The sequence below is a fragment of the Ammodytes marinus genome, assembly GCF_949987685.1.
Source record: "Ammodytes marinus genome assembly, chromosome: 20".
Lineage (NCBI taxonomy): Eukaryota > Metazoa > Chordata > Actinopteri > Uranoscopiformes > Ammodytidae > Ammodytes > Ammodytes marinus.
The window spans coordinates 23,739,540-23,811,628 of record NC_137224.1 but is presented as its reverse complement, the minus strand read 5'-3'; the positions used below and the strand labels follow the sequence as shown (position 1 = coordinate 23,811,628).

Sequence of the window (72,089 nt, the reverse complement as noted above, 5' to 3'; positions counted from 1 at the left end):
TCTCTCGCTGAGCTGCAGCAGCTTGGCCAGTCGTTTCCTCTCCGGAGGGGACAGGTATTTCTGCGTCTCAAACTTCTTCTCCAGCTCGATGGTCTGCTCGTTGGAGAAGCGCACCTGACCGCCCTTCCTCTTGTGAAGAGGCCGCTGGATGAACGGGCTCCACAGCAGAGGTTTACCTGTACACAAGGAACCAATGGGATCAACAATTAGGCTACTTTCAAGAACATATCGAGCCTCATATGGGCATTCTTTGCTGACTACACAAGGGGAATAATTCATGTTTCACCATTCCCACACAATGGTAGGCTGACACATGTCGTGAAGCAGACTGACAGTTAAATTATAAGTAAGAAGAACACACTCAACACTTGAGCCATCATTAATACAGTGTTAGACTAACAGTAATACAGTAGGGGGAATAAAAGAAAAATTAATTAAAAATTCAGCAGAGACATTAATTCCCCACAGTCCTTCGGAAAACATTTAAAAACGAAATATATTAGGCCCTATGCCCATGCGCATCTATTTTAGGCTACTTGCTACACGTTACCCTACACATTCATTTGACTTCATAAGCATCTGAAGTAGAACATCATCATTGTTAATATTATCAGGCTATTATCATCCTCATCATCAGGCCTATTATAGCCGATTCTGTTACTGACTGAAACCAACGGAGAGAGTTCAAATGATTGAAGAAGAAATGAATTCATTGCGAAACTAATAGGTCCTACTCTATTGTGTGGAGACTAAAGCTATATAACTCCTCGTGTCGTTTGTTGAGAGAAAGGTTTGGTTTCCTCTCTCCTCTTAATGGCCTGGAAGAAACAATAGCCGCCACACGGGCCTGCTGCACGCTGTCTTTTAAGGAAGGTCGTGACAGAGTGAAAACTATGGCCAAATATCCGCTTCATGTGCTTCCTGCTTTGCGGTGATTCTCTCCACCAACAGACACTGTGTATGCCCACTGACACAATCAGTCCGCCGCTGTCACACTCCTTCACTGCTGCTCTTTTCCAAAGGAAGTTGGCCAATCCAGTCCCGTGAGACAGACTATATTCTCCCCTATACAAATATCATGAAAGGAAAGATTAGGTATAGGCTAGCTAAAGGCTTTTGTTGTTGTTGTTGTTGTTGTTGTTGTTGTTGTTTATCATTGGTAAACCTGGTTTAGGCCAATAAGAGAAAAATTACGAAAATATATATTTTTTTGTTAAGATTATTTTTAGGCATTTTCAAGCTTTATTAGATTGTACATAGTTGAAATAGGGAGACAGAGAGAGAGGGGGATGACCTGCAGTAAAGGTCCACGGATCGGAATCGAACCCGCGACCACTGCAACAAAGGCCGGGGGCCAATATGGTACGCGCTGTATCCACTATGCCACCGGAGCGCCCAACGAACACATTTTTAAGTCCGTAAAGAAATGCAAAATATCTGACAGCCTAACTGAATAAAAGAAAAATAAATAGTAGGCCTGAACTATAAAACTCTGGCTCTGGAAATGACTGATCAAGTGCTGTTGAACATATTGTCCATCATATTTAGTTTGACAGATTCACGTTTACCCCAATGCAAAATATTCAAAGTAGGCGTGTTGAAGTAAATAGGTTGGTTTGCTACTTTTCAACCCCTCTAACGAGTCGTGTGTTCGGGTTAGATGGTTAGATTCCCTTTAGGCCTGCTCTTGTGTTCGGGTTAGATGGTTAGATTCCCTTTAGGCCTGCTCTTGTGTTTGCTTTATTTTCTTCTCTCGCCGCCGACCATAAAGAAAGTCAGCCACATCCTCGCGGGGCCCGCCAGAGGAAGTGCAACAATATGTGAAGAACGGATCCCGGGCTATCGGAGGCCGAGTGTTTCCTGAATATGTCTGTATTGAGGATGTCGATAAAATAATCAGCAGCGTGCAGCGGGCCTCATGAGGAAGCGGCTGGCCGGGGGAGAGCCAGGAAAACATTCAACAGCTTCTGAAAGCAGATTTACTCCTATCGACAGGCTCACGGCTTCCGCTACAGCCGGAAAAGGCCCCAACAACACAGTCACACTACACTTAAGAGGACCATCACGACCACTTTCTACCTAAAACCTAAAATACCTCAAATCATGGACACAACTATGAAATGTAAACCGACCAATCTAAACCTGTGTGAGCGACCGATATGTGTCAAATCAAACTGAAATATTTGGTACATTTAGTCCTTGTATTTCCTTAGAACATATATCTTTATTAAACATGGTTTAAAGCCGTGCACCATCTGTGCGTAATGATGTCAAGCTGAAGTCATCTCAAATCCCAATCCTGATTCATCCCACGGTAGAACATAACCACACAATACCTGCTTGGATTCATTATATATATATGTTTCCTTGTAAGAGACATTGATTTTGGTGAAAACACACACGCAAATCAAAGCAAAAAAACAAAGCAGTGACATAACAAGTGCTTTTGAGTCCAGCTACGATTTAGTCACCGGCTGACTTGCTTCTCTGATGTTTCAGAACAATGGGAGTCAGGAAAAAGAGTCAAGGTTGTTATGCGCCCCCCACCAACCCCTTTCACCACTTACGGGGAGGATAAGCCCGCTGCTATTGTTGCCCCACAATATGTCTGTCACAATAACAGTGTGACTCATATGTGCGTGCGCAGGTATCATTCAGAAATGTGTCCCCGGGACTTTGATGACCTGAAGACTTAAAGAAGGAACACGTCCAAAGACTGTCATACCCCGCAATCTGTTTATGGAAATGTCGACTGTCTTGAGTTCGGTGCGCATGCATGGCCAAGCGTGATATGCAAAAGTGGTTTCGTTGGCTCTAAAACGAAGCTCACGAAGACAGAAACGTTTTCATGCAAAGAGTTCCTATCGCCACATCATCCACAATCATTTTCTCCCCCAGAGCTGTTATTGCACTAAATACTACACAACAAAAGACCTCAGACACTTTGAAATGCATCCTGCCCCTGACCTCTGTCACATCAACAGTTGACTGTGCGACATGTTGTATATGCTTTCGTATCACTATGTTTTGTTTTCTAAAAGTTGCACTGAATTTGAGAGTTGTTGTATTTGACCATACGCTCTGTTTGTAGTTTTACGCACAGTTTATAGGCAGTTTGACGCAAGTGGCCCAACTCACCGAGAGGGTCGTGCCTCAGCAGTGCGTGTGCGTACTCCCCCATGGAGCGGTGGTGGTGGTGGGTGAACGGGTAGAAGGTCCCACTGGAGGCGTAGGTCGCTGTGAGCGCCGCGGCGGCGTGGTGAGACAGCGACGGGTGGATCGGTGTCGGCTCATAGATGTGTGTCCGGTGGTACGGAGAGATGAGACTCGTAAAGGAAGAGTTTGGAGACGGTAGGGTCGGTGTGGGGAGGACCGGAGGGGAGGAGGAAGAGGAGCTGGTGCTGGTCGCTGTCCTCCCGAGGATATCCTCTATGTAGAAGGGTGTCGGGTGAGTCGGCTGGATGGGGGTCGGTGCGTAAAGCGGGCCGCTCATGGTGCCCTTTGCCGCTGCTGCTGCTGTACGCTGGAGCTGAGTTAACGGAACGCTGTGTCCCTCAGTCCTCTCCCTACAGCCTTCCTCTGGATCGACAATATAGAACAAGAACTATTTTCTTTTTTTCTACTTTTTTTTTTTACATAGTACTACCGAGTGTACTGTCACCTTCAGCGCCAACCTGAGTCCACTGCCTGGCCGAGACACAACGAGTAGAGAGTCTTTTGGGCCCGTTGAGGAGAGTGTTCGGGGCCGTTGAGGAGAGTGTTCGGGGCCGTTGAGGAGACCGTTAGAGCGCTGTGGTGTCCATCAAGTTGCGGTGGTTGGACTGGCTGGCTGCTGATCTAACTGCTGGCGCTGTTATCTGGCAGCAGGCGGTGGAGGGAGGAGATAAGTGGACAGCCGACTTCCTGCAGGTGGCGGCCGGCCGTTTCTCATTGGCTCCGCGGCGGCTCGAGCCTCGCGCTGATCACAGGAGTGAGAGAAGAGATAATAGTGATTCAGGAGAATCACTTCTCTACAGCCAATCATCTGACAACTATAAGCTGAACAACAACTATGGTCGGAGGCAATAACGATGGAACTGATTGGCTTGTTTAAATGCTTACTTTAAAAAGTCACTTTACTCAGAATAATAGACCACCTCAGCTCAATATTATAGGCCTAGGCGTTTGGTTACAGCATCCAATCGTTTTGAAAAGCGATATTATTCTACATTTATATTACAGACTTAATTTCCATTTCAAAATTCCACAAATGTACTGAAACATCTTTATTTTTGTGAACATCCAGTTCATACTGCCATGCTCTTATTTGAACCAACCTCTGGATACAGTGTGCTAACGGTATGATGTGGTTTGTAGTAGTGGCTATTTCAACATCTCCAACTCTGAGATCTCAGGGAAAGCAGAAACATGTAAACAGATGTGGCAGCAGCCTCTCCTGGACTATAGGCTATAGCAGCGCTGAAGTGACCTTCATGACACCTTTTTGACTTTATAATGTTTTGCCTATAACATTTATCTTTAATTTAAACAATGTCCGTAGAAACCTGTAAAGTAGAGTACGCTATGTTAGTTGTTTATTTTAACTTTTGTTTGTGTGTTCACCTTTTCGGTTGTGTGTTTGTGTTCTTGAAAAAAATACAAAAATAAAGTATTTAAAAAAATAACTCCAACTTTGCTTAATTTAAGTGCTTGAGAATGAATGAATCATTTATTTGTCGGTTTGCGATAATCAACTCTATTTAGGATTGAGATGGTTCTCTTTTGAATCAGATTTGTGATTGTTTTAGGCCTATATGTTTTCCCCCAAACCTCCACACTGAGTAATGTATGGAAGTATATAGGGACCAAATAATACAGAGTAATGAATTCGGGTTAAGCATGTCTTTTGTTAAATTCAATAGCCTATAGCAAATTACTTTAATATTTTGCTTCTAAAATGGTAACCATGTGGTTTCCATCATAGTTTTTAAACTATGACAACGACACATACATGCATTTTCATACAATCTTTCTATTTCAATATAGTCTATCATAATCTGTAAGAAAAAGCAATGAATGAATTTTAACTGTAACACTTATCTCCCCATTGTTGTGAGTGAGCCTTTTGACAACAATCAACTCAATGTCATGCAACGAAAAAAGAGTGTGATTCCCTACAGGCTGACAGTTGTATTTGTAACACCCTGTCCTTCAGTAAAAGCAATAATACAATATACAGGTCCTTCTCATATAATTAGCATATTGTGATAAAGTTGATTATTTTCCATAATGTAATGATAATAATTGAACTTTCATATATTTTAGATTCATTGCACACCAACTGAAATATTTCAGGTCTTTTGTTGTTTTAATACTGATGATTTTGGCATACAGCTCATGAAAACCCCAAATTCCTATCTCAAAAAATTAGCATATCATGAAAAGGTACTCTAAACAAGCTCTTAACCTAATCATCTGAATCAACTAATTAACTCTAAACACCTGCAAAAGATTCCTGAGGCTTTTAAAAACTCCCAACCTGGTTCATTACTCAAAACCGCAATCATGGGTAAGACTGCCCACCTGACTGCTGTCCAGAAGGCCATCATTGACACCCTCAAGCAAGGGGGTAAGACACAGAAAGAAATTTCTGAGCGAATAGGCTGTTCCCAGAGTGCTGTATCAAGGCACCTCAGTGGGAAGTCTGTGGGAAGGAAAAAGTGTGGCAGAAAACGCTGCACAACCAGAAGAGGTGACCGGACCCTGAGGAGGATTGTGGAGAAGGGCCGATTCCAGACCTTGGGGGACCTGCGGAAGCAGTGGACTGAGTCTGGAGTAGAAACATCCAGAGCCACTGTGCACAGGCGTGTGCAGGAAATGGGCTACAGGTGCCGCATTCCCCAGGTCAAGCCACTTTTGAACCAGAAACGGCGGCAGAAGCGCCTGACCTGGGCTACAGAGAAGCAGCACTGGACTGTTGCTCAGTGGTCCAAAGTACTTTTTTCGGATGAAAGCAAATGTTGCATGTCATTCGGAAATCAAGGTGCCAGAGTCTGGAGGAAGACTGGGGAGAAGGAAATGCCAAAATGCCTGAAGTCCAGTGTCAAGTACCCACAGTCAGTGATGGTCTGGGGTGCCATGTCAGCTGCTGGTGTTGGTCCACTGTGTTTTATCAAAGGCAGGGTCAATGGAGCTAGCTATCAGGAGATTTTGGAGCACTTCATGCTTCCATCTGCTGAAAAGCTTTATGGAGATTAAGATTTAATTTTTCAACAAGACCTGGCACCTGCTCACAGTGCCAAAACCACTGGTAAATGGTTTACTGACCATGGTATTACTGTGCTCAATTGGCTTGCCAACTCTCCTGACCTGAACCCCATAGAGAATCTGTGGGATATTGTGAAGAGGAAGTTGAGAGACACCAGACCCAACACTGTGGATGAGCTTAAGGCCGCTATCGAAGCATCCTGGGCCTCCATAACACCTCAGCAGTGCCACAGGCTGATCGCCTCCATGCCACGCCGCATTGAAGCAGTCATTTCTGCGAAAGGATTCCCGACCAAGTATTGAGTGCATAACTGAACATAATTATTTGAAGGTTGACTTTTTTGTATTAAAAACACTTTTCTTTTATTGGTCGGATGAAATATGCAAATTTTTTGAGATAGGGATTTTTGGTTTTTCTTTACTTTTTTGCCAAAATCATCAATATTAAAACAATAAAAGGCTTGAACTACTTCAGTTGTGTGTAATGAATCTAAAATATATGAAAGTCTAATGTTTATCAGTACATTACAGAAAATATTGAACTTTATCACAATATGCTAATTATATGAGAAGGACCTGTATAATACTAGGTTATATGGAAAGATGTAAAATCTCTTTTTAAAGTCATGAGAAAAAGTACAGAAGTATTATATGTGGCCTACCTATTACAGTATAGGCTATACTGCTTAAGCATACTTAATGTATTATACATGGGATTATTATTACTGATGCATTAATGTTTGCATCTTTCTCTCTGGCATTTTGTCATTACATTCTGTTATAGTTTTAAACTATTTTGGTCAAGCTAGAGCTGAAGAGAGGCTGATTGACACTGTAACTTGAATGGTTTGCACTGTGCGATGCATTATAACAATGAACACACAAAGGGAAAGCTAGCTATACTTCTCAGTACCAGCGGAAGCCCTATATCTATATTAGCCTATGGTTCAGAATAAATAAAACAGACTATGAACAGAACATATATTATTTGAACTGAGAATTATATTCAACTGTTTAAAAATGCTTGTAACAGTCATTTTACGTAGAGGCTTGACAACTGCCAATGTGCTGCCACGCGCGCCCACATTAAACTGCCTCCCCAAACTATACTTTCACTGTGATGTATTCCTACACACATTGACATGTGTATTTCTGTAAAGTGGTCCTTTATTTCACAATACAGGCCCACCTTACTTGTGTTCCTATTTCTCATCAACATTTCTTCTCTTTCATTGAGAAATGTCTTCACACTAGCTGAGTGAAGATGTTTTTAAATGCTGGAGGATACTACATTTTTTTAATGCCTTCTTCAAACTCTCAGAAATAGCCTACACGTAGACTATTTATTCTTTGTTTTTGGTTCATAAAAAACGCAAATGAAAGTTACATTTACAACATAACCGCCCCAGGATCATAATACCCCGAACCCCCACCCCCTTATACTCATTCAAATTAAATCTATGACAGGATTTAGGAGTTCTAGTCATGGTCCTGCTTTTTTCGAACTGCCCAACTGTGCGTTACATGGTCAGAGTGTTATCTTTATACAGGCCTAATACAAGTTAACTGCAATCCACATCCCCAAACGGTTCAGCTCAATGGCGAGTGATTAACTCATTATTTGAATGTTTGGAGTGTTCCTGTGAAATCCAGCTATCAGTGAGGTGGAGGTGATATACTTATGATAGCGACTATAAATGCAAATCACCTGAATGGCTCACTAAGTGCATGTTTACGCACCTCACACACGTTTCCGCAAAGTGTTAAACAATAACCGACAACTTCTCTGTTCCACAGTTACAGCACGGACAGACGAGCTGATTTATAAAGCCTACCAGCTGCACGTGTTAGCCTACCGACATCCTTTTTTTTATTACCAGTTAATGATATTGTCACCAGTCACTCTTCAGTGTCTATTGCCTGGCGCTGATATGTGCGCACGGACATAGGTCCGATTTCCTTGTGCGTGAGCGCCACGCTAAGTAACTGCCAACTTTCTAAACGGCTGTAATTTAGATAGCGGTGACTTAGAGAGCAAACAGGGATATGAGCAGCCTTGAAGACATGAAAGAAGTGATCAAACGGCTAATATTTGGACTGAGACAATGATTGCAGCGCATTGATCGGGCCCGGCTCCCCGCGGCGGCAGACTGCTGTCCAGGAACGATTGATACGTTGGAGCAGAGACGGTGCTGCGGCTGTTCATTGGCTGCTGGCGCCATACTGGCCTGGCCTAGGTCTCCATTTACAAACCCAAAGACTCCAAGATACAGCTGCTGAGCTTTGATACAATGTCTCCTGTCCTGCTTACGGTTAAACATTATCCATTTCTGGTAACACTTTACAATAAGGTACACAAAAAAGAGTAGATACCCTTTTAAAAGGGTAACTACTCTTTTTTTGTGTACCTTATTGTAAAGTGTTACCCCATTTCTTCATGAACAAGAGTTTGTCAGCTTGATACACTGCCATCGGTGTGTGTGTGTGTGTGTGTGTGTGAATGTGGCAAGCAATGTGAAGTGCTTTAGGGCTGAGAAAATCATCTAAGAAGCCCTATAGGCCTATACATCGAGTCCATATCCTTTATCATTTTACTCTGGGTTGTTGAAACATTGGAATCGATGCTTGTACGTATTTTAATTTGTGTTGTCATGTATTTGTATCATCTTTCATATGGAACTTTGAGTCCTGAATAAAGTATTCATTCATTATCACAATGTACACTTCTCAGCTCATAGCTGAACAGCTTTTTCCATGTGTTCCATTTGATTGGATCCATTTATCCTTTGTGTTCATAATCATAACAGTAAACTAGGCTATATTTGAAAGGGGACGTTTAACAATGCTGTGCACTGTTTGGATTGAGCACCTGGACAAGACAGATGTGTGTAGACTGATTAGAGACTGTGTGGGCGGGTCCACACTGAGCCTGATTGACAGCTTCCCAACAACTATGGGTAACACTTTACAATAAGTCTCACAAAAAGTGAGTAGTTACTGGGGAACGAATGGTTAGTTTTATTATTATTTATTATTCTTTCGGACAATTCCACACAATACACAATTTTCTCTTGCAAATATTCATACATCATACTTTGTGTTGTCCGAAGGGAGACGGAAGAAGCCAAAGGCTTATCAGGTCCCGCCCCCATTTTCATCAAATTCGGATTCAGATACACAGATTACTGTTACAAAATAAAAATAAAACAAACAAAAAACATAATTTTTTATATATATATAGCTATATATGTATATATATATATATACACACACATATATATATATATATATATATATATATATATACATATACTTTTTTTTTAAGAATCTGCAGTCCAATACACAGTCAATTTTAATCTAATTGCTTCAGCTTTTAAAATCAGTTCAGCACAGTTCAGTTTTTCTGTGACAATGCCAAGTGTATAAAGTGTGAAGTGGCCTTGTATTTGGCCTGTTCCATTACTAAACTGGTAGTCTAAACACTTCTGCAAAAGTATTCCAAAACAAGTCTGTCTGCTGGCCTGTATTATTTGTTACAACATTGTAATGAAAGTGACAATGACATTGTGCTCAGGTTATTAGTCTGTAATTTTCAATAATTTTTGAAACATAATTTGCTTTGAAATTGCGCAAACTGCAACTCCCTGTGACAACTTCATCAAGTCCATTCCACAGCTTAATACCATTTACAGATATCGAAAAGGATTTAAGTGTGGTCCGTATATTTTTCTCAGTGAATTTACCTTTTCTTCTTAAATCATGCGAAACTTCTCTGTCTTCAAACATTGCTTGTAAACTGTTAGGAAGGCTTTTCTTTGAAGCCTTGTAAATAATTTGTACTGTGTGGTAATTTACCACATCACGTAATTTGAGAATTCTGCCTTCAATAAAAAAGTTATTAGTGTGTGCCCTGTAATTGGCTTGGTAAATAATTCGTATTGCTTTCTTTTGAAGAATCTCCAACGGGTGCAATGTACCTTTGTAAGTGTTTCCCCATATTTCAGCACAGTAATGCAGATGTGGGGAAACTAAACTCCAGTATAATACAAGCAAGGCCTTTTGATTGAAACAATGTTGTGCTTTCCAAAGTATAGAAATACTCCTGGCTATTTTGCCCCTGAGATGGCTAACTTGTGGTTTCCAGCTTAATTTATCGTCAATTATTACCCCTAGGACTTTGTGTTGCTTGACCCTTTGAATTTCAATCCCATTTACCTTGATTTTTACAGCGACATCTGATGCTCTCCTGCCAAACATCATGAATTTAGTTTTTTCTAAATTTAGTGATAACTTATTTCGGTTTAACCACCCATGTAACTTAGTCAATTCACTGTTTACGATCTCAACCATATTATTCAGATCTTTCCCCGAATAGAAGATGTTTGTGTCGTCCGCAAATAAAAGTTAGTTAGTTAATGGGTAGACTGTGATTCAAGCACTTTTGATTACTGGTAAACAGACTGAGACATACTGTATTAATGAAGCATTAGGTAGGCCTACTGGTAGTTAAAGGTGAAGTAAGCGATGTATTTATGTTTATATAAGTGTTAAATCGCTTTTTATTCATACAGTGATCACTTATAGTGTGTGCGTTTCATAAAGCCGATCTCTCAGTCACTCGCTCAATCTGCATTTAATCGGCAAACACACTTTTCAGGGATCCCCTTACTAATAACCAATCAGAAGAGAGAACGCTACAAACCGGCACCCGTCTCACTGCTGGTGCACGTGACGTTCAGAGCGACACATGGGTGAATCATAGATAGTAAATAATATGGATGTAGCATCCGGGCTGACCTCAGTTATTCACACGGCATCCAATAATCCTGGTTTGTGCGCGTTGCCATTTTGTGAGGGGGAGGGAGATAGCTGACGTATACCTCCGAGGCAAAGTGAGGGACAACGGGCGGAGAGCTGTCACTCAAGAGATTGCGCCAATACATTTTAACCTCTAAAAGAATAAAAACTAGCGTGGGCCAAAAAAATTCACCCCCTCAGTGTTGTCATGGAGATATGACTTAAACATACAGACTAAAATGGTTTTGTGGGCCAGGCTGTAAATAGGTTTAATAATGCTGTGAAAACGGCATGTTTAACATTAGAGTCAATGAGAGATGGCTGTCTTCTGCTCCCAGCCCCCAGTGGCACTTCCTGGTTACTACAGTTGTGGTCACTTCCTTATTGGATGCTGGTAAAAATCGCTGAGGTTGGGGCTTGGGGTGAATGTGTATGCGCCTACAATGGTGGTGCAGGTAAAAATCCTACCCAATGTCTGTTTTGATGGTTTTTATCACACTTATGGATCAGAGATGACGCTAGATAACTCGCTGATTGAAGACCGCAGTGCATTAATGTGGTGACGTAGGGACGAGACATTAGTATCCAGCTGCATCCCTGGAGAACAATACTGAGGCGGGGCGGGAGTACTGAGGCGGGGCGGAAGAAAATACAAATAAAAATTTGAACATTGTTTAGACAAATGATATTGTTTTGGCGATTAAGTTCAGGCATCACAGCTGGGTGGTTAGGGTTAGGGCAAGGGGACAGGCTAGAATATAGATAGAACATTAGATTAGCCACGGCGCTAGCTCCACTCGGCTAACGGAACACCGCGGCGGCCATCTTGAGAAGGTCACGTCAAACAATAAAAAAGAACGCAGACCGATACTAGCCCAGTCACAGTACTCCCGCCCCGCCTCAGTATTGTTCTCCGGGGCTGCAGCTAGACTCTACGGCTACGCGGACGAGGGAGGGGACTGCTAACTGCAGTAACTGACAGGAAGTTAGCTTAACTGACCATTCCGCTTACTGAACCTTTAATGAGTAGGAACTGAGAGACTGAGATTCAAGCACTTTGATTAGTTATTAGTAAAGTGTTATCAAACTATAGGTCTAATGACAAATAATCATTGAACTTACCTGTAAAGGTGTACAGGGCCTTTATGTCAAATGAATGATACACAAACCAAAAGACGACATTGGCTACTATGTTGACATTATGAGATCAATCAAAATGTTCTTATCTCCAAATTGTCACTAAAGGACTTTTGTGAAAAATCCATAACAAACCTCCCTACAATTATAGCCTATTCAAAATGTGTATTGAGTCATTGAACATGTTGGAAACTAAGCCATAGGGTTCAGATAGAAAGTTAAAAAGAGTCACTATCAAAGTGTACTGCAATTTTAATTTAATTGTTTTATTTCTATTCATATTTTTCATTTGCTTTTCTTATAATAATAATAATTAATAATTGATTGGATTTATATAGCGCTTTTCAAGGTACTCAAAGCGCTTTACAGGGTTCCAGGTTCAATTCGTTCACACACAGTCATACCGGTGGTGGTAAACTACGATAGTAGCCACAGTTGCCCTGGGGCAGACTGACAGAAGCGAGGCTGCCATTCCGCGCCATCGGCCCCTCCGACCACCACCTGAAACATTTATTTATTTATTATAACTTTATTTGAACAGGGACAATGTACAAAAGAAACATTGACCTTGTTTGGAGCAAGAGGAGAGATGCATATACAGCAGTCATACACATTCACACGAGGCAAGGTGGGTGAAGTGCCTTGCCCAGGGACACTACGACCATGACACAAGTGGCCGAGCGGGGATCGAACCGCCAACCCTGGGATCGTTGGCCAACCAGCTTAACCACCTGAGCCACAGTGTATTCTATACCTAATGTATTTTGATCTTGATGCATTTCATGGCCCTGTAAAGCACTTTGAATGGCCTTGTGTCTGAATTGTACTATATAAATAAACTTGGTTACAATACAACATAAAAAATGAATTTCCTAATTGAAATCCTGAAACAGTGCGTCAGAATGTTATCTTACTTATAAAGTAGTCAGCCGTTTTAAATAATTCCTTACCTGCATTTTTGAATTAGTTTCTGAATGGAGTGGTCTTCCATACAACATTCACCAGACAACTCATTCCGTGGCCACAGCATCTGGACTATACAGCAGTACTGTATCATAGCAGCCTACAGCCTATCCTTCTATATTCATTAATACTCTGCTATTGCCTCTCCCTTATTGATAGCACATGTAAGGCAGTTGGGTTAGTTTTGTCATTTCAAATTCAAGACACTGCAGGAAAAAACATTTTTTCAAGCACGGTTCAATTTCTAGATTTCTTTCTATTTAGTTTCCATATAATGTCTTCATGCAGTGTGCTATAAATAGAAGGTCCACAATGTACATTTAGGTGTTTATTTGACTAAACCTTGACTGTTTAAGTCTGTATATTATTTATCTTTAACGGCTATTTTTATTTAGAAAATGAAAAAAGGCTGTATCTTAAATCTGATCGGTAGAAACTTTGGACAATATGTTGTTACAATGAAGTAAAATTCTTTACTTTTTGGCTTTATCCCACTACTTCTAGTTTATAAAGAGATGCAGATTTACACATATAGGGGAGAGTGGCCTGAGTTGTGCCGGTGCGGAAGTTGTGCCACCCCTTGTTTCTAGAAAACCATAGAAGAAATTGGAAATGTGACCACATATTTAAGAAGAGCCATCCATTTGACTCATCCTGTAAAGAAGGGAGAAACATGGAATAAGATATAAGCACATTTAAGCTCCAAAAACTGCATTTTGCCTTTCAAAGTAACATTTCCATGATCAAGGTTGTTTTAATTATTGTGTCCGAACAATTATAGACATGTTTGAAAACATTTCACACATGTTTTAGTGCTTTAGTATGCTACACTTTGTGTCTATATAGTTTGCACGATGTCAGCCCTAAACTGCTGCATCATGCTTATTATCCAAAATTCTGGGGTTGGGGTGATTTGTGCCAGAGGGCCTGGGGTAAGTAAGTAAGTAAAATGTATTTATAAAAGCACATTTATAACAGTTTGCACTGTCCAAAGTGCAAAACATTCAGTAGGTAAAAAACTTAAGGTAAAATAACAATAACAAAAATAGAATATATAAAGCCCAGACATCCACATATAACAAAAAAAATCTGAGAGTTGTGCCATTGGCATGGCGGTATACGCTGGTCACCATAAGAAAGTGATTGTCTACAGAAACTCAGAAGAGACTGACATCTCCATTCCACTTAACGACACCACTGATGAGAGTTCAGATGGCCAGAAAGATGATGATGGTGACTTTGTCATTGTGAGCTTTGCAGGTAAAACCATTCAACCCGATCTCACGCCGAGGCGTCACTTCCAGACGCATGGACCGGCGGCTCTATTTCACGCCTTGCCTGACCAGGGCGGCTCTTTTACACGCGCACCTCCGTAGTCAAGATGGCGGCCGCGGTTTTCCGTCAATGTTTTATCTATATTATAACCTCTCCCTGTCCCCTTGCCCTAACCCTAACCACCGAGGGGGCTGCAGCTAGATAGTACGTGCTATTCCTGGGAGAACATGTCGGCCCCTGTTGGTGCTATTCCTCCGTTAATTTAGACTATTCCTCCGTTCGTTTGGACGGCGGGAGGTGCGCGTGTGTAATAGAGCCGCCCTGGTCAGGCAAGGCGTGAAATAGAGCCGCCGGTCCATGCGTCTGGAAGTGACGCCTCGGCGTGATACCAGGTTGAACCATTAGATCTGCTAGGCCTTGTTTAAAGTTAAAGGTCACATATCATGCTAAATGCAATTTTTAAATGTGTTCTAACATATCCATGGGTCCACGGTGTGCCTAGAGACTGCCAAAATATTTAAAAAAATAACACTCTCCTTTTCTCACTCCCCCTTTCTGAACCCCCCCCCACCCCAATATACTCCAGTCAGAATTCTCCGAGTTTCTGACCTCACAAACTGGAAAGCCAGAAGCTTCCACTGTGCACCCCACACCCCTATTTCTTATTGGTCCACGGCCCTGACAGACAGAGGGCGAGGCGTATCTGGCTTCGCTTCCGGACAGGGGGCGGGGGGAGCTCAACGATTGTATATTTACGAGGGGAGCTGCAGCTCCTTTTTAAAAAATAGGCCATTGTGAGATTAGCTGAACATCAGCATAGTACAATAAATTATCTGAAAGTTTTTTTCAGCAAACAATTAAAGAAAAACGTATTAGGGACCACTAAGACCATATAATATGGTGTATAATAGAACCGAAACGTGTATAATATGGGAGCTTTAAGAAAATTGTCCTTCAATCTTTGTAAAATATTTACTTTAAATAAACCTTAAATAAGTAATTGTCAAATGGATTTGTCTTGCATTACAGTTTATGAGATGTATACAGTATCAATGGCACAATTTACTCCATGGTATTCTCTCTTGTGGAAAAACTTACACCACAAGACAACTTTTTTTTCCGAAAGCTATATTTCTTAAACAGTTTATTTCAGATCCAAAGTTATTGTTGCCGGGGATGCACAACACCCTGAATGTGTACATATTTGAGTTGGAGACTTTACTGTCAAGGCCTCACTTTAAAATCACTTTGAGTAAAAAGTGGCACATCTCACCCCACTTTCCCCTAATATCCGTAATCCATTGGTAAAGTTTTATGATGTGATCTACACTGGTTTCCCCCTCCAGTGTCTCGCCTTAAAAGGGGAGCAAAAAAGACAGTAAAAATAAATATGAAACCAGAATTTAATAATCAGAAAAGAAGTTATCTCTATGAATCTGTATTCATCCCTGAAGGGAAAGTGTATCATTGCAGCAGCAATTTAAAAAAAGATCAAAATCCAAAAGAACCTAGGTAAACCTTAAAAAGGCTGCGGTAGTAACTATCACATCCTTTTAGGCTTAAAGGTTCAGTAAGTGGAATGGTCAGTTTAACTAACTTCCTGTCACTGACTGCAGTTAGCAGTCCCCTCCTTCGTCCCGACGTCACCACATTAATGCACTGCGGTCTACAAGCAGCGAGTTATCTAGCATCATCTCAGATCCATAAGTGTTATAAAACATGATAAAAACCATCAAAACAGACATTGGGAAGGATTTTTACCTGCTCCGCCATTGTAGGCGCATACACATTCACCCATCTGTCGCTCTGCACTTGCACTAGCAGTGTGACGGGTGCCGGTTTTTAGCATACTCTCTTCTGATTGGTTATCAGTAGTGGGATCCCCGAAAAGTTTATCTGCCGATTACATGCAGAGCGAGTGACTGAGAGATCGGCTTTATGAAACATGCACACTATATAAGTGATCACTGTATGAATGAAGAGCGATTTAACACTTACATTAAAGGTGAAGTAAGCGATTTATTTATGTTAATATAATTGTTAAATCGCTCTTTATTCATACAGTGATCACTTATATAGTGTGCGCGTTTCATAAAGCCGATCTCTCAGTCACCCGCTCTGCATGTAATTGGCAAATAAACTTTTCGGGGATCCCGAAACTGGTATCCAATCAGAAGAGAGAACGCTACAAACCGGCACCCGTCTCACTGCCGGTGCACGTGCAGAGCGACAGATGGGTGAATGTCTATGCGCCTACAATGGCGGAGCAGGTAAAAAGTTTTATCACACTTATGGATCTGAGATGATGCTAGATAACTCGCTGCTTGTAGACCGCAGTGCATTAATGTGGTGACGAGGGAGGGGACCGCTAACTGCAGTCAGTGACAGGAAGTTAGCTAAACTGACCATTCCGCTTACTTCACCTTTAACGACCAGCAGCAATACTGTTGTGCATGATGTTAGAACCTCAGTCAAGTTGAAATCCAATTTGACTAAGAAAACATGCAGTGGACATGTACTATTTAAACTGCTGCAGCAACACCTTCTGATGTGGCGTACAAAATAATAGTTAAACACTGAATAGGAAGAACAGGAGTTGATTTGATTTGCATGTCACATTTCCTGGAGAGCACAGCAGGCAGATACAGCTCTACCAATCTAATAGATTAGAACAACTGCTTTCTAAATGTATGTCCCAGCATGACAACACAAGGTGTACCTACCAGTGTTTAACACAAGGCCTTCTAAATGAAGATACCATCCACACCCAGATGCTACTCCTGTCACAATACTGTTCGTACCAGTCAATGGCAATAGAAATGAAGCCACTGTTGGTGCTGATCTAAAGGATTCCCAACCATTTTGACTGAAAATATAAACTATTGAATACAGAAATAGTTTGTAAATAAATGTATAGTATTCAATTTACCCTTGAAGTCTGCTTCATACTAAACTTTAAGTATCCGAAATTGCAGGTAATATTGTAATGCTATTTTCTCTAACAACAAAACCTAATAATTCTCATTTTCCAAATGGTAGAACTTATTTTTGTATTTAAAAAAGAATAATGTCTCGCCCCATTTCTTATCACAGATTTGTCTACAAATTTAACACAAACTTAAATAGAGAATGAGACGGAGACAAAATCAAAACACTAGAATGTCAAGCAATGATATGGTCCATTGGGTTTGGACATTTGTCTCTTGACTTGTCCCACTTTGAAATCTCCAGATGTTTTCTTCATTGCAAAAGCCAAGCAGGTGAGCCATGCCAAAGCCAGCCGGTTTTTGGTCAGGTGTTAGCCTCTGCAGCTAGTTTAGCGTCCTCCCTCCCTTCTGTCTCTGGAGCAAGCTTAGCATCCCCCTCCCCTCTGTCTCTGGAGCTAGCTTAGCATCCCCCTCCCCTCTGTCTCTGGAGCTAGCTTAGCATCCCCCTCCCCTCTGTCTCTGGAGCTAGCTTAGCATCCTCCCTCCCCTCTGTCTCTGGAGCTAGCTTAGCATCCTCCCTCCCCTCCGTCTCTGGAGCTAGCTTAGCATCCCCGCTCCCCTCTGTCTCTGGAGCTAGCTTAGCATCCCCCCTCCCCTCTGTCTCTGAAGCTGGCTTAGCATCGCCGCTCCCCTTGGTCTCTGCCTTGGAGCAGGGCTGCAGACAGCGGAGGATGTCTGCCAGTGTCCACTGCTCCTCGTGCAAGACATGGCCCTCCAGAGTGAACTGGCCCTGCTTGGTCCGGATCAGGTCCTTCACATGAGCACATGATGACAGGGCTGCAGCACAAAGGGTTAGTGTTAGCAGGCTTCTGATTGGTCACTTATGCCTCGTTTCCACCAAGTAGAGCGGGTCGGATCGGAGCGGCTCAGAGCGGGACAGCTCACTTTTAAGAATCTCGGTGGTGTTTCCACCGCCGACCCTACCCTTACTGGTAGGGCGGGGTTTATGACCCTACCCTTACTGGTAGGGCGGGGTTTAGGCTGGATTGCGATAGCCGGCGCCAGAATATGGGTCAAACTATCGGGCTGTGGAACAACTGTGGTCAAGCCAGCGGTCTCTCTTTTTTGCTTGGTCAAACCAGCCGCTTCTTTATGTATTCCCCCCGTGTTGTTGTGAGCGTAAACGTACAGAGACGGCTCGGTGCAACTGATAGAGACAGTGAGCGAACAGTGCTGGCTGCGGAAGCTACGTGACATCGTAGCAGTGGGACACAGTGTAACCAACTGGTTAATTTAATGACGAGGAAAAACACTGGTCATAATTGTGCTATATAAATAAACTTGCCTTGCCCTGCTCACATTTTCGCCAAAACACAAGACTCTCTTCACTCTTGCCGAGGTGACTACACACGGCGGAAATGATTCTTTCGACCAATAAACGGATGGCATGGGTAGCTCTGCGTTTTCGGCACCCTTTCAGGTGGCTGGTACCCATACGGAGGAGTACTGAAATCAGGAGCGGCTCAGAGTGGTTAGGTGCGCTTAAACCGTACCCTACCCAACTTTTGGCAAATGAAAAGCCAAACTACCCGGACCGAACCGCTCCGACCCGCTCTACTCGGTGGAAACAAGGCATTACATGTTATTACACTGTCCATAGTTATGCCATTGAGGGAATAGTGCAACAAGGAATACAATCTCACCTTTTCCCAGGTCATCCACCAAGCTTCGGACGTAGAATCCACCTCCACACTCAATATCTGTTAAACACACAGTCAACCTTTGTTACTCTGTGTGTGTTTTTTCATATTATTTTTGGGCATTTGTACTTTATTTGACAGTTTTGGAGACAGACATGAAATGGGACAGAGAGGGGAATGACATGCAGAGAACGACCCGGGCTGGATTCTAACCCGGGTCTGCTGAGATGAGGACTGAGACTCCGTGTGGAGCGCCCCCTTTAAACTGTGTTTTAATGTGTAACAACCCACAGATAAAATAGAAAGCAAAGAAAAATACTTTTTGATATTTTATAAAGAAGTGAGTATTCCATAGGGGAAGACAGACACGTATGTGTGTGCTCCATACTAGAGCACACGCATACTATATACACTCACCGGCCACTTTATTAGGTACAGCAGTTCATTTTCTTGTTAACACATATAACTTATCAGCTAGGGTTGCAAAGGGGTGGAAAGTTTCTGGTAAATTTCCGGAAACTTTCCACGGGAACGTTTGCTCGTGAATTTTGGGAATATTCAAAATTGGGAATTATAGGAATTAGCTAAATGGCCATAATTTAAATTATTTTTTTTCATATCCAAACGTATAAAAACTATGTTTTGTCATAGGCAGACATCCATGCAAACTAATACAATAACAAAACATTACATTTGAACAAATTTATCAAGTTTTGATTATTTTATGATCAATAATTTCACTGAACAACAAAAACATGAATGTTGTGTAAAATATAACATCTTTCTGACCCCACTCATTCAATAAATTAAGTAAAATGCCCCCCCACCCCACCATGTGACTGAGGAATGCACAGTGCATGTAGGGGGCGTGGCCTCAGTACCCCTGCAGTAGGATGTGTGCTATGTGCAACTTGCCAAGTGTACTTGCATGAATTCTGGTTGTTTTAGTCAAGATTTTGCTCAAATATATTTTCCCCAACTATATGTATAATCACTGTTTAAGCCTCTGTAAACCTGGTCTAGTAAAAATCAATATATGATATCAAGTTGGGTGTCTCAATAAACTTTAAAAAAAATCTGATTTGAAATTAAATGTTCATAAATATAGTAAAACGTAGTTGAAAAAACTGCTTTTTACTGTCTAGAACGTTTGCCAGGACTGAAATAACATAGTTAGAAGGATTTAGTGCATTTGGTTTGCTTTAAATTTAGTAAATTCCTGTTTATTCCCATTAATTCCTAAAATTCCCGTTAATTCCCATGGAAAGTTTCCAACTTTGAAAATTTCCGAAATTTTGCAACCCTATTATCAGAAACTCAATGCATTTAGGCATGTAGACCTGGACGGGACAACTTATTGATGTTGAAACCGAGCAACAGAATGGGGAAGAAAGGGGTTTTAAGTGACTTTGAACATGGCAATGTTGAGGGTGCCAGGAGGGCTGGTATGAGTATTTCAGAAACTGCTGATCTACTGGGATTTTCAGTCAAAACCATCTCTAGGGTTTACAGAGAATGGTCCGAAGTCAGAGGTCAGTGGAGGATGGGTATACTAGTTCGAGATGATAGAAAGGCAGCAGTAACTCAAATAACCACTCGTTACAACCAGGGTATGCAGAATACCATCTCTGAACGCAAAACACGACCAACCTTGAAGCAGATGGGCTACAGCAACAGAAGACCCCACTGGGTTACACTCCTGTCAGCTAAAAACAGGAAAATGAGGCTACAATTCTCACAGCATCACCAATATTGGACAAAAGAAGATTGAAAAATCATGCCTGGTCTGATGAGTCTCGATTTCAGTTGCGACATTCAGATGGCAGGTTCAGAATTTGGCGTAAACAACATGAAAGTATGGATCCATCCTGCCGTGCACCATCAACCATGCCATGTTCAAAGTCACCTAAACCCCCTTTCTTCCCCATTCTGATGCTCGGTTTGACTTCAGTACATTGTCTTGACCACGTCTAAATGCATAAATGCATTAAATTGCTGCCATGTGATTGGCTGATTAGCTTTTTGTTTTTATAAGCCATTGAACAGGTGTACCTAATAAAGTGGCCGGTGAGTGTATACAGTATATACTATCTATGGTACTCACCCAGAGTGAAGAGAGGAGGCTTGAATTCCTGCAGGCTCAGGTTGTACACAGTGACTGCCCGTGCTGCTTTGGCCTCCACAGTGTGGCCTTTCTTTAGAAGGACAGACAGACGCTGGCCGTCTTTCTTCAGAGCAGAGTATCTACACAGACAGAGAGTCAATCAATCACACCACACTGAAGACGCCTGGCTTTGTAGTTGGAAGGATCAGCTGCAGGAGAACAGTGTTAATGTGAATGACATCTAACTGTTCCATAGTGGCACTGTCATGTACAGGACTTCCCCTTTCCCCTCCATGAGAAGTGTCGCAACTTCAGGCTGTCTGACCATGTTGACCCTGCGTTCCAATACTCATACTTCCATACTATTTAGTATGCCAGAAAAAGATTTAGGAGGTCCTGATACACACATGTCAAATGCTGTATGCTGAAATACCAGTATATCCTAATACATTCAACTGCATGTTGCAGTATGGAAACCACTTTATGTAGTATAGTACGGTAAATAGAAAAAGTATGTGATTTGAAATGCAGGGCGAGTGCCATGGCCACTGGCAGGAAAGCTTCTTCACGGGGGAAATGACACATACAACTCTTGAGCCCTGCTAGTGGCGCCCCCTAAAGACTGCAAGCGTCACTGCACCAGTGGAAAAACACAGTGTGTACAATGTATGTACAGTGGAGGAAATAAGTATTTGATCCCTCACCGATTTTGCAAGTTGGCCCTTTACAAAGAAACGAACGGTCTATAATTTTAAAGCTAGGTTCATTTTAACAGTGATAGACAGAATATCAAAAAGAAAATCCAGAAAATCACATTAAAAAAAATATATAAATTATTTTGCATTTCATTGAGTGAAATAAGTATTTGATCCCCTACCAACCATAAAGAATTCTGGCTCCCACAGATTAATCCTTGTGCTTTAAAAAAGTATTCCTAATCTCAACTAGTTTCCTGTATAAAACACACGTGTCTCAACTTGTTACCTGTATAAAATATATATATCAAACTCCAACATCTCCATCATGGGCCAAAGAGCTGTCTAAGGACATCAGGGACAAGATTGTAGACCTGCACAAGGCCGGATTAGACTACAAGACCATTAGCGAGAAGCTGGGTGAGAAGGAGACAACTGTTGGTGCGATTTTTTGAAAATGAAAGAAACACAAAATGACCCTCAATCTCCCTTGGTCTGGGGCTCCATGCAAGATCTCACCTTGTGGGGTATCAATGATCATGAGAAAGGTGAGGGATCAGCCCAGATCTACACGGGAGGAGCTTGTTTATGATCCCAAGGCAGCTGGGACCACAGTCACCAAGAAAACCATTAGTAACACACTATGCCGTAATGGATTGAAATCCTGTAGTGCCCGTAAGGTCCCCCTGCTCAAGAAGGGACATGTACAGAACCGTCTGAAGTTTGCCAATGAACACCTGAATGACTCAGAGAATGCTTGGGAGAAGGTGATGTGGTCAGATTAGAACAAAATCAAGTTATTTGGTATCATAGTCACTCGCCATGCTTGGAGGAGGAGGAATTCTGACAATGGCCCCAAGAACACCATCCCCACAGTCAAGCATGGAGGTTGAAGCATTATGCTTTGGGGGTGTTTCTCTTCTAAGGGGACAGGTGGACTTCACTGCATCGAGGGAACTATGGATGGGGCCATGTAAAGGGGTTGACACTAAGGTTTCAAAAGCACTTGCCCATAGGGCAAGTACAGGTAATGTTTTACTTGCCCGAATCGTGTTCACTTGCCCAAAAAAATTAAATAAAAAATGTTAAACAATGATATATAGGGGAGAGTGGCCTAAGTTGTGCATTTTGGAAGTTGTGCCACCCCTTGTTTCTAGAAAACCGTGGAAGAAATTGGAAATGTGACCACATATTTAAGAAGAGCCATCCATTTGACTCATCCTGTAAAGAAGGGAGACACAAGGAATAAGATATAAGCACATTTAAGATAAAAAAACTGTGTTTTGCCTTTCAAAGTAAAATTTCCATGATCAAGGTTTTTTGATTATTGTGTCTGAACAATTATAGACAAGTTTGAAAACATTTGACACACGTTTTAGTGCTTTGGTATGCTACATTTTGAGTCTATACAGTTAGCACGATGTCAGCCCTAAATTGCTGCATCATGCTTATTATCCAAATTTCTGGGATTGGGGTGATTTGTGCCAAAGGGCCTAGGTGAGTTATAAGTAAGTAAGTAAGTAAAATGTATTTATAAAAGCACATGTATGACAGTTTGCACTGTCCAAAGTGCTGTACATAGTGCATTCAGTAGGTAAACAATGAAGGTAAAATAACAATAACCAAAATAAAAGACGTAAAGCCCATACATCCACATAAACACAGATAGTAGTGCAGAGGTAAGATAGTTAATGGGGAGGAAACACCAGGGTGTACATATGGGTTTTGAGCCTTGATTTAAAGGCAGAAATGTAGGGGAATCACATTTGTCAGGTGGCAGTTGGTTCCACAAGCACGGAGCAACTAGTGCAAAGTACATTTCTGAGAGTTGTGCCAGTGGCATGGCTGTATACGCTGGTCACCAAAAGAAAGTGATTGTCTACAGTAGCTCAGAAGAGACTGACATCTCAATTCCACTTAACGACACTACTGATGAGAGTTCAGATGGCCAGAAAGATGATGATGGTGACTTTGTCATTGTGAACTTTGCAGGTAAACCCATTAGATCTGCTAGGCCTTGTTTAAGAAAATTGTCCTTCAATCTTTGTCAACTATTTACTTTAAATACACCTTAAATAAGTGATTGTTTAATGGATTTGTCTTGCATTACAGTTTATGAGATATACATCAATGGCACAATTCACCCCATGGTATTCTCTCCAACCGCACAACTTACACCACACCAGGGGCAAGTTGTGCATCAAGACAACTTTTTTTCCGAAAGCTATATTTCTTCAACAGTTTATTCCAGATCCAAAGTTTTTATTGCCAGGGATGCACAACACCCTGAAATATATGTACATATTTGAGTTGGAGACTTTACTGTCAAGGCCTCACTTTAAAGTCACTTTGAGTGAAAAGTTGCACAACTTAGGCCACTCTCCCCTATAGGCTAATTAAATTATACATTTTAGCGAACCGTATCTCTTAAATGCAAACACTGCTTACTAGTCTCATCCTGACCACATACAACTAACAATAATTCATATACACTCACTGGCCACTTTATTAGGTACACCTGTTCAATGGCTTATAAAAACAAAAAGCTAATCAGCCAATCAAATGGCAGCAATTTAATGCATTTATGACGTGGTCAAGACAATGTACTGAAGTCAAACCGAGCATCAGAATGGTGAAGAAAGGGGATTTAGGTGACTTTGAACATGGCATGGTTGATGGTGCACAGCAGGATGGATCCATACTTTCATATTGTTTACGCGAAATTCTGAACCTGCCATATGAATGTCGCAACTGAAATCGAGACTCATCAGACCAGGCATGATTTTTCAATCTGCTATTGTCCAATATTGGTGATCCTTTGAGAATTGTAGCCTCAGTTTCCTGTTTTTAGCTGACAGGAGTGGCACCCGGTGGGGTCTTCTGCTGCTGTAGCCCATCTGCTTCAAGGTTGGTCGTGTTTTGCGTTCAGAGATGGTATTCTGCATACCCTGGTTGTAACGAGTGGTTATTTGAGTTACTGTTGCCTTTCTATCATCTCAAACCAGTTGTTCATCCTCCACTGACCTCTGACTTCAACAAGGCATTTTACGTCCACACAAATGCCGCTCACTGGGTATTTTTTTTCTTTTTCGGGACATTCTCTGAAAGCCCTAGAGATGGTTTGGACTGAAAATCCCAGTAGATCAGCAGTTTCTGAAATACTCAGACCAGCCCTTCTGGCAGCCTCAACATTGCCATGTTCCAAGTCACTTAAACCTCCTTTCTTCCCCATTGTGTTGCTCGGTTTTAACTTCAATAAGTTGTCCCGTCCAGGTCTACATGCCTAAATGCATTGAGTTTCTGCCATGTGATAAGTTATATGTGTTAACAAGAAATTGAACCGCTGTACCTATTAAAGAGGCTGGTGAGTGTAAGCCTATATATCATGACATCACACTACACCAAGCGCTTGGTCCTGCTGCTGGCCTGGTTTTGGGGGGCTCAGAAAACTCAGTCTAGCTCAGAGTCAAGCTGAATGTTAGCTTCCACACAAATAACTTACTTTACTCATTTAAAAACGGTCACATTGTGCCAAAAAGTGATCGTGTGCCATAAAATGATTAAAGTCCACCATGTTAAAGCTATTGCCCAGTTATACTGTAGGGGAGAGTGGCCTAAGTTGTGCCACTTTTTACTCAAAGTGATTTTAAAGTGAGGCCTTGACAGTTATGTCTCCAACTCAAATATGTACACATATTTCAGGATGTTGTGCATCCCTGGCAATAAAAACTTTGGATCTGGAATAAACTGTTTAAGAAATATAGCTTTCGGAAAAAAAGTTGTCTTGTGGCACAACTTGCCCCCGGTGTGGTGTAAGTTGTGCCACAAGAGAGAATACCATGGAGTAAATTGTGCTATTGATATATATCTCATAAACTGTAATGCAAGACAAATCCATAAGACAATTACTTATTTAAGGTTTATTTAAAGTAAATAAAGATTGAAGGTCAATTTTCTTAAACAAGGCCTAGCAGATCTAGGTGGTTTTGCCTGCAATGCTCACAATGACAAAGTCACCATTATCATCTTTCTGGCCATCTGAACTCTCATCAGTGGTGTCGTTAAGTGGAATGGAGATGTCAGTCTCTACTGAGCTACTGTAGACAATCACTTTCTTTTTGGTGACCAGCGTATACAGCCATGCCACTGGCACAACTTCAGAAATGTACCTCGCACTAGTTGCTCCGTGCTTGTGACTGCCACCTGACAAATGTGATTCCCCCTCCATTTAAATCAAGGCTCAAAACCCATCTGTACACCCTGTTTTTTCCTCCCCATTAACTATCTTACCTCTGCACTACTATCTTTATTTATATTTGTGGATGTATGGGCTTTATGTCTTTTATTTTTGTTATTGTTATTTTACCTTCATTGTTTACCTACTGAATGCACTATGGACAGTGCAAACTGTCATAAATGTGCTTTTATGAATACATTTTACTTACTTACTTACTTACTTACTTATAACTCACCTAGGCCCTTTGGCACAAATCATCCCAACCCCAGAATTTTGGATAATAGGCATGATGCAGCAGTTTAGGGCTGACATCATGCTAACTGTATAGACTCAAAGTGTAGCATACTAAAGCACTAAAACATGTGTCAAATGTTTTCAAATGTCTATAATTGTTCGGACACAATAATCAAAAAACCTTGTTCATGGAAATTTTACTTTGAAAGGCACTTTTTTTTAGCTTAAATGTGCTTTAATCTTATTCATTGTGTCTCCCTTCTTTACAGGATGAGTCAAATGGATGGCTCTTCTTAAATATGTGGTCACATTTTCAATTTCTTCCACGGTTTTCTAGAAACAAGGGGTGGCACAACTTCCAAAATGCACAACTTAGGCCACTCTCCCCTATGTAGGGAGGGGGATCATTAATATCTATTCATATTGATACCATTATAAAGACTCCACAATCCAAATCTTTATAGATACTTTTCTATTATTTTGTTAAAAGAGAACTGGTATTATTGCTTTAATTGCTTATAAGATGAGCAGAGCTAAGGATAAGACTTTAAACAGGTCATTATTCCATATTTAGGCCTACTATTTATTTTATATTGCTGGGAAAACAAGTTTTTAACCCAAACTGTATTATTCAAGCTTCTCGCGAAAAACTCAAATTAATTTTTTTCTTGATGTTACATTTGAACACATCATGATGTCCTTTTATTGACCTTTGCCTAATAATCATTTTACTGAGCCGACCTGAACAAATCACATTTGAACCGTTTGCGATTTTTTTTTAAAGCTAACTAGTTCTTATCGTGGAGATTTTAATATGGATTTAAAAACTATCAAATTTTTTAACTGTGGGACTTGCTACACAGTCTCTCGTTTGTTGATCACCACTGCTTTGAATGAATGATGGGGCGGTGCCGATTCTGTCTGCAGCGGACAGTTTTTTTTGTTTTGGGAGACAGAGTTGAAGCGGGTTGAAGGAGTTTCTTCAAGACAGTCGAAGGTAGAACACTTTTACAGTCCATGATGCGTATCAGTGATGGAATAATACGCTGAAGTAGGCCTAATTAGATGAAGATGACCCGACTCTACTCAATATTTAAAATTACATCATGTGACCTACTGGATTCCATAGCGGTATCGATAAGCTCAAACGTTATTGATTTCTGGGTTTTGAATATAGCGGAACCAGGTCCGTAGCTTTCGGAACGTAGACAGCAAAACTGCGCGCACACAGGCTGTCAATTGCAAATTGACAATCTATTTTGTGAGAGTTAGCGGATTTTTCTTTTTTTTTTAAAAACACATGAATAAATAGCCTAGACTACTGACAACCCCTCTAAAATCCACTTGCCCATTCTGGCAACCAAAAAGCAATCTCAACTTGTCCGAACATTATTTTCAGTTGCCCCGGGCAAGCGGGGTTAGGGTTACGGTTAAGGTTCATGTACCATGAAATACTGGGTGACAACCTCTTTCTCTCAGCCAGGTCCGTAAAAATGGGAACTGAAGCTCAAGCGACAGCCTCGAAACCTTAAAGATTAGGAGAGGATCTGCAAAGAGGAGTGGTCCAAATAAGTTAAGTTAAGTTAAGTTAAGTTAAGTTATCTTTATTGTCAGTTGTACACGAGGCACATTGAAATTTGTCTTTTCGCATATCCCCTCTCAAGTTACCACACTTCGGAGGGGGTCAGGGCGCAGGGTCAGCCGCAGTACAGCGCCCCTGGAGCAGTTTTTGGGGTTAAGTGTCTTGCTCAAGGACACAATGGTAGAGATGGTGGGCACCGTAGACACAATACCAGCCTCTGCTAGTTTTGCAACTAACACCCTCCTGTCCGGTGCCGGGGAACGAACCAGCGACCTCATGGTTACTGGTCGGCTACCTTACCTCTAGGCCATCCTACCACCCCCCCATCCTGAGATGTGTGCAAACCTGGTCATCAACTACAAGACACGTCTGACCGCTGTACTTGCCAACAAGGGTTTCTCCACCAAGTACTAAGCAATGTTTTGATAGGGGATCAAATACTTATTTCACTCAATGAAATGCAAAATAATTTATATATTTTTTTTATGTGATTTTCTGGATTTTCCTTTTGATATTCTGTCTATCACTGTTACAATAAACCTTGCATTAAAATGATAGACCGTTCATTTCATTGTAAGTGGGCAAACTTACAAAATCAGTGAGGGATGAAATACTTATTTCCTCCACTGTATTCACACAGAGTACAGGTCAAATAAAAAGATATTAATATGTATATATAAATTAACCCTCAATACTCTGCAAAATGCATTGGAATTAAGAGGTTTGAGTAAGATTTTAGTTTATTTGTGTAAAGTCTTTAATATATTCAGCAGTAATGAACACATGAAAGATAAAGCATTCATATTAAAAGGAGATGCATTTGTATGTTACTGAATGAAATACAGAAGTTATTGCATTTGCTCAAAGGTCAGTTCTCTCCTGTGATCACCTGTTGTCAGAGCAACAGAGCTGATGATAAATCATTCAGTTAATCCCTTATTGAATAATCTACCAATTGTCATTTTATTAAAAGGTGTCAATAGATGCTGAAATATGTCCATCCCTAGTTCCCCAGAGTACCAGGTGATTTATAATCCAGAGATGTATCATTTGAACTGTCACACACACTAACACACACACACACACACAATGACAAAGACACGGGTTATGGAATGAGCAGGCTTCTTCCACTGTGCTAAGAGGAAGGTTTATAGAACTAAAGACTAGCCCTGCGTTCAGAATCGCATACTCTTTCTTTTTTCTATTCTACATACTACATCTGACGATAAAAATAATCTAGTTAGGATGCAGTATGCTACAATTGGGACATACTTTTACTTATTTTTTTCATTATAATATCGCGCCTTGAACGTGCCTCTTGCTTTTATATCCATTGCATCCCCGTTTGTTTTCATATGGAGGCTCCGTCGATGTGACGTCAATTCATGTGCGCACTGGATTATGGGTCAGAATCGCCCAGATAGATGCTGTTTTCAACAATAAAAATCTTGGCCGGATGTAGTAGACATCCGGGTACTTCTAACCATACTAAATAGTAGAAAGCATGTGATTCGGAACGCAGGGAATATGTTCTGAGGGGCGTCCATCATGGCTTCATCCCCTGAGGAGCCCCAATATACACAGTACATTTCACCACTTCATTTGTGGTGTGTGTGTGTGTGAGTGGAGACTCTGACCTGATCTTATGATTTAGAAATGAATAGCAACTAACATCCTGTTGAGTTAAAGACTTTAACACTAATGTTATTGTGATGAGAACTTTGTATCAGGTGGGACGCTTTACTCACAGTGGAGGAACCTGCATTAAATCACCAGTGAAAGATTTCAGCTTTTCCTCTAAGTCCAACTTGGTTATATGTCCTGTAGGCAAAAAGATCAAGGCATTATTTTGCAGTCTAAATTTACTTTTATATTTATATTGTGCACATTATCTCTACACTCTTTATCTACACTGTGTCCTTGCACTACTGTTGTATTTATAGCTCCGGAAAAAATTAACAGACCACTCCAAATGTTCAGTGTCTATAGTTTTACTATTTATAGGCATATGTTTGAGTAGAATGAACATTTTGGTTTTATAATATAAACTACTGACAACATTTCTAACTAATCCACAATAAAAAATATTGTCATTTAGAGAATTTTCAATACGTTATGTAGAGATGAAGATTGAAGAAAAATCCAGACTGGTCTCCCAATTTTTTCCGCGGCTGTATTTGTGTCTCAGGTATTGCTCTCTTCACTTGTGTTTTTCTTCTTCTATATTGCATTGTTGAGAGTAGCCTGGGACTTAAGACTGTCATTGCAAATGGCAGCTGCTGTAACTGTTAATGTGCATATGACAAAAAAAAAAAAACTCTTGAATCATGCACACACACATTAGACTGACACAACTGAATCGACTGTTAAGATGGAATGATGTCATTGTACTTGAAGATTTACCAAAGTCTTTCTCCAGAGTCACACTACCAGAGGCATCCAGAGTGTCTGTTGCTTTCCCCAGTTCCCCCACTGCAACGTATTTCTGAAAAAACCAGCACACCATGTTGTCACACACATCACTCTTTAGTTGCTGTGTATTAAGGAGCCTTATACACAACTCTGCAGATGTTCATGCTGTGAACTAGTGGTCCACCCATATTTAGATAGCAGGTGGGCTGATATACAATGCTGATATCACGTTGTCGTTTTGTCGTTGTTGCATTTGATAAAATACAATGTAATAATAACAAATGAGAAACTGAATTTAACTTAAATCAACATTAAAGGTGCAGTCAGCGATTCTGGGAAATGCTTGTTTTTCAAAATCACTTTGTCAAAATCAGTGAATATCTCCTCATGATCCACTACCTGTCTGTTCTCTGAATGAGCTGAAGGAAAACCCAGTGTTAATACACAGCCAAAGCTCTGTAAACCGGCATGTAGCTAGCTATGGTGGCCCCTTTGTTTAAATACCAGTTTACAGAGCCTAGGCTGTGTATTAAAGTGGATTTTCTTTATCAGGAGATATTCACAGATTTTGACAACAAGTGATCTATAGAATGACTCCACCACTAAATAAATGTGTATTTCATTTAATATATTTTAAAATAAAATGTGCATTGTCTATGTCACTTGTCCTTCCCTGGAGTTGGATTTGCAAAATATTGCCATAAGGGACTTCTGGATTTTTGTTCCTAAATATTAATATTAGGGCTGTCAAGCCATTAAAAAAATGTATCTAATTAATTACAGGCTCTGTGATTAATTAATCTAAATTAATCGCATACTTATATGACACTTTTATGCCTGTTTATAAACAACTGTAGGCCTATAGGCTACCATTCGTTTCTCTCTCTCTCTCTCCGTCTCTCGTAACTTCTGTCTCCTCCCCTCAGCCAGGCTTCTACACATTTAGGAACTACTAGCGCCGAAAAAAAACACAAAAAAACATGCAGGCTAAATGACACACACACACACACACACACACACACACACACACACACACACACACACACACACACACACACACACACACACACACACACACACACACACACACACACACACACACACACACACACACACACACACACACACACACACACACACACACACACACACACACACAGGAGGAAAAAAGACAGGCATATGCTTGGAAGAGTGAGAGGGGCCGGGTTTCCGTTTAGACGATCGCAGCTAGCAAACAAAAGTGAGACACGGAGGAAGATTGAGAGATAGGCCTACTGTTTTGAACCTACATTGTTAATTAGGCACCCACTAAACCAATAATGCACAGACACTGCGGAGAATAACACAAGACGTATTCCTACTTCATGCTTATTTTCCCGGAGCAGCCCATAACACATCCATACAGCCCTCTCTATGCTTCTTTCTTTACTCTTTAATCCCGTGCCGGTCGTTTCCGCAAAATACAGGTGCAGCTGCGCTATCGTCTCACCTCTTTTGCACCGGGTCAAAGGGCAATATAGAAGTGCGATTAATCTGCGTTAATTTTTTTAATCGCGTTAATTTTTCTGTGATTAATTAATCGAAATTAACGCGTTAATTTGACAGCACTAATTAAAATACAAAAAATACTAGGTTAATATGTGCACCAATGAATCGGCTCTCTCTACACCAAACATTATATTATAATGGGGGCAAGTGTTCATATGGTCATTATTATGAACGTTCCTCAGTAAACTACGTATACCTTAAACATTAACAATAAGTTAGTAATGAATCCTACCACAGTTGAGACCACAGGACAAAGACAAACCAATGAACTATGGAAGTCCAGGGCACTCAACATTAATGTTGGTCTTTTTAGCTGCTAAATGGTGCACTCTGTCCACCAGCTAGTATCTGACTCTCTCTGTGTGTGTGTGTGTGTGTGTGTGTGTGTGTAAAGGAATGACATCAAGACATTAAATCCCCAACACAATAATCCAATAGATAGTGTGTGAGAAAGGCCATTTGAAGCAGTGTGTGTGTGTGTGTGTGTGTGTGTGTGTGTGTGTGTGTGTGTGTGTGTGTGTGTGTGTAAGGGGGGAGCCTTTTGTTGTTTTGGAGTGCACTGAAAGTTATTTGTCAATTTTTCCTAATCATTTAACACTTGCACACATGCTATTGATTAAAATGTGTCTTACATTAAATCACACATTCTTACATTATGGAACAAAGTGGAACTTTGATTTATCTATCTCCAACGCATCTTAACATTGTTTGGACTAACAATGGGCAAAAACCACCTTGACTGATAACAAACACAAAGATCTCATAAAAGTGAGGGATTTTTTTAAATGGGAGTTATATGGGTTGAAATTAAATTGATGCTGCAGTTAACAGCAGTATGGAATTGACTATATCTATCATACTAAAACAAAACAAACCTGAGGCACTAGTTAACCCACTTCATCATTTATAAAAGGAATTCTGTTGTAGCTGTGCCACCTGGACAGTCACACACTAAAGGGAAATACACACAATACTTTAATATGTCTTTAAAGCTTTCTTTTGTATACAAAATTGACTTTTACATTTTAGTGCACACAACCTTACCTTAGAACCAGACAACATTGTACTGAGCATCTTTGTGCCATTCCCAACGCCAACCACTGAAACACATCAGAGACAATGACTGATTTACATGCACAGCAATACTCCAATATTAACCCGGTTAAGCTCATATTCACAGTAAGACATCACCTAAGACATCACCATGTAAACAACAGTTTCTGCTCACCTTAAATCAGAATAAGCTCATATTGAGAATAAGCCATAACCGGGTTAAGACACCTGGAGGATTCCAATCTTAATCACAATAGTGTGGCATGTATGCAACTTAATCTGAATAAATATTCTGATCCGTGTCTATGCTAAATTATTCGGTATTTGCCGCAGTTTGTGCCTCAAGCCCTGGGGCCGGTTTCCCGATAACGTCATCTCTTAGCGAGCTACGAAGACTCCTACGTTATGACTTACCAAAGTTGTTTACCTCTGTAGTCGTGGTTCCCGAACGGTCTCTTAGGAGAAACACTCCATACGTCGTACGTACACTGCTGAAATCGATTGCTCAGAGTTCGATTTTCCATTTCCTGCTTATTTCATGCGAAGCTGCATGACAAGTCTTTGCGAATAAAAGATTACTAGAAATCCTTCTAAGCCGAAACATTTATTTAACACCTCTTGCTTTATAATCTAAGTATCTTTAAGAACAATAATCACGTTTCGTGGTGGGTCAGTAAGGAAACTGAAAGTAGAATATCGCCAATGGCCTTTATCAATAAAAACAGACGGCCCAAACAGCGTCCAAATGAGCTAAAATCCTAAATACAATAAACAGTAACATGGCACACTTATTTTAAGGTAAGCTTTAATTGATTATTCATTAATTTTTTCACACGTTTACATGTTTTGAGGCGGAGAATCCGACGCACACTGCGGAGCTGTCAGTTGAGCCGGCTCAGCTGACAGCTCCGCAGTGTGTGGAACACAGTGCGATGGTTCTAGTGTTAACCTTGGTCGAACGTATTACCATAGCATAGGCCTACTGATTTAAAAAAGGTAGCCTAGGCTATAGAAAAATATAGAAACAGCGGAGGAGATTAAGATTGTTTCCAGCAATTATTTTCTTCATGAATGACTTGTGGCAGTTCCATGCGCAACAGGGATGTCACTCGTGTCCGTTTTACGCATGGTGCTTACGGAAGGAAATGTGGGGGTCTGTAGTAGCCAAGCCTATCTCTGGCGATGCCACAGCGATCGCAGGGACTTCACTTGTCATTAAACTTATACATCTGACTGTATTTCATATCAAAGGGACACAGCGATGACTGTATTAAATATCAAACTGATAAAAACGATCCGACTGTAGGCTGTAGTGTATCACGTATAAAGTAGCCTATTTTCATATTGACGGACATCGCATCCAATCAGTTAATGCTGATTGTCAAGTCAGTTAGATGACTATGTAGGCTACTTATAGTTTGAACACTTTGTGAATCAGAGTGAATGGTATTCTGCTAAAATATATAGCTTACTTTAAATGTGAAATGTACGCTATATACAGTTATCGTTTTTAACAGTTTGTTATTTAATACAGTCATCGCTGTGTCCGTTTGATATGAAATACAGTCAGATTTATTAGTTAAATGACACAAATGAGAGCTGAAACATCCCTACGGTAGAGCTAAGAAGGCTCTGCGGGCGCTCCAGACCAACCTTACCAACGTAGGACGTACGAAAGAGATTCGTAGCAAAGAACGTTTCGGGAAACAGGCGAAATGTTAAGTAGGAACTCTACGTAGGGGTTACGAATGACGTAGCGTTAAGAAGGCTCTACGAAGGCTTTGGGAAACCGGCCCCTGGTTAGTGGCTGTTATCTAGAGTGTGTACACATGCAACAGGGCTCCTCAAAAAAAGCGTTGTCATTTTTGGCGTATGAAACAATGCCAGACAACGCTTATGACATAAGGAGAGTTTCCCTGCGTTCCAATACCCATACTCCCTTACTATTTAGTACGCCAGAAAAAGATTTAGGATATCCCCATACATACACGTCAATTGTAGTATGCTGAAAATACATAAATCCCTACTAACTCCAATAGCATTTTGGAGTATTCGTCTTTATTCTTGACATTTCTCTACATAATGAAAAAAAAAATCTTCTTATCTGGTTTTTTCTCTCTCCCATGGCCGTAAAACTCTTCTGTACTTTAGTATGTAGTGTAGTAAAAGGAAAAAGTATGTGATTTGGAACGCAGGGTCAATTTTCCTTGGATGGGACAGGAATTATTACCAGAAAAGATGTGCTGACGTCAGACATCATGATGCTTCTGCCACGTCGCTGGTTTGTTCAGAATACGTTTATTGACATGTAAAGAGGAATATCCCCGTAGCTGCTGCACATGTTAACACATTATATGGCATATTGTCTAAACCGGAGTAGGCCTATGGACCCTAATCAGAATTTACTGTGCATGTCAAGTAAACAGTCAATTTTAGGTTTAATGTCTAGAGTGCTGCTAGTGCCCCCCAGAGGTGACCATGCTCATTACACTCATCTCACTGCTAACCATGGCCTTGGGACAGTTTCTGGGGATTTCATTTATATTTCTGACACTGTGTAGAATTCATCCGAAATGCATGCAGGCTTTCATGTAGACTGACAAAAAAATTTAAGAAAATATAGAATAGAAAAAAATCTTTCAAAACTTAACATAGAACAGTATTTGGTGTCTCGTCAGACATTTCTTAAAATGTGTGCTTGGTCTTGCAAGACTATAAACTGGTGGCTTCAGTGTTTAAAAAAATTCTGTCAATACCCCTGCAAAAAAGCCTTTCATTTTAGGCAAGGTTCATATGTTTTTTTCATGTCCTTCTCAAAACAACACTCAGTTGCGCAAATGAACATTCAAAGAGTTACCCTGCGTTCCAAATCACATACTTTTTCTTTTTACTACACTACATACTAAAGTGCAGAAGAGTTTTAGGGCCACAGGAGAGAGAAAAAAAATCAGATAAGGAAGTTTTTTTTCATTATGTCGAGAAATGTCAAGAATAAAGACGAAGACTCCAAAATGCTATTGGAGTTAGTGGGGCATTTATGTATTTTCAGCATACTACAATTGACGTGCATATATTGGGACGTCCTAAATCTTTTTCTGGCATACTAAATAGTATGGAAGTATGGGAATTGGAACGCAGGGTTATTGTCATTGGAATGATTCCTCCTGTCCATACCGCCTGCACATAAATCTCTTCAAAAGAGATGGAGGACAACATCCAAAATGCTTGGTTTGGGTGAAACCAATGATTAAAAGGCAGACTATGCAACATTTTAATGAAAAATATAAATTATTGAGTCCTACAAAAATAATCCCTCAATGATCACTTCTGCCCCACTAGAATATGTGGTGGTGTGTTTATCTGCAAAGTCCTCCTCTCTCTGGCTGGATTTTACATAGTAGCATTTGTTGGTATTGTTTTGTGAACAGAAGACTCATTCTAAGCTCCACCCAAGCTCCTCATATTTCATGGATAGTCTCTACGTTGGACAGGTTTGACATCCTCAGGTAATAAAGGAGCATAATGGAATTATGTTTTGTAAAAAAAAAATCATATACATTTTCTATTTAGCACATTAGGTTTGACATCATTCAATCAACTAGTTTAAGTTTATAACAGGCTTTATGTGGTCCGGCTGGCTGCTCCATTGATTCCTCAGCATTCCTGACAGACATAACAACAGTCGCACGTGCAGCAGCACCACACCACGCCCCCCCCCCCCCCTCCCTCCCTCCCTCCCTCCACTCCCCGTCCCGCGTCCCGCTTACCTAACACCCCGCTGGCGCTGCTGTCCAGCGTCCCTCCGTGGCCCATCTTCAGGCACTGCTTCTTCCTCTTTCGTGGGTTTGGATTTTTGACACCAGCTTCTGAAACACAAATAACACAAACATGTCACTGCGAGCTTCAACCGGCTTCAACCAATGACAGTCTAGTATCCTGTTCGCGCCCTCTCCTGTTACCCTTGAGTAAAGCTTCTTTGAGATTATTCAATACGTCTGCAGACGTCGGCCCCTGTTTTTTATAAATGGCAAACAATCCATTTAAAGACTGAAGTTTAGCTACAGAACTTATCGGAGTCGCAGTGCTTCCTGCCATGCCTGTTCTTTTTCTTCTTCTACGTTCGGTTTATGGTCTTCTTCTACTTGTTCTTAAACCAACCGTTATGTTCTGCCATCTGCTGGTTCAGGAAGGTACAAATAATTGTTCCTTTCTGCGCTCCAAGCTATGGCTCCAAGTCATAGACATATATGTATTATTCCTATGCTCCAAGTAACATAACTACGGATAGCATACAAAACATAAAGCAACATTCGACGTTCAAGGTTGTAAAGTGCAGGTTTTGTTAGCGTTAGATATATTCAGCCAGCACTGGGGTAGGTGGCTAAACATATAGTTTGTTTAAACTACGTTGACCAAGATGCTTTGCGCCAAAATACACTTCCTAGTTACTTTGCCGCTTGGCTTCCTTTAGCTGTCAGCCCAAACTACTGACTACAACAACAATAACTGCCAGAAAGATATTACCGGTAGTTCTGCGGTCGCTAAGGTGTGTGGTTTTTGTCTGATAATGTTTGGTCATCATTTACAGAAACACTTCCTCAAATACTTCCTCGCTAGCTTGTCGGTTGACCATTGGTGTTGTTTGGTAAAGTTTCCTTTGTACCAGTCCTAGCTTTATGTGCTCTTATCGAAATCATTATGCACTCTAAACTGCCTAATTTACTTCTACTGTATTTTCTTTGTTGAGGCTTGTAGCCTATAGCGAGCTGGTTTTGGTGAATGAGTGGGAAGTGTAGCCGGGTTGGACATCGGTCCATTATAGAGAGTACTGTCAGTGCCTAACAAGTCTTTACCTAATCAAGCAACCATGAATTGTGTTTCTAATAATAATGATCATGTTGTTAGGTGAGCCCTTCCAATAAAAAGCCTTAAAGTATGTCAGCAGCTGCAAGGGTTTCTTCACATTTGGCAGATTTCAGCTGTTTTTCTTTCCCAGTGATGTGCTTCTGCATCCACCTCCACTCATGTCATAGAGCTGCTAGTCACAAACAGTTATATATTCTCATTATCCAACATGTCCAAGCAAATCCTAACAATTAAAAAGCTAAGAATGTTTCTTTGTTTCATTTTTTGAAAAAATGGCTTGAAGGATTTATCAATGATCAAATCACTTGCAGACTTATTTTCTATAGATCAATGATTTACCTATTTGTTTTATCCTACAGTTTGTAAATAACTGTTTTCCCTTCTCTTATCAACAGGAAACATCTCTTTAGGAAGAGGGGAAGACAGCAGATGACAGAGAGGGAGTGGTGAGGCAGAATGGAGTCTTTCAGAAGGACATACCTGGCTGTGTGTAAGGAGAGCGGTGTGGAGGCTCAGGACAGTGTGCTGGCTCAGTTGCAGGGCACTGCCTCCAGACTGGACCTGAGTGGACAGAGTCTGTCCACAGAGAGCTGCTCTGTGCTGGCACAGGCCTTCCACACAGACACTGTCTTTACAGAGGTGTCACTCAGTGACTGCATGCTCAGCGAAGAAGGTATGGAATATGTAATAATAATAATGATTATGATGATAATAATAAGATTCACTGTGTAGCTGCACCTTTCAAAACAATGTTACTAATGCTTTACAGAGATGATCAAACAAATCAAAGCAAAAACTGCTTGCATCAACAGAGTAAACACAAAATATGAGTCAAATGTGTACACAGTATAGTATATCAACTGAGCTGTGTTATATTTGAAGTTGCTCAGTAGAGCAGGCTTCATTAGCATACATATACAACTATTGAATATATGTTCTTATTTTCCATAGTAATAACCATGAGTGATGCAATTGTTTACTGTGGCCAGTAAAAATGAAAAGATTGTTGATTGATGACGAGAGAAGCCATGGCTGGTGTTTGATGTTCATAATGCTTGAGAAGCTTCACTGAAACCTGCTGCTGTAGTAGCTGCTGCTGCTGTTTCTTTGTGTCATTAAATCTCATGCAAAGACCAAAACCTAAACTCTCTCTCTCTCTCTCTCTGTATCTCTGTCTCTCTCTCTCAAATTCAAATTCTAAAAAGCTTTATTGGCATGACTATTGTGGTAAATTACAAATGTTACAAATATTACAAATAATAACAAAAGAGAACATTCAGAACAATATGTACATATAACAATATAACATAAACCGATATACATAATAATATCTAATATATAAGATTATATGGACAAGAATAATTACTTATTTACACATTATAGGTTATTGATTACAATGAAAATAAAATAAAATAAAACAAAATTAAACAGTGAGGCCTGGTGTAGAATATCATTCCTTCATGTTGTGGCAAGTAGAAATAAACTGTCCTGCGAGGATGGAGCTCTCTTTTCTATCTCCCATTAATATTTTGAATTGGTCTTCAGGTAAATTGATTAAATGTAGATGTTTCTAGCCGAATTATATATTTCGCCGGATATTTTTGAATTTGGGGCAGTGTAGGAGCAAGTGCTGCTTGGTTTCTACAGCAGCTTCTCCACACTACTGGCACAGTAGTGTGGAGAAGCTGCTCTCCTCTTTGGGCAGCCATGTTTTCTTATAATCCTGTGGACCTACAGAATGCTTATACAAAATTCAGTGTTTGCAATTGGATGTTTTTCCCATTGGTCAAAAAGTTTGTTTGTTTGTTGGCCCGACACTTCACTTCCATAGAGCAGGATGGGTTCAATAATTGCTTGGAGTAGTTTGAGCCAAATTAGAATTGGAATGTGAATGTACATTTGTGATTTGATTGCATAAAAAGCCCTGCGTGCTTTCTCTCTCAGTTCATTGACCGCTGGATTGAAACTTCCAGTGGAACTTATTTTTAGGCCTTAAAAATTATATTCTAACCAGTTCTATTTCATGTGTTCCTATTGTGCAGTGCATTGTGTTTCCCAGACATCTGGATCTTTTCTTGAATATCATTGTTTTTGTTTCTTAATGTTAACTCTCTCTCTCTCTCTCTCTCTCTCTCTCTCTCTCTCTCTCTCTCTCTCTGTCTATTTCTCAATACTTTGTATACCTCTGCTTCTACTGAATATCTAACTCTTTAAAAACTGCTCACAAATGTATCGTTTCAGTTTAGAAAAGTTTTGAACATGACCGAGACAGTAGGACATGGTGCATTTAGTAGTTGACTATTTGGCTGTGCACATGGGATTTGACCACAGTAAGTTTAACAACAGTGTCTGCTCTCATGCTTTGTGACCATCAGGTGCCAAGGTTCTTCTGACTGGACTGTTTAACAACACAAGTGTCAAAGTGCTGGATCTGAAGGTATCACACTGTGAGTCAATGCGTTATATTTATGACCATGTGTATTGATAGTCAGGTGATGAAGTTCTTTTACCCAGGGGAATAACCTGAGATCAACGGGCGCTGAGGTGTTGGGAAAGCTGTTGTCTCGTAACAAGACCCTGCGCAGGTGAGAATCATGCTATTTATCTGATCATACTTTCTGTCTTGAATGGGCTCATTTTAGTGAGCAATGTTTTAAAAAATAATCATTTGTCCTGCTTCTCAAGAATCACTGAAATGTTGATCTTGAACGCGCCTATTATAAAAAATATAAACTGATTTAAAGTGAGAAAACACCCCAAACCTATTTATTCCGTAGAATCATTTGGCTACCAGCTTCATCCATCTTTTTTTTTTTCATAAACGATTTTCATTGAATTTTATTTTTTATGCAATCATACAAACATTTACAACCCCCACCGACCCCACATCCCAAACAATAGAGTCTCAGTCCTCTTCACAGCAGACCCGGGTTAGAATCCAGCCCGGGTCGTTCTCTGCATGTCATTCCCCTCTCTGACCCATTTTGACTTTGTCGCCAAAAACTGTCTAATAAAGCATGAAAAAGCAAAAAAAAAAAAAAAAGACTGATGAAACCACCTTTGTTCCAGGCTGGTGTTGGAGTGGAATGCAGTGGGGATGTGGGATGAGGCCTTCTCCCTCCTGTGTGAGGGTTTGTCCTCTAACAGCGTGCTGACCCACCTAGACCTGCGCAACAACCAGATCAACCACCACGGAGCCTCCCAGCTGGCTCTCACTCTCAAACGCAACAACACTGTGGAAGTCCTAGGTGACACACTCAAGAATGAAATGCTAGTAGTCTGAACCAGTTGTTTTCCTAATCTGTTGTCAGTTGGCTATGCTTGTTATAATGGCTTAACAATTTGAATTGTTCTTTCAATTTAATATGATGAAATAATTTTTTTTAAATCATAAATGAACTCCCAGGGCATACTTTTTTAGACATTGATCTTGTTCGTACTTGAAATGTGCACACACTGTTTCTACATTGTAAATCACACTTAATTTGGTAGAAAAATCCACCCATTAGGCTATACCATTTGGTAATATATTGGATAAGTGTGAGATTACAATATAACATTAGTCAACTTATGGTCAAATTGACACTCTTTCACATTGTGATGTCATATACGGTATGAAACGCTTCACAACGACTAATGACATCCAGAGAAAGCATGCTTGTAGTCTGTACCTATCAGAACATTCTCATCCTAGTGATACATCTAATGCATAACTTGGTGATGCAGAAGGGATTGTGTACTCACTGACTGATTTGACTTGCTCCAGATCTCCGCTGGAACAACATTGGTCTACTGGGGGGCCGCTCTCTGCTGGAGGCTCTGCAGCACAACAAGAGCCTAGTGCAGCTGGAGATGGCAGGGAACAACATCCCCAGTGAAACACTCAGAGCACTAGGTAAGGTCTGCCTGTGTCACTGCATGTCTGTACAAATGGACCCTAGTCTTGTCTACTCTGCAATACTAAGTGGATAGAACGTTTCTTAAAGGTGCACTACGCAATTTCATGCAATGAGAATTTGTTTGCATTTGCAGAGCCTGCTCTTAGTTTACAAAACACATTTTCTCGACATGTAACTATCAGTTTTGAATCATGAAATCAAGACAAAAATGTTTTGAGGCACCTGTAACCAAACGTAAGACCAAAATATGTTTGTAAACCAAACTGTGGGCCCTGCTGCTGTTAACAAAATTCGATTTGGTTTATTTGTCATATCCGCAAAAGTTAGCATTAGTTGAGTCTCAACAATGCAATATAAAAGATGACAAACTTATTAGAGAAACACACAAGTGAAGAGAGCAACCTGAGAACTAAATAAATGTTAAAATAGTGTTAAGACATAGTGCAAAGAAAATGTAAGTGTAGAGAAAATAGTACCGTGTATGGCAAAATGGAAGCTGTTGTAAGTGGAAAATTCTGCCGTGACCATTTCAGGGACTTTATAAACCTAAAGAGGAGGCTATTATCACCAAATATGATGCTGATTTGAATGGGGTACAGTTATCCCTGTTAAAGGTTCAGTAAGCGGAATGGTCAGTTTAGGTAACGTCCTGTCAGTGACTTCAGTTAGCAGTCCCCTCCCTCGTCCCTACGTCACCACATTAATGCACTGCAGTCTTCAAGCAGCAAGTTATCTAGCATAATCTCAGATCCATAAGTGTGATAAAACATGATAAAAAACATCAAAACAGACATTGGTAAGGATTTTTACCTGCTCCACCATTGTAGGCGCATACACATTCACCCATCTGTCACTCTGCACGTGCACCGGCAGTGAGACGGGTGCCGGTTTGTAGCGTTCTCTCTTCTGATTTGGATACCAGTTTCGGGACCCCCGAAAAGTTTATTTGCCGATTACATGCAGAGCGGGTGACTTTGACCCTGTTTCCACCTGGCATTAATATGTGGTTTTTAGGATCCGATCGCGCTAACTACAGGTGGAAACACGCTCAATGCGCATTGAATGCGCATTGAAATGATCCACATTCGGAGGTGGTTTGAGACCACTTATCCACATACCCATTAACAGTGGAAACGCGTATGCGCATCTCATACACATTAGGCCCCGCCCACTCAACTGCGGCGAGTGACTGGGCGGAAACGCGTACTCATGCACGCGACAATTCACGTCATAAAAGCGCACCGTTGCAGGTAAACAGACAACAGAAAACAGAAAACATTGAAGATGGAGTGTATAAGCGGAAATGATGTACGAGCTGATTTCCATACAGCGCGGGGAATTCGAATCCGGATCGCAAACGCGCATAGAAGACGCATTGTTAAGGCCAGGTGTGAACAAGCATATTACATTTACATATAACGATCGGATTCCTCAGAACCACATATTAATGCCAGGTGGAAACAGGGCCTGAGAGATCGGCTTTATGAAACGCGCACACTATAGTGATCACTGTATGAATAAAGAGCGATTTAACACTTATATTAACATAAATCGCTTACTTCATCTTTAATATAAGTGTTAAATCACTCTTCATTCATACAGTGATCACTTATATAGTGTGCGCGTTTCATAAAGCCGATCTCTCAGTCACTCGCTCTGCATGTAATCGGCAAATAAACTTTTCGGGGATCCCACTACTGATAACCAATCAGAAGAGAGTATGCTACAAACCGGCACCCGTCTCACTGCCGGTGCAAGTGCAGAGCGACAGATGGGTGAATGTGTATGCGTCTACAATGGCAGAGTAGGTAAAAATCCTTCCCAAAGTCTGTTTTGATAGTTTTTATCATGTTTTATAACACTTTCGGATCTAAGATGATGCTAGATAACTCGCTGCTTGAAGACCGCAGTGCATTAATGTGGTGACGTGGGGACGAAGGAGGGGACTGCTAACTGCAGTCAGTGACAGGAAGTTAGTTAAACTGACCATTCCACTTACTGAACCTTTAAGCCTAAAAGGATGTGATAGTTACTACCGCAGCCTTTTTAAGGTTTACCTAGGTTCTTTTGGATTTTGATCTTTTTTTAAATTGCTGCTGCAATGATACACTTTCCCTTCAGGGATGAATAAAGATTCATAGAGATAACTTCTTTTCTGATTATTAAATTCTGGTTTCATATTTATTTTTACTGTCTTTTTTGCTCCCCTTTTAAGGTGAGACACTGGAGGGGGAAACCAGTGTAGATCACATCATAAAACTTTACCAATGGATTATGGATATTAGCAGGGCCGCTGCTAAGCTTTTGGGTGCTCTAAGCTTAAATTATCAGGGAGCCGACCCCCCCCCCACCCGAAAAACAACCAAGATGCTCGCGCGCGCAGGGCGCGAGCTGATTTTTTTTGCCCTTGCAATATCTCTGCGACTGCTTTTTGGCACATTTGCTGTAGTGATGAGTTTTTGCGAACAGCATTTACTAACAGAAAGAACAGCTTAACATGTGAAAAAAGTTGCCGAGTATCCTACTAACTGCCTTTGCAAAGGCGCTCTGTGGACGTGATTGACAGGTGACCACAGAAAAACTGGTGACGAGTGAATTTGGAGACGGGCTGTCGCCGTGCCCACCTAATCAGAAGCTAGGAATGATCATTGGCTGTGTTCGGAAAGCCATACTAACGTCCTACTCATACTCATTTTGACTTCAATTTGAGTATGTGACGGTTGGGTATGCGAGTTTGGGTATGCGAGAAATTCCCGGATGAGTACTAACTTCCGGGAAGATTTTGGGTATGGATCGATTGGATACTTTTCCTACTCAACCGCCCCACAATGCATTGCGTCTTTTCAAACGACAAGGAAGGTTTTTTTTTTATTCTTTATTTACAAATTCTGCATTTCCTGCACAACACAGGACTGTATGTACAAATCTAGTTCTATATCTAACCTGTGGAGGGCGGTAATACGCTAAACAGCGTCTAAACGGCCGGAATCTTATAAGAAGAAGAAGAAATTCCGGTTTGTAGTGTTCTCTCTTCTGATTGGTTATCAGTAGTGGGATCCCCAAAAAGTCTATTTGCCGATTACATGCAGAGCGAGTGACTGAGAGATCGGCTTTATGAAACGTGCACAGTATATAAGTGATCCCTATGAATAAATAGCGATTTAATACTTATATTAACATAAATAAATCGCTTACTTCATCTTTAACATGTGTAATGTCCATCTCTCTCTCTCTCTCTCTCTCTCTCTCTGCCGTTAACCCCTTCAGAGCAGACAATAGGACACAACTCAGACAGACAGTCCAGTCTTAGAGACAGCCGCAGCAGGAGCCAGGTGCTCAGCAAGGAGATCCATTCACTGAAGGAGGAGAAGGGCCGGCAGGTAACTGACACACTAAAGCATTTTTTTTTTTTGTTATTAGTATTTTATTGAGTTTTTATACACCACTGTTACAATGTAATCAAAATTGTAGTCAACATTACAATTGACATCTTACTATTTATCCCTTAGTGATGTTACATTCTTGAAAAAGAAAATAAAGATTAAGCCAAAAGAGGTAATAGAAACCAGGCAGAAATAGTTAAATAAAAAGATAAAATAAATAAAATAAAAAATATATAAAGAAAAACACATGGATCAGTTGTGCAGTTTTACAATAAGCACCACACTCTCATTTGGCAACAATATATTGCACGTACTTTCCTTGTCCCTTTAGTCCTGTCATTGATGTTGAACGAGATTTTTTCGTATGATGCCACTTTTGCCACCTCCGTGCTCCACTCCTGGAAAGAGGGCTCACCTGGGTTCTTCCAGTTTCTCATGATAATTTGTTTTCCAACCATTATACTGGTCTGAATAAAGTCCGCTGCTCCACAGTTGGATGTTATTTGTGGATCATTTAAAACATAAAGCCTCGGGCAGAACTCCAAGCTAGTCCGGATAATGTTTTCAATGCGATCATGAATCTTCAGCCAGTAGCTCTGAATCATGGGACATTCCCAGAGCAGATGAAGAAGAGTCCCTTCTGAGCTGCAGCACTTCCAGCAGTCTGCATTATCCCTCAGCTTCAGCCTGAACAGTCGGCTTGGAGTCCAATAAAAGAGATTAAGAATCTTAAACTGGATTAATCTAATTTTAATGTCTCTTGACACCCTCTTGATGTTTTCACAAATACGATCCCACTCTTTATGTGTGACATCAATGTTCAAATCTGCCGACCAAGTTAACATTGTTGCATAAAATATGGTAACAGTCTGTTGGAATAACATTGCATAGAATATGGAAGCCTCATGCCCCAAACCCATTCTTTTCGTAGTCTGAGAGAGAAGGTTTGACTGTTGAGGTTCTATTCCTCTCCCTATGACAGTAAGTAACAAGTGACGCATTTGCAAGTACTTCCAGAAATGATTTCTGGGCAGATTGTATTCACCAGCCAACATTTCAAATGACTTTATATTATCCCTCTCATATAGGTTTGCTAGTGTAATAATTCCTTTTTCTACCCAATCTTTCCATAAAAGAGAATGTTTACACTAAAGCATTATTAAAGAACAGAGACAGTGGTGGATGCCTATGATGAGCTGGCCATCACTGACTGTGGGTCAGTCCACTACTTTGTTTCTGACAGAAAACACAACAATACTGTGTATGAAATGTCTTAACAATTATGGGATTGATGAGGTCCATGAGATTTAGTACAGATGTTAATCATGAATCCTAAAGACTTATTTGATCCCCTGACTTTTGAAGGCATAATAATAATATCTAGAAAATCCCGTGGAGATTTTAAAAGTACGGGCCCCCCGGCGCCGACCGCCAACCCCACATCGGCGGCTGTGGCTACTATCGTAGTTTACCACTACTGGTATGACTGTGTGAATGAATGGAACCTGGAACCCTGTGAAGCGCTTTGAGTGTTATTAAAAGTGCTATATAAATCCAATCCATTATTATGACTAAATGATGATTATATAATGCTACACTAGTGAGCATGTTAAAGATGATCATGAATCATGGTTGGATAAAGGACAAAGCTATTTTCCAGCTGTGTGTTTTTGTTCCAAATCCGATTGGCTATTGATTTAGTGTTCTTTCTTTCAGTTCCTCAGCCTGATGGAAACCATAGACCGGCAGAGGGAGGACATGGGCCGCTCCAACAAGTCAGTTCAATTCTTACTGTGTGTAGACAGACTCAGTAACTATAACCAGTTAATGTCTATGATAGTCATCCAGCTAGTTCATAAGTGAAAGACACTGCTTGAACACATAATGTATAAACTGTAGAGTAAATAAAGCCAGGGAGATGTAGTACTCCTTTAGGCAGCACCATGCTATGTTAATATGTAGACAAGGCAAGATAGCTTTGTTTATGTAACACAGTTAAAACAGAAAGGCACTTCAAAGTACTGTACATTGGGAAGAAAATAATTGATGAAAAATTATGACGGCCATCTAAGACATGGGTTAAACCTCCCGTAGGTGTGCAACAGGGCTGAGATCTGGGGACTGTGAAGGCCATAGCATATGATTGACACAATGCTCATACTCATCACAGTATTCAGTGTGGCTCGTAGACATGTTTCATAATAGGATAACGCTGATCACAGTGCGGTCAGTCTTCTTCCCTTGGGACCCACACCATGCCAGCAAAGTGTCTCCTACAACAACCAAGCAGAGCGGACAGGTGTCCTCACTGTAGGCCTGTATCTGTTCCTTTGGTGGAACTAGACACACATTAACCCCTCTACTTGTCAAGAATATGCTGAAGGAATTTTACCTTTCCAGGTGCAAAACCGTCATTAACATTCATTGTTTTTCTAAAGGTAGAAGTTTGTGCAAGTCCAATTTTGTATTGATGACCTCATAGCAATGACCTCACAAGCTCTTTTCTTTGTGTTTAGGTCCACCTCCATTCAGATAGGCCAACTCCAGGAAGCTCTGAATGACAGGAAGTCAGCTGTCAACTCTCTCACTGCAAAGTAAACATCTCCTCTTCCTTCATACAATATTCACACAGTCCAGTCTGGTACACAGACGGGTGGCAGTGGCGAAGTGGGTAGGGAGATCGTCCTCTGGAGTGCAGGGTCAGAGGTTCGATCCCCCGCCTACCCGCCACATGTCCAAGTGTCCCTGGGCAAGACACTGAACCCCAAATTGCTCCCGATGGTTCAGAGGGTGCCTTGCATGGCAGCTACTGCCATTGTTGTATGAATGTGGTAAGAATTGTAAAGCGTTTTGGGGCTGAGAAAATCAAGAGGCATCTATTTGCGGACCCATGGGGGAACTGGAGCTCCACTTTGGAACGGAAATACGTCACGGTTCTTCTTCTTCTTCTTCTTTTTTGGTGTTTTATGGCTTTCGGCATCCTTAGTAGTTGCATTACCGCCACCTAAGTATAACAAACTTCATTGTTAGAACCTATCCCTGTCCCCTTACCCTAACCCTAACCACCCTGCTGTGATGCATGAACCTAATCGCCAAGACAATATAAATAACACAAACCGGGTAATCGGTCTGCGGTCTTGTTATTGTTGCATGTTGTTACTTCCTTATTCAAATGACGGTGACGTATTTCCGGTTCAACAGTGGAGCTGTGCTTCCCCATGGTTCTGCAAATAGATACTCTTGAGAAAATCGGCTAAAAGCACTATATAAGTCAAGTCCATTTACCATTTCACAGTATGAAGTTATTGTATTTAATGTAAGTAACTTTATTCATTCATCATTGCTGGCACGTGCAGCAAATTGGGGCGACTGTGGCTCAGTTGGTAGAGCGGGTCGGCCGATGATCAAAGGGTTGGAGGTTCGATCCCCGCCCTGCCACCTGTGTCATAGTTGTTGTGTCCTTGGGCAAGACACTTCACCCACCTTGCCTGGTGTGAATGTCGATAGTTAGCCTGCTATCGGTGTATGAATGTGTGTGTGTGAATGGTAACGTGGGAAAGGAAAACAGGTCTCCCTTGCAAAAGAGTCTTCGGTCTCAATGGGATATACCTGTATAAATATAGGTAAAAAAAATGATTGGCACACTGGGGAGAAGCTCCACTGATGGCCTCTTTGCCGTGCAAATCTAAGAGCCCCCGCCCACCACCCTCGCTAGCTAGTTTTTAGGGAATCAATAAATGAATTGGCCTGAAAACCCACACAACCTAGAACTACACAGGTGTCACTCTCCAGGTATCATTTACTGCTGCTGCTATAAGCATTATAGAGGCCAAGCCCAAGCTTTAGGAGATCCTGTGCCGCTGATATACTTCTTGACGCACCTTTGTATGGTATTGGTGAATGAAAGTCTGAGTCTTTCTTGCAGTTAAAAACATTTGTCTCATCTATCTTCACTTTATTTAGCTACAAACTGTAAAACCAACATGCAAACCTGTCTACCTGTTCTGATAGTCATTCACAATGATGACAAAGAACATCTAGCTAGTAATATGTTGGTACACTGAACCAGGGCCGCTGCTAAGCTTTTGGGTGCCCTAAGCTTAAATTGTCAGTGAGCCCCTCTCACACACATACAAAAAAAACTTGAGTTTGCTTCTTTACCAATTGATCGGTTACGCACGCCCACCCCTACTAGGTAACCTAGCCTAGGTTGCTGACATTAGCAAGCAATTTCACTGAACGTTAGCAACACAATTAGACCTACAAAACACGATCTTATTAGCAAAGGATGCACAGGTGCCATTTCTCAGTTTTCTCTTCTTTTGTTTGCTGATAGAATTAATCGGTGGGCAAAACACTACATGCTCGCGTCCGGACATTTTTTGCCCTTGCAATATCTCTGAGACTGCTTTTTGGCACATTTGCTGTAGTGATGAGTTTTTGCGAACAGCATTTACTAACAGAAAGAACAGGTTAACGTGTGAAAAAAGTTTCCGAGAAGCCTACTAACTGCCTTTGCAAAGGAGAGACTGCGCTCTGTACGTGACTGACAGGTGGCCGCAAAAGAAAAATGGTGATGGGTGAATTTGGAGGCGGGCTGTCGCCGTGCCCACCTAATTAGAAGCTAGGAATGGTTCTGGTATAGTAAATAGACATATTTTAATTGGCTGAAAAAATAAAAAATAAATTTTCTTCACTTTTGATTGGGTGGGAAGGGCGCACATTTGGGTGGGCAGGCCCACCCTTGCCCCTTAGCTGCCACCGGCTCCGCTTGCCATTATGAATCGCCATTCAAAAACAGCTTGATAAAGCCGTGTAGGCTATAATTAGGGGAAACATCTAATTTGCCCGAATTGAGTTATAGGTTACATAATTAAGAAAAAACAACGGTGGGCCAGTTCATAACTAATTTATATATTTTTTGTAATGTAATGATTATCATGAAATTTTTTAAGGTATCTCAATTTTGGGGGGGTCCCCGGAACATCTAATTTTCCTTTGTAATAAAAACTTGGTGCCCTATGCGCTCTGCGTACCCTGCGTATAGGTAGCGGCGGCCCTGCACTGAACATCCTACACTGCAGCACAGTCATCAAACCAAACGAGTATGTTGTCCTCTTGTTGCTGTGTGACAGAATGCAGATGGTGGAGGCAGCCCTCAGCCTGTCTGAGCAGAAGCAACACGACATGGGAGAAGTGCTGAGCAGAGTGAAGGCTGAGAACCAGCAGCAAGGGGAACGACAGAGCAGGGAGAGAAAGAAAGAGACAGAGGTAAGACATCCACTATACACTATACACTACTCATTTACACTCTAATGGGAATGCTGCAAACAAGATGGAGATAGATTTGAGCTTTTCTAAAAAATATGGGGCCTATCCGAATAGTATTTTTAGCATAGGAAATTTCCTTTCCTATCGAGATGACCCGGAAGTACTCGGCAGATAGATGATCCGAATTCTCAAAACTCTTAGGAAAGGCATAGGAAAGGAGCCTCGATTCATCCTTTAACCCTCCTTTAGCATAGGTTACTCCGGACCAACCTATGCTAAAGGAAAGGAGATAGTGGTATCCCATAATCCTTTACGGCGGCAAGATTTAAAGCAACAGGCCACCGCCGGAGTTTACCGACTCTACACGAATACGAACGAGAGGTAAAACAGAAGAGAGGAGAGGAGAAGAGAGGAAGATTTAACTCGGCTAAAACAAAATACCCCCCCCCCCACACACACACACACACACACACAGGCTAAAGATAATAAAGAACTCATAAAAGACCAACATCATAATAGTTATTTTCGTAGCACATAATTTACAACATAAGAAAATAAAATACCAACTTCACATTTAATGAAGTTACTGGGGGCAGTTCATTTCAACATCAACACAAGTGTAGCCTCTTTTTATTCCACATGTGAATTGGGATATATGGGAGTGATTCTCACTCTGTTGGCGACAACCTGATTAAAATCAATATGAAAAGAACGCATGGATCAAACGAGCGCTTGTTGTTGTCAATTTTCGGAGAATAGTGTAGTTTCACGCTAGAGACTCACGTCAGCAATACTCGCCGTCGCGCAATGACGTCGGTTAGGAAAAGTGGAGTCGAATTCTTTTGAAACAGTGCTGTCTTTTCCTATGTTCGATAGGAAGTACCTTTCATCTCTCCTTAACCCCGATGACGTTTAGGGGTTAAGGTATAGGAAAGGAGGCTTATAGGTTAGGAGATTGGACTATTCGGATAGGCCCATGGGCTTCAGTCTAGAACCAGCGTTGACATGTTGTCATGACTTTAACCAGCAGCAGTGATGGACCTTTTGCTGCGCTGTGTGTTTGACATGCTCTCTTGCATGGTCACATGATCACCAAGAGTGAAACATTTAACCTTCATAGCTGAACTAGAGATGAGATTTCTAACATGAATTACTCCAGTTGTCCTTTTTTAGTTCTATTTCTCTCTCTATTCACAGTAGCTTAAGCCTATTATACTTTTTCAGCTTTTATGACCTATAAACGTTGTTATAATGATTTATAGTCATGTTTAACCATACTAAAGGGTCAAGTAATGACTTACATGCATTAAGACATATTCCCTGCTGACCGTCTGGGGTGGCTGTGCAGAGCGCTAAACACTAGGGCAGCCGGTCGCGATTCACTTGTTCAAATTTCCGGGATTCGTTACGTAGAGAATCCGGATTTTTCCATGTATGGTAATGCTGCAACGTGCTCAGGCATGCTTCGGCCATGCCCCCACCTGCCTGCTCAAATCTGCCCGCGCGCCGATTAAAGTGTTCCGGAAGGTAACCACAACAGAGTGGGGTTGGCAGGAGGGGGGCGAGGGGGTGGAGAAGCACAAAGCCGAGTGTTGACAGAGAAAGCTGAAATTGCTGAGATGAGAGGAAGAGTTTCCTGAAAATCTACATGTTTTTTTGTGCTGTGATTCGTGTCAGGTTGCTCTATAGGAGTCATTAATGAGACATTAAGAGCAGAAAAGTAGTATAATAGGAGATCTTTAAATGGTAGTGCAAATCACTAAGAATATTAACGAAATAAGTGACCTTTTCTAAAAACAACATCACAAAATAAAAACAGACTTTTTAAAGGGGGCATTTTTAAATAATTCTTTCTACTATAAAATAAAAAGTAACTCTGAACTCTAAATATATGAATGATAAAATGAAACATTTCAGAATAACAAGTTCTAATAATTCTTAAAAAAAAAATGTTTGTATATAAAGGTGCATCTAAAACAATTATAATATCATGGAAATGTATATTCAAAAACACAGTCCCCTCCAAAAGTATTGGAACATTGACACCAAAATATGAATATGAGAAAATAGATCAACATTTCAGCTTTCATTTCCAGGTATTTACATCTGGATCTGATACACAACTGAGAAGATATCATTATTTGTAAAGGAACACCACATTTTTAGTTGAGCAAAAGTATTGGAACAGATACACTTAAATAAATTTAAGTAAATAAGACTTAATATTTTGTTGCAAATTCTTCTCTTGCAATAACTGCATCAAGCCTGTGACCCATTGACATCACAACACTTTTGCATTCTTCTTTTGTGATGCTTTCCCAGGCTTTCACTGCAGCCTCTTTCAGTTGTTGTTTGTTTACTCTCTTCAGTCTCCTCTTTAGCAGGTAAAATGCATTCTCTATAGGGTTTAACTATGAAGATAGACTTGGCCAGTCTGAAACCTTCCATTTCTTGCCCCTGATAAACTCCTTTTTTTGTTTTTGCAGTGTGTTTTGGGTCATTATCTTGCTGCACGATGAAGGATCTTCCTATCAGTTTGGTTGCATCTTTCTTTAAATTGGCAGACAAAATGTTTCTGTAAACTTCTGACTTAATTTTGCTGTTGCCATCATGTGTTACATCATCAATGAAGATTAATGAGCCCATCCGAGAAGAAGCCATGCAAGCCCAAGCCATGACATTGCCTCCACCGTGTTTCACAGATGAGCTTGTATGTTTGGGATCATGAGCAGATCCTTTCTTTCGCCAAACTTTAGCCTTTCCATCACTTTGGTAAAGGTTCATCTTGACAACAACACAGTAACACATGATGGCAACAGCTAAATTAACTCAGAAGTCTACAGAAACATTTTGTCTGCAAATTTAAAGAAAGGTGCAACCAAACTGATTGGAAGATCCTTCATCATGCAGCAAGAAAATTATCCAAAAAAACTGTAAAAACAACAAAGGAGTTCATCAGGGGCAATAAATGGAAGGTTTTAGACAAGTCAATCTCCAGACTTAAACCCATAGAGCAGGGCTATTCAATTAGTTTTGAATGGGGGCCGGTTGGTGGAAATTATCCAAAATGAGGGGCCAGAAAAAAATGCCTAAAATTGATGAGCATCACATCAATAGCTACATATACTGTAAATCACTACAACGACATAGGAGTGCATATATTGTCTTTATTTTATCAAATAGAGTTCACCAGCTTATCAAAAAAAAATCCCTATTTGATTAACATAGGCTGTCTGTTGTTTAAGTGTTTAACAATCTTATCAGTTCAGGAAAACACAATAGGTTAACTCTTCAAAAGTTTATCAAAATACACAGAAATAAATGTACTCTAAGTGCAACAGCTTATCAAAATACAGGTAGGCCTAGGTTTACTAAGAGTGCAACAGCTTATCAAAAAACATATAAATAAATGTAGGCTACTCTAAGTGCAACACCTTACAGTGGTTCCCCCCCCAAAATGTGTTTGTCAAGGGGTCACTGTCCAGGGTCATGGGAGGCGCGGCGCAAAGCGCCGCGGCAAAACTTTTGGCTGTATTTTGCTCAAAGATGCCAATTCACAGTACAGAAATAAACAACTGCTTATTTGAATACAAAAAAACTACAGACACTGACTTTACAGTTGTGCAATTTTGTTTGCTATGTGAAGGTACAAATTTTGTGCAAACATGCAAAGTTCTACTGGTGCAATATTATGCAGACACACTAAATACAAATAATGGACCATACACTTACACTGCGGTACAATCGCGCCCGCAAAGCTGCATACACAGAGCAGCTGATAGAGAAAAGCTTGGAGACACATGTGCACATTTATTTACTGCAGATCGCGGCCTTTCGTGCAGTTATGACCATGCAAAAGCACACATCACACGAGCTAGTACATTGATTGTGCACCACTAAAAAAAAAAAAAAAAAAAAAAAGTTTTTTTTTTTTTTTTTTTTTTTTTGGTTTGGTCGGTAGTCAAGGCGGGGGCCAGTAAATATTCCTTCGCGGGCCGCACCTGGCCCGCGGGCCGCCTATTGAATAGCCCTGCCATAGAGCATGCATTTTACCTGCTAAAGAGGAGAGTGAAGAGAGTAACCCCCCAAAACAAACAGCAACTGAATGAGGCTGCGGTGAAAGCCTGGAAAAGCATCACAAAAGAAGAATGCAAAAGTTTTATGTTGTCAATGGGTCACAGGCTTGATGCAGTTATTGCAAGCAAAGGATTTGCAACAAAACTTATTCACTTCAATTTATTTTAAGTCTATCTGTTCCAATACTTTTGCTCACCTAAAAATGTGGTGTTCCTTTACAAATAATGCCTTTTTCACAGTTGTGAATCAGATCCAGATGTAAATACCTGGAAATGAAAGCTGAAATGTTGATCTATTGTCTCATATTCATATTTTGGTGTCAAACCCAAATGTTTCCAGTCTACAGCATAAATAAAGGAATTGGCCTCACCGTTCCAATAATATTGGACGTGACTGTATATTCTAGATTCATCATTACGGTACACAAAGTGAAATATGTCAGGCCATTCTTTTGTATTCATTTTGATGATTGCGGCTTACTGCTCATGGAAAAAAAAATGGAAAAAGGATTTATAATACAGGAATGTCAACCTTCTGAAAAGTATGTTTATTCTCAATTCATTTAACTTTGTGTTATGAATCTAGAATATATTAAAGTTTCACTTTTTGAATTGAAAAACAGAACCAAAAGGAACTTTTCATTGAGATTCCAATTTTTTTAGATGCACCTGTATATCTTCACTTTTATTTATCACAACACTTCACAATTCATTTCATATACAGTAATGTACCAGGGCATGGAACATCTCATAAGCAATACACAGCCTATCATAAGGACAGAGAATTACAGAGAAATAAATGTTTCTGTCTGTTTCCAACCACAATCTGCCTAGAGCCAGTAACCTGAGCAACAGAATCCTGCTAAAAACACATTATGATAAGTTGACATCTATTGAATCATTTGTGTGAATATATGTGTTTCCATCCTGTAGGACAGTGCACTCAGAGAGGCCAAACTCCAGAGAGAGATCCAGAACCTCACACAAACCAATGTCCAACTCAGGAATAAAGTGAGTCATGGCCTTTCACAACAGTAGGAAAATTCCTACTGTCTTTTGTTAATATTTGCCTCAAAATGGTACATGCTATGGTTTGTGTTCATCTATTCATTTTTTGCAAGACAAAAGAAACAACTTGAGCAGGACAATACAAGTAAAACCAAACATAGAGAAGGCAGAAAAAGAGGAGAGACGCTGCATCATATCAAATACAGAAATGAAAGAATATAATATTATAATGTAACTGAGAGATAGGACATTTTTTCAATTTTACAAGTACCTTCTCAATGCATCCAAGATGGCATTTTATGCATCCATGATGGCAATGATCTTGAATATTATGTGTTTTTAATAATAGGTGCTAGAATGGAGAATTTTTGACCATTGTTATTTTGCCTAAGATGAGAGTGGTGGAAAGTTGAGCCTTGGTTGAGGTGAAGCAGGTAATTTTTTGGTATTTAATTGGTTGTGGTAAGTCCATACTGTTGGGTTGATGTTACGTGTGTGTTTGTGTGTGTGTGTGTGTGTGTGTGTGTGTGTGTGTGCGTACGTGTGTGTGTGTGTGTGTGTGCGTACGTGTGTGTGTTAGGGGGAAGAGATGGAGCGCAGGTGTAAGTCTCAACAGCAGCAGATCTTTGAGCTGAAGACAGAGCTGACCAACAGCACAGCAGAGCTCAAGCTGCGGCTAGCACAGGCAGAAGGTAACACACACACACACACACACACACACACACACACACACACACACAATTACACATACATAAAGACAATGTCATCTTCTACAGCGTCCCAGTATATAAATGCCCTGTTTGTCACCCTCTGACAGAGCGTTTGGAAATAGAGAAGCGAAGGTCAAAGCAAGCCCTGGATGACATGGACAATCTCCGGCAGAAGGAGGTGCTTCAAGGAACTTTCATATTCTCCTTTGAACCATACATTTTCCCAACTGTGATAATTACTTCATGCCCAAGAGGGTTAAGGCAGTGCTGGAAAATAATGGTGGCCACACAAAATATTGACACTTTGGGCCCAATTTGGAAAAAAAATCTTAGGGGTGTACTCACTTTTGTTGCCAGCAGTTTAGACATTAATGGCTGTGTGTCGAGTTATTTTGAGGGAACAGTACATTTACACTGTTATACAAGCTGTACACTGACTACTTAACATTGTATCAAAGTGTCATTTATTCAGTGTTGTCCCATGGAAAGATATAATGAAATATTTGAAGAAATGTGAGGGGTGTACTCACTTTTGTGAGATGCTGTAGGTGTAAATAACATTTTAAGCTAGTTGCAACAAGGACTTTACTTTTTTTTTTAAATGTATACAACTTCCATGAAGTGTATTGTTTTATCCATAATTTGGTGCCCAGCTGTAATATTCTTATATTTAATAATTACTGAAGATAATAATAGCTGAGGTCTGGAAACATGAGGCGGGCCCACCCGGCTCAATCCTTTTCACAGCAGACACATGTTGAGAATGATCTGTGGTTCCTCTCTCTACCCCATTTCATCTCTGTCTCTCTGTATTTAAAATAAAAGCATTGAAAATGACAAAAAATAATCTTAAAAAAAAAAAAAGTCTGACAGTTCAAGAAAGAGCAGTCAGATGCTAACGTCATCAAACGTCTTTCTAGAGAACACTCTCTGTCTCCTCAGATAACCTTATGGTTCATTTTGGTGAGTGACATGTTTCCATAACCAACAGAAAAGCTGTGATAAAGCAGTAAACTGTTTGTTTAAGCTACAGCAGGAGCATCAGCGCCCCCAGCTAGCTACAGTGCTGAAAGACGGAAAATAGAGAAAGAGAGAAAAGAACATTCTTACCCACACATACTGTATAATATCCATGACATCTTAACCCATTGATGACGGCTGCTGCGCGATGCCACATTGGCTCTCCTGCCTGATGCTGCGTCGCGCAGCATTATTACTTTATCTAATTTTCATGGCATTCCCAGCATAGAATGCACTGTCATTGGTTCAAATACACATGAGGTGGGTTTTGCTGATTTTTTTTTAAGACCACGTGACCACCCAAAAGTTGTGTGGTTTGCCGAAAATCATGTCAATCAAAAAATAAATAAATAAAACAAAATAATAAAAAAAATACGCCAGCTATGGTACAGAATGGTTAGTGGCATTTGGTGCACAGAATCAAGGTCTACTATAGACTACTGACGAAAATCACACAACACATTGCATCTATTTATTAACAATATTTAATAATTTTCTAATTCATCTAATTTTGACGATTTTTAGAAATATTTGTTGGTTTGTAAGCGCTAAGGGAGCATGTTTAAATAAAACCTGTGAACCTTAACTTTTAAATGTACTTTATTTCATGTTTCTATGTGCTACACAGGCTTAGATATTAAGGTTTTGGTAGACTTGACAATTCGTACTATTTTTTCAGAAAACCCTCAGGCATTAAGGACATGCATCCGAGATTGCCATAGTCATCAATGGGTTAACATAGGAGCTAAAGAGCCAGGTCCTTCCCTCAGGAGACACCACAACAGAGCAAAAAGAGAGCTGGACACAAACACAACTCCAAATGAATTATAACACTGACTGGTTGTTTGCTATGAGTTTTGCCACTTGGTCATTTAACTGAAGAATCAAAGCGTCGTAATAAAAGAAAAAAATATCTTGTGGATATAAAGAAGTTAGCTTACCAGCCCTCTGTAGCCCATCCAGGCTACATCACCTGCTGCTATCATAACACACCTGAATCTTTGAGTCAACTGTTGACACTTAAGTTGTATTGTGAGTAATGTAGGCACCAGGCTTGAAAATGCCTTTTAAAAAAGAGACAAGTTTAAAAGAATAGTGAAATTCCCATTCAACCAGGCAGTTCACTGGAAATAACAATGCCTGGCCAATCAAATCACATTCCGTCTGTAACACCTGGGCTTTCTTTTACATTTCAGTTCTGGATTGATTACACAAAAACAGACATACCCTTTTATTTAGTAATCCTTCACATACTTAGCTATTTTAGGACTGTCTCCCTTTTAATTGATATAAACTAAATAGAAAACAAAGTGCTATTTCTCTGCAGGTTGAGCAGCTGAATCGACATCTAGAAGAGACTGAGAGAACTCTGCAGGAACGCATCTTCAAACTGGAGGGACAGCGAATCCAACTGGAAGAGGTCTGAGTTAAGAGTATCAATATTTACAAACTATAAACACAATTCCAAAGCACAGTTAATAAAGCAACTGCTAATGATAGACAGCAGATTTAGTTTTTCTTCAAAGGTTTTTTTTTATTAAATCACAAAGTATCAAACAGCTGCAATACAATGGATTATTAATTTTTTCCCCTTTTTTCCCTCCCGAACATATCCCACCCATAACCCACCCAATCACAAACAGTCCTGCATTAAGAAATCAACACACAAAGCAATACACAACGTAAAAAAAAACAGAAACACAAACACACACAACAAGAAACAAAAACAAACAACCAATATGAAAAAAAAAGAAAAAAAAAATCAAATAAAAGAGGGGAGGGGGTAGCTACTCCTCAACCATTGTGGTCGGTTTCTCATAATAGTCCAGGAAGGGGCGCCACAATCTATAAAATTTAGTCTCAGATCCATAGGCAGTACAACGAATTTTCTCCAGATTCATACATGACATAATGTCTCTAATCCAATGTGAGTGGGAGGGAGGAGCAGATTTAGTTGGCACTAAGATAGTGATATTTTGTTGTGATGGGCATGTAGCCACAGATAACTGCCGTAACAGATGTTTTTTTTTCTTCTGAAAAACCAAAGTGCAAGTTGGGACAACAGAGGCTCCAGAGATAACACATGGAGACATCAACAACTGTGTGTGGTGTTCTCCAACGTTTCTCATGCTGTTGGAGATTTGTTGATGATTAAATGTGTAGTCAGCGATTCTGGACAACGCTTGTTGCGCACTGAAAACAAATCTAGTGTTAATACACGGCCTAGGCTGAGTTAAACAAGCATGTTGCTAGCTATGGTGGCCCCTTTGTTTATATACCAGTTTATAGAGTCTAGGCTGTGTATTAAGTCTGGATTATTATTTTTTTTTTTACAGCGCACACAGAGTACTGACTTGTAGCGGATTGTGAGGCGCTATTCACTGATTTTGACAAAATGTGATTTTGACAGTAAGCGTTCTCCAGAATCACTGCCTCCATCTCTAGCCAACATTCAGGAAGTTGAAGAAAGACTGTCTAATGTGCCTCAGTACCACACGTCTAACAATATTGACATGCTCACATCTATGCAGTGTACCACCAGCTTCAGAGGCCCCCAAAGCGGGCACTTGTGAAAAGTGAATTACACATTTCCATAAATCCATGACAAGCATCTGAGGTTCAATGCCAAAGAGTGGGCGGGAGATTTATGAGGTTCAGTTATTCAAATCCACAAGTGTGCTTCTCTGGGAAGTTCCCTCTTCTCAGGAAAGCTGGGTGCCAATATGGAAGAGATTAGTGCTGGACAGTTTATTAATCAAACAATGTAGCTGGAGAAGTTCAGTTGGTGGACGTGGTAAGATAAAGATCTTCAGACTGCTTTGATCCCACACAAAAGTCTTTGCATACATAGTTCGTTTTAGATTCATTTAACATATTTAAATTGCAGTCAAATACATTTGTATTCCTCATTTCAGCTTGGATCTTCAGGGTCCCCCTCAATATAATGATGACTGCTGCTGGAATGCACTCCTGAACAAAATCTACAGACTGTGGAAACATCACAAAGTATTTGCATTTCGCGTGGTTGCTCTTAACCAAGTTTTAGGTAGAGCTTCAAAATGCCATTAAGAGCAAGAGACAAAAAACAAATTAAGCAATTTATTGAAAACTGAGGTTGGACGCAGTAAGACAGTCAATTTACATTTCTTAAATGATCCCGAGGGTTATGGAACAAAATAGTCAAGTGGTAGACCCAAAACAAATGTCACCTGCGCTGAGCCGTAGGATACGAGGTGCAGTCTGTGAAGACCCAGGCCGATCCTCGACCCAAATGAAGGTCCTAACTGATGCTGAGTGCGGCCTAATAACCATAAGACAGCATCTGTGAGAGAAGGGCTTCAAGAACAAAAAAGGTCTTCCAAGACCACGTTTCCTCCCAAACCTCAAACTTGCCCGCTTTGACTTTGCAAGGGAGCACCAAACATGGGACATAGAAAGGTGGAAGAAAGTTTTATTCTCTGACGAGAAAACATGTAACCTGGACAGTCTCGATGGCTTCCAACGCTACTGGCATGACAAGGAGCTCCCACTGGAGATGTTTTCTACGTGGCACAGTGGAGGAGGCTCCATCATGATCTGGGGTGCTTTTTCCTTCAATGGAACAATGGAGCTTCAGGTTATGCAGGGGCGTCAAACGGCTGCTGGCTATGTGGAGATGTTGCAGCAGCATCCCTCTTGACTGAGGGCCTTCATCTGTGCGGTGATGGCTGGGTCTTTCAACAGGACAACGCTGTAGTTCACAACGCCCGTCTGACCAAGGCCTTCTTCCAGGAGAATAACGTTGCTCTTTTGGACCATCCTGCGTGTTCTCCTGATCTAAACCCCATTGAGAACGTTTGGGGATAGATGGCAAGGGAAGTCTACAATACATGAAGCCATCTTCTCCACATGGAGCAACGTTCCCACCAGCCTCCTGGAAACACTTGCATCAAGCCTAAACTAATCTTTGAGGTTATCAAGAACGGTGGACCTACCCACTACGGAGTCCTTTTTTGAAACATTTTGCTTACTTTCTTGAGTTCTTAAGGCAATGGTCTTTAACTTTTGAGCAGCTGATGAACAGTCTGTTTGAGTTTAAATTCAGTTTAAATTCAGTTTTCAATAAATAGCTTAATTTGTTTTTTGTCTCTTGCTCTTGATGGCATTTTGAAGCATTACTTACAACTTGATTACGATCAACCACCGCACAAATGCTAATACTTTGTCATTTTCCCCGGTCTTCAGATTTTCTTCAGGAGTGTATGTTGTCTACCTGCCCTCTTAACGTAATGACCTGTTAACATCCATGTGTTGTAGGAAGTCAGTAAAGCTAAAGCAGCGTGTGTGACGGAGAGGCTCCAGGCAGAGGAGGAACTAGGAAGAGTGCGAGCTCAAGCCCTTCTGGAGCAGGTGGGTCTAAAGTTCCACATAGGCTAGACCAGTTATTAAGATGGTACTACTTTACATTGATTCAGTTGTCCAGTATGGCGGTTAAATGAGTGCCGTCAATAGATCAAGGGGAAGGCTTTGAGAGAGTGCTGCAACCTTCCATGTCCCACCTGACACAAGTCCCACAATGAGGTTCCATAGCATTTTATCACATTCAAATCCAGTATCAAAGCTAACTATTGAGCTTTATTAGATTTCAATATTTGCTAGAAGCTAAAGGCTAACATGTGTATATCAGCTTTAGTTGGCTAAGAAGGCAGAAATACCAAAGGAGATGATGAACATTGTTTCACCCATGATCTGACACAAGCTGTTGCGTCTTGTTCTTCACCACTACGAACATTGAAGTTCCTAAGTTTACAACTACGAAGCTAATCATATTCAAATGTTGGTCTGATATAAATGCATGGGTCCAAGTGGGAGATTATAAAGCTGAATTAATAAAAATAATAAATAAAAGTAATCACTGATCACCCCTCTAGGGAAAGTGGTCTTACAGTGACAACAAACTGTGTCTGGAGAAATGAACCTGAGAATGCAAACTTCTCATTAGCTGTTACTGAAATGAGGTTAGCTTTAGGTGATCTGTTCTGATGGGGGTCAGTCAATACTTTCGATTTTTCCATTCTCATAACAGCAGAGGTTAGATACCCTGTCCTTGTTCTGACATGTCCTACACAGACATAATGGTTAGCATGAAGAAAGCTAGTTAAAGTATTTGTGACTGTAATTAGGACTTATAAAGGAATAGTTCAACAGTTTACATTTTTAGATTGTTGCTAATCAGCCACGGCTCATTAAAAGCGACAGAAACCGTTCTTGTAACTGTGCGTGCATTTTTTATATAGAAATGGTCAAAGGTCTCTCGTCCAGGTTAGCTTAGCTCAAACACTGGTAGTCAAGGGGAGCAGGTGAAAAGATAAACTTTACAACATTACTTAACACTCCTGTGTGTTTGTTGGAACTTGTTTTTTACCATGTTATGTTGCGCTCCTAATTTTTACACTTGTGTTATTTTAGAATCAAATAGGATAGTAGGTATTTTCAAGTTTAAAGTCAGTTGCAGTTGTTGTCCCTCATATCTCCTTGTGTGTGTGCGTGCGTGCGTGCGTGCGTGCGTGTGTGTGTGTTTGTGTGTGTGTGTGTGTGTGTGTGTGTGTGTGTGTGTGTGTGTGTGTGTGTGTGTGTGTGTGTGTGTGTGTGTGTGTGTGTGTGTGTGTGTGTGTGTGTGTGTGTGTGTGTGTGTGTGTGTGTGTGTGTGTGTGTGTGTGTGTGTGTGTTTGTGTGTGTAGCAGCAGCAGGTGTCCTGTGTGGAGGAGAAGCTGCGGTGTGTGCGCTCCTCTTTGCAGGAGGCTGAGCTCCACAGCTCCCAACACAAACACACTGTGTGTGAGCTGCAGGCCAAGAACAGCAACCAGAGCATCAGCATGGAGGCACTGCAGCGCAGGCTGGAGCAGCTGCAGCAGGTCAGCACCTCACACCACACGCCCTCTTTGATATACATCTTCACTATGTGTACGCATCGTTACATTACAAGTGCCTTCTGTCTTCAAACCGTAGACATTATACATGGCGTGCAAATTATAATATAAATGCAAATTGACATTGTTAGATAGGGGAGAACGGGGTAATGTGAGACACTTTTTACTTCTGCTCCCCTTCAAGCGAGCTAAAATTATTTATCAGTCAGATTTACACATTTCCCATTAATTCAGGATGTTTTCTAGAAATGGGCATTAGCAGAATTTCTTCAAGACAAAGGGCAGTGAAAATATAATTGTTTTAAAAAAAGTTGTCTTGTGTCTCACTTTACCCCAGTTGTGGGGGGTATAACAACACATGTTGAAACAGTAAGAATCCTGACAGCTAGCTTGAAAACCAAATATTCCAAAACTAATGTCGGACTATTAACAGAATCATGGGGTTTGGTCAATTAAGCAAAACATTTTTCTAAACACTTGAAAGTAACTCTGATCAAATAATAAACATATAATTCATATTCAATAATTAACATTCAAATGACAGATAGAACCAGTTAGATTAAAACACAGTCTGGGGTCAGAACACAGGACCCTTAGAGCATACGTGCCAAACCATGCCCTTGCTGACACCCCTTCAACCATCAACCCCCACCTCCAGCCCACATTGTCTTTTGTCTTATTCAAACTAGTCTCCTTGCTAACTCAAATATAATGGATTAATTAAAAGAGGGCACAGACACTGTCTCACTTTACCCCACAGCATTTGTCTCACTTTACCCCACTGCCACAATTTGAGAAAAAACTACCTCTCTCAGCAATTCAGGCTAATCTTCAGTTTTCATCATCACATGGTTTCATATGTTGGTAGTTCATCAACATGTGTGATAGAAGTTTTTCTACCAGAATCAATTTGCTTTTGCAAAACAATCGATTAAGTTGACAGCAGGAAAATTTACTTTTACATGCAAAAAAAAATGTTATGAAAAAAAACATGCTTACAACATCACCATGAGGTCCTCTCTTTGCCAAGGGGAAATGAGAGGGGCTTGAAAACATATATCTCACATGACCAACAATGTGTTCCATTGCCTAGATACAGGGGGTGCCTCACATTACCCGATGCCTCACATTCCCCCGTTCTCCCCTATGTGATTCTTAACTGATTCTTCTGACTTAAAAACGTGGGCATTTCAACAGAAATGCCCACGTTTTTTGCAATGTACACTGGAGCCTGCAGCTCCAGTGTACTGCCGGTTTGCAGCCAACTTGGCAAGCTGTGTATGTGTGTGGGCCGGTTAACAGTCACATGCAGTCGTGCAGTCATGTGGAAAGATACAAGTGGAAGGTGTGAATGGGTTTGTCTGTTGTGAAGTAGTGGAGAGGGTTAGGGGTTCTGTTTTTCCCTAATGTTTTCCAACACACTGTTAGTAATGGAATGCTGCTGTATGTTTATGTTATGGCCAGTTTGAATATTTTTAACTTTCTTTCCCAATCTATCTGGGGTTTTGGTATGGCTATATACAGTCCCCTCCAATAGTATTGGAACAGTGAGGCCAATTCCTTTATTTATGCTGTAGACTGGAAACATTTGGGTTTGACACCAAAATATGAATATGAGACAATAGATCAACATTTCAGCTTTAATTTCCATGTATTAACATCTGGATCTGATACACAGCTGAGAAGATATCATTATTTGTAAAGGAACACCACATTGTTAGGTGAGCAAAAGTATTGGAACAGATAGACTTAAAATAAATTAAAGTGAATAAGACTTAATGTTTTGTTGCAAATCCTTCTCTTGCAATAACTGCATCAAGCCAGTGACCCATTGACATCACCAAACTTTTGCATTCTTCTTTTTTGATGCTTTTCCAGGCTTTCACCACAGCCTCATTCAGTTACTGTTTGTTTTGGGGGGTTACTCTATTCACTCTCCTCTTTAGCAGGTAAAATGCATGCTCTAAAGGGTTTAAGTCTGGAGATTGACTTGGCCAGTCTAAAACTTCCATTTATTGCCCCTGATGAACTCCTTTGTTGTTTTTGCAGTTTTTTTGGATCATTATCTTGCTGCATGATGAAGGATCTTCCAATCAGTTTGGTTGCACCTTTCTTTAAATTGGCAGACAAAATGTTTCTGTAGACTTCTGAGTTCATTTTGCTGTTGCCATCATGTGTAACTGTGTTGTTGTCAAGATGAACCTTTACCAAAGTGATGGAAAGGCTAAAGTTTGGAGAAAGAAAGGATCTGCTTATGATCCCAAACATATAAGCTCATCTGTGAAACACGGTGGAGGCAATGTCATGGCTTGGGCTTGCATGGCTTCTTCTGGGACGGGCTCATTATTCTTCGATGATGTAACACATGATGGATACAGCAAAATGAAGTCAGAAGTTTACAGAAACATTTTGTCTGCCAATTTAAAGAAAGATGCAACCAAACTGATAGGAAGATCCTTCATCGTGCAGCAAGATAATGACCCAAAACACACTGCAAAAACAAAAAAAGGAGTTAATCAGGGGCAAGAAATGGAAGGTTTTAGACTGGCCAAGTCTATCTCCAGTGTTAAACCCTATAGAGAATGCATTTTACCTGCTAAAGAGGAGACTGAAGAGAGTAAACAAACAACAACTGAAAGAGGCTGCAGTGAAAGCCTGGAAAAGCATCACAAAAGAAGAATGCAAAAGTTTTGTGATGTCAATGGGTCACAGGCTTGATGCAGTTATTGCAAGCGAAGGATTTGCAACAAAACATTAAGTCTTATTTACTTAAATTTATTTAAGTGTATCTGTTCCAATACTTTTGCTAAACTAAAAATGTGGTGTTCCTTTACAAATAATGATATCTTCTCAGTTGTGTATCAGATCCAGATGTAAATACCTGGAAATTAAAGCTGAAATATTGATCTATCTATTGTCTCATATTATTATTTTGGTGTCAAACCCAAATGTTTCCAGTGTACAGCAAAAATAAAGGAATTGGCCTCAATGTTCCAATACTTTTGGAGGGGACTGTATATACACGGCAATATTCATTTTGTGTAAACAGGAGATTATACAAATAAAAAAAATATATATTTTTTTTTCATTATCTATAATTCACACATTTTAATTAAAATGTTTTAATGACATCCCCTGAACAATATGATGTTCAATATTGGCTCATACAAAAGAATTTCAAGCTCTGTTATTGGATATTTCTTACCCAAATGTACCTTGGGAGTCGTAGTTGACATCTATCCCTCATCTGTCATGTCCACAGGCTTGTTGTACCTTTGACCTTTTATCAAGAAAGAACAAGTTTGGAGCGCCCTTAGCTCAGTTGGTAGGGCGTCCCCCCCATGGGCCTCGGCCAGCAGCGGACCCGGGTTCGATTCCAGCCCGCGGTCGTTCTCTGCATGTCACTCCCCTCTCTGTCCCATTTCAACTCTGTCTCTACACTATCAATAAAGCATAAAAATGCCAATAAAACAAGTTTCACACAATACATGTACACACAAATAGAGTGAGAATTAAATTAAAAAAGTGTTCTCATCTCCAGATGTTTTCTAATAGAGCGATTTGTGATTCACTTTCATGTCTTTGGAGACATGCTGCTGGTCAATGTGACTAGCTTGATGCTAACAGAAGGGCTAGCTGTCATGGTGCTGTGTGGCTGTGCTTCCAGGAGCTGTCTGGTAAAGAGCAGGAGAAGGTGTGTGAGGTGAGCAGGGTGCGTGTGGAGCTGCAGGAACAGATAGGACACCTGCAGGCAGAGAGGAGCGCCCAGGGGGGACTGAGAGAGAAGATCTGTGCTCTGGAGAGAGAGATTAAAGGTGACCTCCTCTCTCTCTCTCTCTCTCTCTCTCTCTTTTTTTTTACTCCTTTTGCAAACAAAGATGTAAACAATACAGTTTATTTCCTATTGTGTCTGTTATTTATTTCAGTGCAAATAAGAAATGTATTATCTGAGGTGCCTTGATGCAAGATCTACTCCTGTATATCAAAAAAAGGTTTACAGTACATGTGTAACAAACTTGGAACAAAGTAGAATTACCCAGGTCAACCAGTAGGGAAGAGTGGCCTAAGTTGTGCTGGTGGGGAAGTTGTGCCACCCCTTGTTTCTAGAAAACCGTGGAAGAAATTGAAAATGTGACCACATATTTAAGAAGAGCCATCCATTTGACTCATCCTGTTAAGAAGGGAGACACAAGGAATAAGATTAAAGCACATTTAAGCTAAAAAAATAAAAAATAAATGTTTTTTTTGCCTTTCAAAGTACAATTTCCATGATCAAGGTTTTTTGATTATTGTGTCCGAACAATTATAGACAAGTTTGAAAACATTTGACACATGTTTTAGTGCTTTAGTATGCTACACTTTGAGTCTATACAGTTAGCATGATGTCAGCCCTAAACTGCTGCATCATGCCTACTATCCAAAATTCTGGGGTTGGGGTGATTTGTGTCAAAGGGCCTAGGTGAGTTATAAGTAAGTAAGTAAAATGTATTTATAAAAGCACATTTATGACAGTTTGCACTGTCCAAAGTGCTGTACATAGTGCATTCAGTTGGTAAACAATGAAGGTAAAATAACAATAACAAAAATAAAAGAAATAAAGCCCAGACATCCACAAATATAAACAAAGATAGTAGTGCAGAGGTAAGATAGTTAATGGGGAGGAAAAACCAGGGTGTACAGATGGGTTTTGAGCCTTGATTTAAAGGCAGAAATGGAGGGGGAATCACATTTGTCAGGTGGCAGTCACAAGCACGGAGCAACTAGTGCGAAGTACATTTCTGAGAGTTGTGCCAGTGGCATGGCTGTATACGCTGGTCACCAAAAAGAAAGTGATTGTCTACAGTAGCTCAGAAGAGACTGAAATCTCCATTCCACTTACCGACACCACTGATGAGAGTTCAGATGGCCAGAAAGATGATAATGGTGACTTTGTCATTGTGAGCTTTGCAGGCAAAACCACCTAGATCTGCTAGGCCTTGTTTAAGAAAATTGACCTTCAATCTTTGTAAAATATTTACTTTATTTACTTCAAATAAACCTTAAATAAGTGATTGTCTTATGGATTTGTCTAGCATTACAGTTTATGAGATATATATCAATGGCACAATTTACTCCATGGTATTCTCTCTTGTGGAAAAACTTACACCACACCGGGGGCAAGTTGTGCCACAAGACAACTTGGTAACACTTTACAATAAGGTACACAAAAAAAGAGTAGTTACCCTTTTAAAAAGGTAAACTTACCTTTTTAAAACCTTTTTTGAAAGGTAAACTTACCTTTTTAAAAGGTTAGTTTACCTTTTTAAAAGGTAAACTATATTACAGTATATATTTGACTGATGTATTCACAATACTTTGTTGTGTAACCACATTAAACACTGTAGATTATTAAATTGCATAATTTTTTTTTTATCCCAATAAAGGGTTTTTTACTGGGAGTTTTTTCTCAGCCAAGCTAAGGGCGTAAGGGCAGGGTGTCATACTGTATGGAATGTAAAGCCCACTATCTGAATTTGTTCTTCCATACTGCTGTCATCCATCCCTTTGTCCCTTTGTGGCTCTCTGCCCTGCAGTACAGAGCAGTCACCACCGGGAGGCGCTGCTGGACAAAGAGAGCGAGATGTCTTCCATGCTGGAGAAGCTGCGGCTGAGGGAGGCGGAGATCCAGAGGATGAGGGAGGACGAGGCCCATAGAGCCAGCTACCTGCAGAGTGCCATCCTGTCCTACGTCCAGGGCTCCCCTCTGGGACAGTACAGCAGCCCCAAGAAATGACCCAAACCCCTCACAGCCCACACTGGCTTCATGCACAGGGCCGGACAGTCACAAGGATTAGAACAAAAAAATCATGATTTGTCTGGCCTTGTAAAAGTAGAAAAATCCAAAGTGTAACAGTACATACTGTATGGTGCTGGGCAGTGTGACTGATATCAGGCATAACACAATGACGTATGGAATTTTAAAAGCAAACATTGTAGGAATTGTGTTGGTTCTCTAAGTCAGTTCACCTCATCAGTACAAGCCTTACCTTTAAAGCCCCAATGCATGTTCTTAGTTTAAAGGGGAAAGTACTCATTTGTACACTTGGTTACAAAAGCATTGCCCCAGTACGGGTGGCAGTATTGGTTAACCAGCCTTTGAAATGTTAAAGGAACATGCTTGTTGAATTATTCTTGTGTCTTATTTTCATTGTTTTGTCCACCCTTTCTATCTGTTCTGATAAGGTTGTAGTCGGTAAAGTAAGAGCTGAGATCTGGGAAAACAGTGACATCACTGTAAAGAAGTTCATCAGCAGTAGATGAACAGACAGTTTTGAGAAGGTTTTACTCAGAATATGTGAACCACTTTATCTCCAGACAAAAGTCAAATGCTGGTAACATCCACACCCTCTGTCTAAACTGAAGCCGGAAGTGCTCCTATAAACTACAGACATTTAGGGTCATAATTATATATCTCACCTTAGTTTTTTTATTCCAAATAAGGTTGGCTAACCTGCCTCCAGACCTCTCTGTCACCATATTAATCTCTGATATGTTTGGTCATAGGTCGGGTGTTGTGCTTGTTTCCACTGTTTGGCTAAATGATTGGCTCATCAGAGCTGTATGCAGGATTAAGAATAATAACTTATTAGCCACATCCCAAAAATGTGCAGATGTAATGGACACACCTGTATAGGTTGTGTTCAGGTCCACTCAGAAACATAACTCTTAGGGGGCCCTTAGCTCAGTTTGTAGGGCGTCCCCCCCATGGGCCTCGGCCAGCAGCGGACCCGGGTTCGATTCCAGCCCGCGGTCGTTCTCTGCCTGTCACTCCCCTCTCTGCCCCATTTCAACTCTGTCTCTACACTATCAATAAAGCATAAAAACGCCAAAAAAAAACATAACTCTTAGAGCAACATATTTCTTTCATTGAACCACAGCTTCTGTGTTGATTTAAAATCAGATGGACAGATATTTCCCCTTGCTACTGATTTGTTACGGCAAACCAATAAATAATGCAAGCTGTCAAAATGATCCATAGAAGACTAGGATAGTGCTATGGGTGTGCTTCGGAATTCTGCCTTCTCTGTTTGTTAGTGAGGCGTTTGCCAGCTGGATGAGATTATGACCAGGTTCAAAACAACACATTTTTCAGTATGTAGTTGGCCATTAATAATGATGGTCCAAATTCCCCTCCTCTCTTATAATAATGTCCACTCTACATTGTGTCTTTAGCGCTGCCATTCATTTGAAATGAATTGTGCTTTCTGTTTGGGCTGTCCTGCACCATTCTTTTGTACTCACTCGTTTTACTAAATGAACTGAAGGCAGTGTATCATTCTTATAGGTATGATTGTTTACATACAAAATCAGATTTGGTTGAAATATGCCTTAATATTATATCTTCCAAACCAGACAGCCGTGTCTAAACTGATTCACTAAATGTAATCGGCTGGTTTTTTTTAATGATATTTTATAAAGACAGTCCAAATGAAACTCTGGGTGAAGTCTTTTTTTGTACACATTTTATCTTGATACGGTTTCAGATATGTGATGAATATTTTTATTTTGTCACTTGCATTTTTTGATTAAAGTAAAATGGGGTCATTTTCTAAAATAAACGTCTCACCCTGACCAACAAAGCAGGTGGCACAGGACTGATGAAAATAGGTATAACGGGTATCTTTGAAGTGTCAGAGATGCAGCAGCAGGGCTTAATGTCCAGAAGTAGCCTCCAAAACGACATCCAACTACCTGGCTCACACAGGAGAGCTGTTTGCTATTTTGATTGCAGTTAATTGAACCGATGCAACCTCGTAAACAACAGATAAGCAGTGACTCATTGAACTGAACTAGCCAGTGAAACTGTTTTAGCACTGAATAGAGTCATAAGTTAGGGCAGTGTGGTTACTTTCTTATCAGTCACAGCAAATACAGCTCCGGAAAAAATAAAGAGACCACTCCAAATGTTCAGTGTCTCTCGTTTTACTCCTGTTATGTTCATTTGTCAGGAACAGCAATGGTGTTCATGTTTAATCATCAAAAAGATGTCCTAAACCAAAAAAAATCCTAACAAGCAGTGTGAACATGTCATCACCAACTCCATTACTAACTATTCTATCAATGTTTAGTGTAATGGTGTTCCTACCTCTAACACGTAATGGTTCAATAAAGATAATTCACTCGTTTTTCATAAAAAAAATACATGTTCATACTTTTTTTGTAATGTTTCACCACTTTATTACTTTTGAAACTCTGGAGAAAATGTGAAAAGTCTCCAGAGACATTGTGGCTCGAAATCTAGCCCTGCCCGTCTCTGCATCCCACATACTGGCTGTCGATTCATCCTTCGACCCCAGCCAGGATGAGGAGCCCCAAATACGCATCTAAATGTGTTTTGTCCAGCTCCTTCCACTTCTCCCCAAAAACACACCTCCCTTCTATATTAATAATTTCCAGAATGATTTTCTGTATTGAATCTGGCATGACCAGCTCAAAAGCTGACTTGATGTCAGTCACACGAGTCAGTGCCATCCTAGTGGGCCCTGGCACTGTCTTTATTATGTTTTCTGCAGACAGTTTTGCCTAACACATATTTGGGGATGAAGACCACTGTATTTCACAATTTTTTGACATCTCTATCCCTATCCCTCTTGCTTAGAGGGATAGGAACAGAAATTCCCTCATCTGGTTCAAAATATCAATCATTAGAATCAGAATTTAGCTCCAGATCATCTTCGTCTTCAGACAATTCTTCCTCTATTTCACTTTCATGATCAATGATGACTTCCAGAGTCTCCTGGACTGTCATCCTTTTGCTTCTGCGACTCATTTTGTAAAGGTCTGCCTGACAGAGTGTAATGTTGGTAGGACTTTCATGCAGATAATCTTTTATTATGGCGACCGTGGCTCAGGTGGTAGAGTGGGTTGGCCAATGATCGAAGAGTTGGCGGTTCGATCCCTGCTCTGCCACCTGTGTCATGGTTGTTGTGTCCTTGGGCAAGACACTTCACCCACCTTGCCTGGTGTGATATGACTGCTGTATGTTTGAGGTGGTGGT

General features: G+C 40.6%; 3 protein-coding genes across 4 annotated transcripts in view; 1 reads left to right on the top strand and 2 right to left on the bottom strand.

The window, feature by feature from the left end:
• The window catches only part of hhex (hematopoietically expressed homeobox), a 5,466-nt gene extending 1,668 nt beyond the window's left edge, over window positions 1–3,798 (bottom strand). Inside the window, exons 1-2 of the mRNA XM_080049578.1 lie at window positions 3,139–3,798; window positions 1–176 (exon numbers count right to left, since the gene is read on the bottom strand). The exon at window positions 1–176 is cut by the window's left edge and continues 3 nt beyond it. Coding sequence (XP_079905704.1) covers window positions 1–176; window positions 3,139–3,493 — 531 coding nt within the window. The 5' untranslated portion in view covers window positions 3,494–3,798. The remainder of the gene's footprint in view (window positions 177–3,138) is intronic.
• Window positions 3,799–17,835: 14,037 nt separating this feature from the next.
• trub1 (TruB pseudouridine (psi) synthase family member 1) lies at window positions 17,836–37,005 on the bottom strand (the record flags this gene model as incomplete). Its single annotated transcript, XM_080049014.1, has 8 exons — window positions 17,836–18,182; window positions 19,049–19,105; window positions 21,150–21,289; window positions 29,646–29,718; window positions 30,301–30,382; window positions 32,902–32,957; window positions 36,678–36,776; window positions 36,870–37,005. 8 exons carry the CDS (start codon window positions 37,003–37,005, stop codon window positions 17,836–17,838), a joined length of 990 nt encoding a protein of 329 aa, XP_079905140.1.
• A 378-nt stretch (window positions 37,006–37,383) lies between these two features.
• On the top strand, window positions 37,384–70,681 carry lrrc45 (leucine rich repeat containing 45). 2 transcript variants are annotated; one of them, XM_080048854.1, is made up of 18 exons: window positions 37,384–37,456; window positions 38,172–38,449; window positions 40,152–40,213; window positions 40,291–40,361; window positions 40,846–41,024; window positions 41,543–41,671; window positions 44,943–45,055; window positions 46,775–46,833; window positions 47,575–47,652; window positions 50,194–50,329; window positions 55,339–55,416; window positions 55,994–56,105; window positions 56,231–56,301; window positions 58,471–58,563; window positions 61,440–61,532; window positions 62,864–63,037; window positions 66,720–66,867; window positions 68,626–70,681. In XM_080048854.1, exons 2-18 carry the CDS (start codon window positions 38,233–38,235, stop codon window positions 68,823–68,825), a joined length of 2,013 nt encoding a protein of 670 aa, XP_079904980.1. In that variant the 5' UTR covers window positions 37,384–37,456; window positions 38,172–38,232; the 3' UTR covers window positions 68,826–70,681. The 2 variants fall into 2 exon arrangements, with proteins under 2 accessions (XP_079904980.1, XP_079904981.1); XM_080048855.1 differs by lacking the exons at window positions 37,384–37,456; window positions 38,172–38,449 and having other exon boundaries at window positions 40,170–40,223.
• Window positions 70,682–72,089: the final 1,408 nt, after the last annotated feature.

What these genes read in the sequence shown, in the direction of transcription:
- lrrc45 (XM_080048854.1), top strand. Translation starts at nt 38,233, where the DNA reads ATGGAGTCTTTCAGAAGGACATACCTGGCTGTGTGTAAGGAGAGCGGT. An exon ending in TGAAACACTCAGAGCACTAG is followed by an intron (nt 41,672 to 44,942) that starts GTAAGGTCTGCC and finishes TAACCCCTTCAG; the next exon opens with AGCAGACAATAGGACACAAC. An exon ending in AGAGAAAGAAAGAGACAGAG is followed by an intron (nt 50,330 to 55,338) that starts GTAAGACATCCA and finishes TCCATCCTGTAG; the next exon opens with GACAGTGCACTCAGAGAGGC.